Below are 72089 nucleotides of genomic sequence, written 5' to 3'. Positions count from 1 at the left end.
TTGGTGCGAAAAGTGCAAATCAATCCCACAACAACAGCAAAGGACCTTGTGAAGATGCTGGAGGAAACCGGTACAAAAGTATCTATTTCCACAGTAAAACGAGTCCTATATCGACATAACCTGAAAGGTCGCTTAGCAAGGGAGAAGCCACATTCTCTCAACTATTATTCTGACATTTTACATTCTTAAAATAAAGTGGTGATCCTAACTGACCTACAACAGGGAATTTTTATTAGAATTAAATGTTAGGAATTGTGAAAAACTGAGTTTAAATGCATTTGGTTAAGCTGTTTTTAAACTTCTGACTTGAACTGTATATGCAGACAATGAAAGCTCTTACTTGGAATACACACCCAATCCACTGAATAGCAGGCTAGGGATTGCTTTGCAGTGCTTGCTGTTAGCCACAGATTCTTTCCAATCCACTCATTGTTGAATTTGTGATTTCCAACTTGTGTAATGTTTATGTCCGATGAACACCAACACGTTTTATCTATAATTTCTCTTCATATGACCGGTGTCAGTAAACATCATCAAAAAAACGTTATTAAATTGTTGCCAACAGCACAGTTGCAGTCACCAAATCAAATTTTATTGGTCACATTCACATGGTTAGCAGATGTTATTGTGAGTGTAGCGAAATGTTTGTGCTCTGGATAACATGAAAACAGCCTAACCAGCTCTGCTAGGGCTAGTAAAATGGTCAGAGTGTGATGTTCTCTCATTTGTGTCCGGAAGTAGCTAGCAAGCTAGCCAACTATAGGCAGTTAGCTTGGGTGCTTGGGTACTTAACTGCTGTTGCGAGGTCAGAACTCTCAGATCAACCCTTTACCTCCGCCAGAGCATCCAGTGTGCATTCTAAACACTCAGAGAGCAAAATGCTCTGAATTTACAAATGTACAATCTGACAACGCAATCTGACAATGCTCTGAATTGCTGAATGCCCAGAGTGCACTCTGGTACTCCAGATTTAAATTTACAAACACATCCGGAATTGTAAGATGTCTAGCTAGTAATTTGTTACGCTAACAAGCTAGTAAGAGGTTGCATAGCAACAGCATCAACTTCCGGTAGACAGGCGAAATGCTAATACGCTCAACTGAAAGGATACCGTTTCCTTTACAGTATACTAAAATAACTAATAGTATGTAGTATATACTCATTAAGTATGTAATATACAGTATGTTACTATGAGTATTCGAACACAGTTCATGTTTGTTTGCGGCTTTATTAACTCAATTATTATAATTTTTTTACATTGTTTGCAAACTGATATGTGACACGTATTAATGCAAAAATAAAGTTGTAAAAAATGTCTGGACTGACTGACCTTCATGTCTTAAAGTAATTATGGACTGTCGTTTTTTTTGTTTACTACATGATTTCATGTGTTATTTCATAGTTTTGATCTATTCACTATTATTCTACAATGTAGAAAATAGCAAAAAATAAAGAAAAACCTTTGAATGAGTTGGTGTGTCCAAACGTTTGACTGGTAGTGTGTATATATAAGAAGGAAAAATTACAAAAATCTTATCCCGTCTTAATCGTCCTCTGGAACATGGACATTCTGCGGTAATAAATACATAACCAACGTTCTCTATTAATACTAGTCCTCTGCAAATAGGGCCTAAATCATAACTCATGCAGAATAAAACATTTGTTGCAGTAAAATTATACACCAAATGGGCTGGTGTGGTTACACGTGGTCTGCGGTTGTGAGGCCGGTTGAATGTATTGCCAAATTCTCTAAAATTATGTTGGAGGCGGCTTATGGTAGAGAAATTAACATTTACATTTTCTGGCAACAGCTTTGGTGGACATTCCTGCAGTCAGTATGCCAACTGCATGCTCCCTCAAACTTGAGAAATCTGTGCCATTGGCCTTTTACTATCCATAGCACAAGGTGTTGTTTAATCATCTTCTTAATACGCCACACCTGTCAGCGATGTAAACAAATTTGTGCACAACATGTTTGAGAATTAAGCTTTTTGTGATCATGGAACAATTCGGGGATCTTTTATTTCAGCTCATGAAATATAGGACCAAAACTTTACATGTTGCGTTTATGTTTTTGTTCAGAATACATTGTCTAAGAGCGACATGCCATGCTAGCACATAGTGCATGGTCCCATGCGTGATGTGCCCAAGAACACCAAGGTAACCTGCCTAAATGACTACCGACCGTAGCAGTCACGTCTGTAGCCATGAAGTGCTTTGAAAGACTGGTCATGGCTCACATCGACAACATCATCCCAGAAACCCTAGACCCACTCCAATTTGCATACTGCCCTACAGATTCACAGATGACGCAATCTCTTTTGCACTCCACACTGCATTTTCCCACCTGGACAAAAGGAACACAATACGTGAGAATGCTGTTAATTGACAACAGCTCAGCGTTCAACACCATAGTGCCCTCAAAGCTCATCACTAAGCTAAGGACCCTGAGGCTAAACACTTCCCTCTGAAACTGGATCCTGGACTTCCTGATGGGCCGCCCCCAGGTGGTAAGGGTAGGCAACACCACATCTGCCACGCTGATCCGCAACATGGGAGCCCCTCAGGGGTGCATGCTTAGTCCCCTATGTACTCCCTGTTCACCCATGACTGCGTGGCCAAGCACGACTCCAACACTATCATTAAGTTTGCCAAAGACACAACGGTGGTAGGCCTGATCCCTGACAATGATGAAACAGCCTATAGGGAGGAGGTGAGACACCTGGCTTTGTGGTGCCAGGATAACAACTTCTCCCTCAACGTGATCAAGACAAAGGAGATGATCGTGGGCTACATGAAGGGGGCTGTAGTGGAGCGGGTTTAGAGCTTCAAGTTCCTTGGTGTCCACATCATTAACAAACTGTCATGGTCCAAACACACCAAGACAGTCATGAAGAGGGCATGACAATGTCTATTTCCCCTCAGAACACTGAAAAGGTTTGGTATGGGTCCTCAGATCTACAGCTGCACCATCGAGAGCATCCTGACTGGTTGCATCACCGCCTAGTATGGCAACTGCTCGGCCCCCGACCGCAAGGCGCTACAGAGGGTAGTACGTATGGCCCAGTACATCACTGGGGCCAAGCTTCCTGCCATCCAGGACCTCTATACCAGGCGGTGTCAGAGGAAGACCCTAGAAATTGCCAAAAACTTCAGCCACTAGGTGAGAATGGTCTGTTAATTGAACGATTAGAATATTCTACCCTGAAACATAGAATTGTATGAAATTGATTAGAATGTATAAAATCATAATCAATAAATGTGTAGTCCTAGTCAGAATTAGGGTAAAACAATGTCTTTATGGTATTTTAAACACAGACTGTCTGAGCTTGGTGCCGACCTGAATAGAGATTTGGGAGAGAATGGGGAGTACGTCTCAAGGACAAGGTCACTATCTCTGTCGGCTGGGTAGTGAGACAGACAGTGTGCGCGTAGCAGGACATGTGTGTGCGTATGTTTGTGTGTATGTCTGGGTTTGAGAAGTCAGTGTAAAATGAATTGTTTTGTATTCTTGACTTTAGAACGTTCTCTGAATAAACTGTACAAACCTTTTGTATAAGCTGAGTCTTTGACTAATTATTATTATACCCATGGACAAACCTCGGGAATTGGTCAGAGCTATTGATTGATTGTTATTATCATTGGGATGGGAAATTCTCTTATCAATAGTCAACTACTGTTCCCTCTGCTACCGCACGGCAAGTGTTACCAGAGCGCCAAGTCTAGGTCCAAAAGGCTTCTTAAAAGCTTCTACCCCCAAGCCATACGACTGCTGAACAACTAATCAAATGGCTATCCGGACTATTTGCATCCGGACCCCCCCCCTCTTTTTTCTAGGCTGCTAATACTCACCGTTTATTATCTCTGCATAGTCACTTTACCCCTACTTACATGTACATATTACCTGAATTACCTCAACTATCCTGTACCCACGCACATTGACTCGGTCCCGGCACCCCCTGTATATAGCCTCGTTATTGTTATTTTATTGTTGCCATTTTTATTTTTTACATTCGTTTATTTAGTAAATATTTTCTTAACTCTTATTTTTCTATTAACTGCGTTGTTGGTGAAGGGCTTGTAAGTAAGCATTTGATGGTAAGGTTGTATTCCATGCATGTGACAAATACAAATTGATTTGATGTGATATGGCAATATGATGATCTTTACTGTATCATAAACTTAAACAGCAGGGGACTGTATTTTATCAAGGATGACGTAATGGCCGGGTTAAAACCCCTAAAAGTCTAAGCCTTGGGGGTGTTCTACTAAGCTAACATATGGAATTGTTTTAAGATGGTCATACCATGGATCATTTTGGTATTTGATTTTGAATGTTAGTACCCCCATAGAGTCCCCCAAAAATAAAAATACATTATTTTATTGATCATTGAATTTGGCCTTACTGCTATTTGTCCATAGAAAAACGCATTGAATAGCATATTCATACATGGTGAAACAGATAGTCAAAAAATACATCAAAAGGAAGTTTGTTTTGAAGTGTCTCCTGTATCTGAGCAATATAAGAAAGATCACCCATATTTAACCCCATTTTTGTGGCACTAAACTACTTTCATATACACTATCGTTCAAAAGTTTGGGGTCACTTAGAAATGTCCTTGTTTTTGAAAGTTACGCAATTGTCCATTAAAATAACATCAAATTGATCAGACATACAGTGTAGACATTGTTAATGTTGTAAATGGCTATTGTAGCTGGAAAAAGCTGATTTTTAATGGAATATCTACAGTACATAGGCGTACAGAGGCCCATTATGATCAACCATCACTCCTGTGTTCCAATGGCATGTTGTGTTAGCTAATCCAAGTTTATAATTTATAAGGCTAATTGATCATTAGAAAACCATTTTTCAATTATGTTAGCACAGCTAAAAACTGTTGTTCTGATTAAATAAGCAATAAAACTGGCCTTCTTTAGACTAGTTGAGTATCTGGAGCAACAGCATACTACTATTTTTTTTAAAGTGTTACTGGGCTACCTTCAGACGAGTATTGTGTTCGTGAGTCTTATCTTTCCATAGATGGGTCATATTAGGTTTGGACGCTACAGACGTTTTCTTGAGAAGACCGATATTCGGAATGTCTCCTGCTCTGACGAACACTGCAGTGAATTTTACATCGACTATAAGGCGTTGAAACGGCTTAATGGTAGCTTCCATGTTATTTAAATAGGCTATAACTGTTGTGCCTCTTCCTATGAATAGGCCTATGCATTATTCTAAGATCAAAGCCATGTATCCTAGAAGTTACTAGAGACCACAACCCTATAATAAAAATACAATGAATCAATAAAAATGATTTGAGGAAGACCCTATAGTAATGAAAAATGGTATATTTATGGGTTTGATATGATAATTACACCTGCACATTCAGTCAAATATGATTTAATTGGTTGTTCTAGAAGAGGTGGCTACTGTAACATATTGATGTTGGCACAGTGCCAGTGTGGAACCCCATGGTATTGATCCTTTTACAGTATTTGACAGTATGCCATGTATAGTTTTGAATGCCACCTAAATATATTACAAATGTTAAAAGGTGTCTGCCTGACTCATAGTCCATTCATCTCTCCTGTCTACTCTCACCCTATAGTCAATCCCACTCTTTGTTTTCATCGTGGGCGGAACATCTGAGGGAAAACTCACTAATTGTCCCTTTAGTCTTTGATACTGCCAGGTCCTTCAGAGTCTATCCACAGGGGTTGTAGTGTGCTCATTATTGTATTAGAAGTTGCATGTCTTGTCTCTGTATATGGGATCGCAAGAACAACCTAGAGCCTTGGAACAAGATGGCTCCCACTGACCAGTACAAAGTAAGGACATAAATAAACGGAAGTATTTTCGATTCACAGCTTGGTTCAGGAAACAGTTTATAGTTATGATCACATAATGCATATTGAATACAGCCAACCCCTTTCAAAATGGATGAAATGTCCACTCTTCTCTTTGCAACTGATTACAACTACAAGGCACTGCATGGTCAATCTGTCGTCTGCAATGGCCATGCAGCATATGGTCTCTGCAGAAGTCAGGGCATTCATACTTCTTGTGCTTCACCGAGAAGCGCAGAGTTGTTGTGAAGGAAGTGAGTTTGTGTTTATAAGGGACCTCCTGCTCTCACCTACCGTCAACCAATCATGTCAATGCGGAGCTATGTGGAGCCCTCCGCGTTGTTACAAAACTTGAGAGGTGTACGGCGATGCGGTACGGAGCTCAATTTGGCCTCAGCGTGGCTCCGGAGGCTCCGCTATTGCATCACACCATCCATACGGCGCCTCTGATCACATTTTAGGTTCAAGCATGAATTGGCTCTTACCCTTCCCCCTTTTGCCTATCTATCAATGAATGAATCAATGTTGTTTTATAATGCCCTTTTTACATCAGCAATTGTCACAAAGTGCAAACTTATGTGCAGGCATGTTTTTGGGAAATATGAACCACTCAGTTACTCTGCTATGGCGTATGGCACTGTAATTCTTGTATCAAAGATCATATCGTTCTGTGCTTGTCTTTTGCAGCTCTTCACAGTCAACATGGACTACTCCAAACTAAAAAGGGATAGGCCTGTCTTTCTCAACTTCCTCTCTCCGACATTGCATTTAGTTTGAGGGGCCAACGCACTTTCGCCAGATGCCATAAAACCCATAGCACTTATATAATTCTGAGACACGCAGTTCACTTTAGTAGTTCTTCAGGTCCGTTTCCAGTTGAGGGGGAAAGGAATCATGCCGTATTGTCAGGATTTGGCAAGGGTTGTTCCGGTCTTTGGTCACTAGATGCCCCCATTGTGCTTTTTGACCCTTTTGTTTTCCCTTGTTCACTGTTATTATTTGCATCTGTGCCTCGTTTCCCCTGATTGTATTTAAACCCTTAGTTTTCCTCAGTTCTTTGCTCTGTGTTTGTATGTTAGCACCCAGCCCCAGTGATGCTGTGAACTTTTGTTGCTCCTGTTGGACTCTCTTGTGGAATTCTGTTTTTGTTCTTGTTTATACATTTTTGAGTATCCTTTGAGGTTTTTTCATGCTATACCTACCACCCTGTGGATTTACCTTTTTGTCTTGGAGGATTACCTTTGTTCTCGTGGAATTACTTTTGACGTTGTGGAGTTATATGTTTGCCTGAAGGACTTTCCTTTTTTACTTTATTAAATACTCCAATCAAGTACTGCTGTGTCTGCCTTATCTTCTGGGTTCTGCCGTCTATTTGTGGTTCAGTTGGTTAAGTGACTGTTTCTCACTCCGGAGACCCGGGTTCGTTACCGGGTCCTGACACGTATAAGGCCTATGGGTGTCTACATGGGTGTAGACACCCATAGGCCTTGGTGTCTACAATCATATAGAATCATATAGAACAGGCAACCACCTACCTGTAGTACAAGGCAAAGTGATTTTGTTACTGTATTGTAAATTATTTGATAAATATTGACATAGAACTATTTTAATCATATCTCCTTCCATGTGTACTTTTTGGGGTATTATGTGTCAGTCTGGGGTGTAAGTGCTGTCGGTGCTCCCTCACTTTTGTTCAATTTGAGAATACACAGAGCTGGTAAAACTATTTCTGGAAAATGTATTCTGATCAATTCTAAATAGATTATATTTAATTACCACTAAAGTTACATAAAAAATGATAGAATCCCAAATCAAATAAATATGTATAGCAACCTAAATGTAATTGGTGGTTTCTTCCCTGTCTTCTCTCTGGTGGTGGCGAGAATGATTAACTATAGGCTACGTGTGTGTACTGCGGAGGCCCGTTGGAGGCTTACTGTGTGTCTGCCTTGATGTTCATAAAACTCCACGGACCCCTCTTGCGCAGTGGAACCCAGAACGTTTTGTGACCACGGCAACACCGTTATGCCGAGGACACCCAAGCCAGAGAGGTTGTAGACCTGCTTGGGATATTTTGCCTACATTGGCTATTGGTTGAGAGACAGGCCCAAATCTAGCTTGGTATGTCAGGGCGGGCAATTGGAAATGTGAATTGGGCCAATTTTTTTGAGGTAATAATTCATTTAGCTTATAGTTCATTGAGATGCATGAATATTCATTAGAACGTGCGTTGAAGATGTCGTTCCCATAGCAACGATTAAAACATTCCCTAACCAGAAACCGTGGATTGATGGCAGCATTCGTGTGAAACTGAAAGCGCCGAACCACTGCTTTTAATCAGGGCAAGGTGTCTGGTGACATGACTGAATACAAACAGTGCAGCTATTCCCTCCGCAAGGCTATTAAACAAGCTAAGCGTCAGTACAGAGACAAAGTAGAATCTCAATTCAACGGCTCAGACACAAGAGGCATGTGGCAGGGTCTACAGTCAATCACGGACTACAGGAAGAAATCCAGCCCAGTCACGGACCAGGATGTCTTGCTCCCAGGCAGACTAAATAACTTTTTGCCCGCTTTGAGGACAATACAGTGCCACTGACACGGCCTGCAATGAAAACATGTGGTCTCTCCTTCACTGCAGCCGAGGTGAGTAAGACATTTAAACGTGTTAACCCTCGCAAGGCTGCAGGCCCAGACGGCATCCCCAGCCGCGCCCTCAGAGCATGCGCAGACCAGCTGGCCGGTGTGTTTACGGACATATTCAATCAATCCCTATACCAGTCTGTTGTTCCCACATGCTTCAAGAGGGCCACCATTGTTCCTGTTCCCAAGAAAGCTAAGGTAACTGAGCTAAACGACTACCGCCCCATAGCACTCACATCCGTCATCATGAAGTGCTTTGAGAGACTAGTCAAGGACCATATCACCTCCACCCTACCTGACACCCTAGACCCACTCCAATTTGCTTACCGCCCAAATAGGTCCACAGACGATGCAATCTCAACCACACTGCACACTGCCCTAACCCATCTGGACAAGAGGAATACCTATGTGAGAATGCTGTTCATCGACTACAGCTCGGCATTCAACACCATAGTACCCTCCAAGCTCGTCATCAAGCTCGAGACCCTGGGTCTCGACCCCGCCCTGTGCAACTGGGTACTGGACTTCCTGACAGACCGCCCCCAGGTGGTGAGGGTAGGCAACAACATCTCCTCCCCGCTGATCCTCAACACTGGGGCCCCACAAGGGTGCGTTCTGAGCCCTCTCCTGTACTCCCTGTTCACCCACGACTGCGTGGCCACGCACGCCTCCAACTCAATCATCAAGTTTGCGGACGACACAACAGTGGTAGGCTTGATTACCAACAACGACGAGACGGCCTACAGGGAGGAGGTGAGGGCCCTCAGAGTGTGGTGTCAGGAAAATAACCTCACACTCAACGTCAACAAAACTAAGGAGATGATTGTGGACTTCAGGAAACAGCAGAGGGAACACCCCCTATCCACATCGATGGAACAGTAGTGGAGAGGGTAGCAAGTTTTAAGTTCCTCGGCATACACATCACAGACAAACTGAATTGGTCCACTCACACAGACAGCATCGTGAAGAAGGCGCAGCAGCGCCTCTTCAACCTCAGGAGGCTGAAGAAATTCGGCTTGTCACCAAAAGCACTCACAAACTTCTACAGATGCACAATCGAGAGCATCCTGGCGGGCTGTATCACCGCCTGGTGCGGCAACTGCTCCGCCCTCAACCGTAAGGCTCTCCAGAGGGTAGTGAAGTCTGCACAACGCATCACCGGGAGCAAACTACCTGCCCTCCACCTACACCACCCGATGTTACAGGAAGGCCATAAAGATCATCAAGGACATCAACCACCCGAGCCACTGCCTGTTCACCCCGCTATCATCCAGAAGGCGAGGTCAGTACAGGTGCATCAAAGCTGGGACCGAGAGACTGAAAAACAGCTTCTATCTCAAGGCCATCAGACTGTTAAACAGCCACCACTAACATTGAGTGGCTGCTGCCAACACACTGACACTGACACTGACTCAACTCCAGCCACTTTAATAATGGGAATTGATGGGAAATGATGTAAATATATCACTAGCCACTTTAAACAATGCTACCTTATATAATGTTTACATACCCTACATTATTCATCTCATATGCATACGTATATACTGTACTCTATATCATCGACTGCATCCTTATGTAATACATGTATCACTAACCACTTTAACTATGCCACTTTGTTTACATACTCATCTCATATGTATATACTGTACTCGATATCAGCTACTGTATCTTGCCTATGCTGCTCTGTACCATCACTCATTCATATATCCTTATGTACATATTCTTTATCCCCTTACACTGTGTATAAGACAGTAGTTTTGGAATTGTTAGTTAGATTACTTGTTGGTTATTACTGCATTGTCGGAACTAGAAGCACAAGCATTTCGCTACACTCGCATTAACATCTGCTAACCATGTGTATGTGACAAATAAAATTTGATTTGATTTGATTTGATACACCACATCAAAAGATTGATTTAATGGCTGTTTTAAAATACCCATTCCTGCAATTCTACGTAGTAGTGATTTATGTTCACTACTTGGTCAATTGATATGATACCATGTGTAATCTTTAATCTTGCAAATACATTTTGAGTTCACCTCTGTTTTCTTTTGTTCTGTAATAGAGTATATTGTAATAGATTATGTGTGTTCAAGCTAATTAAATCAAAGTTGATTTATGATACCGTGTGTGAGCTATAGAATACAATTAAATGCCTACCTGCGATGAAGCTCTCCTCTAACAGTGCAATGATATTAAGCAACAGGTTTTTGTATTTGCATTGGGGTATAGCCTACAAATAGCGATACCACTTAGTCGTAGGCCTATTAGGCTAAAGGCCTGCGGCAAATTGTTATTGTTTGTTCCTGAACTGTCCGAATGGCAGAGCTGTCCTTCAGCACCACAAGTTGGTTCAACTTCTTTAACATCATTGAGCGATCCTGGTGCTGTCCTTTCAGCACCATGACAATGACATCTCATCAAGATATGTTGCCTACGCCTAATAGTCATACTCATCACTTATTATTTTAAGATTATTAAGATTATCACTTCTCACAATGTTTCTCATTGGGTAAAGTTAGATCAAAGCTGAATCAATGTCTTGCAAGATTACAATGATTAATTTTGCATTTTACTTAACAGAACCGAATATACAGTGTATTCTGAAAATATTCAGACCCCTTGACTTTTTCCACATTTTGTTACATTACAGCCTTACCCTAAAATTGATTAAGTAATTGTTTTCCTAATCAATTTGCACACAAACCACATAATGACAAAGCAAAAACAGATTTTCCGAAGTTTTTACAAATGTATTAAAAATGAAAAATAGATTATTTACATAAGTATTCAGACCCTTTGCTATGAGACTCGAAATTGAGCTCAGGTGCATCTGGTTTCCATTGATCATCATTGAGATGTTTCTACAACTTAATTGGAGTCCACCTGTGGTAAATTCAATTGATTGGACATGATTTGGAAATGCACACACCTGTCTATATAAGTTGACAGGGATTGTCAGAGCAAAAAAGAAGCCGTAAGGTCAAAGGAATTGTCCGTAGAGTGCCGAGACAGGATTGTGTCGAGGCACAGATCTGGGGGAAGGGTACCAAAACATTTCTGCAGCATTGAAGGTCCCCAAGAACACCATGGATTCCATCATTCTTAAATGGAAGACGTTTGGAACAACCAAGACTCTTCCTAGATCTGGCCGCCTGGCCAAACTGAGCAATCGGGGGAGAAGGGCCTTGGTCAGGTAGGAGACCAAGAACCCGATGGTCACTCTGAAAGAGCTCTAGAGTTCCTGTGTGGAGATGGGAGAACCTTCCAGAAGGACAACCATTTCTGCAGCACTCCACCAATTAGGCCTTTATGGTAGAGTGGCCAGACGGAAGCCATTCCTCAATAAAAGGCACATGACAGCCCACTTGGAGTTTGTCAAAAGGCACCTAAAGACACTCAGACCATGAGAAATAAGATTATCTGGTTTGATGAAACCAAAATTGAACTCTATGGCCTGAATGCCAAGCGTCACGTCTGGTAGAAACCTGGTATCATCCATGTTTTTCAGCGGCAGGGATTGGTAGACTAGTCAGGATCAAGGGAAAGATGAACGGAGCAAAGTACAAAGAGATCCTTGATGAAAACCTGCTCCAGAGCGCTCAGGACCTCAGACTGGGGTGAAGGTTCACTTTCCAACTGGACTACGACCCTATGCACACAGCCAAGACAATGCAGGAGTGGCTTCGGGACAAGTCTCTGAATGTCCTTGAGTGGCCAAGCCAGAGCCCGGACTTGAACCCAATCTAACATCTCTGGAGGGACTTAAAAGTAACTGTGCAGCAATGCTCCCCATCCAACCTGACAGAGCTAGAGAGGATATGCAGAGAAGAATGGGTGAAACTCCTCAAATACAGGTGTGCCAAGCTTGTAGCGTCATATCCAAGCCTCGAGGCTGTAATCGCTGTCAAAGGTGCTTCAACAAAGTACTGAACAAAGGGTCTGAATACTTATGTAAATGTAATATTTCAGTTTATTGTCAGTTATAAATTGGCAAAAAAAACAAAAACATTGTCATTATGTGATATTGTGTGTAGATTGATGAGGAAAAACATCTACAGTACCTTGCAAAAGTATTCACTGCCCTTTGCGTTTTTCCTATTTTGTTGCATTACAACCTGTAATTTAAATGGATTTTTATTTGGATTTCATGTAATGGACTTCCACAAAATAGTCCAAATTGGTGAAGTAAAATGAAAAAAATCACTTGTTTCAAAAAATTCAAAACAGAAAAGTGGTGTGTGCATATGTATTCACCCCTTTGCTACGAATTACCTTCAAAAGTCACATAATTAGTTAAATAAAGTCCAACTGTGTGCACTCTGTCACATGATCTGTCACATGATCTCAGTATATATACACCTGTTCTGAAAGGCCCATGAGTCTGCAACGCCACTAAAAAAGCGGCACTATGAGGACCAAGGAGCTCTCCAAACAGGTCAGGGACAATGTTGTGGAGAAGTCGCAGATCAGGGTTGGGTTATAAAACAATATCAGAAACTTTGAACATCCCACATTGAAAGAATGTGGCACCACAACAAACCTGCCAAGAGAGGGCCGCCCACCAAAACGCACAGACCAGGCAAGGAGGGCATTAATTAAAGAGGCAACAAAGAGACCAAATATAACCCCGAAGAAGCTGCAAAGCTCCACGGCGGAGATTGGAGTATCTGTTCATAGGACCACTTTAAGCCGTACACTCCACAGAGCTGGGCTTTACGGAAGAGTGGCCAGAAAGAAATAAGAAAACATGTTTGGTGTTTGCCAAAGGGCATGTGGGAGACTCCCCAAACATATGGAAGAAGGTACTCTGGTCAGATGAGACTAAAATGTCTGGCACAAACCCAACACCTCGCATCACCCCAAGAACATCATTCATGCTGTGGGAATGTTTTTCATCGGCAGGGACTGGGAAACTAGTCAGAATTGAAGGAATGATGGATGGCGCTAAATACAGGGAAATTCTTGAGGGAAACCTGTTTCAGTCTTCCAGAGATTTGAGACTGGGACAGTGGTTCACCTTCCAGCAGGACAATGACCCTAAGCATACTGCTAAAGCAACACTCGAGTGGTTAAAGGGGAAACATCTAAATGTCTAAACATTTAAATGTCTAGTCAAAGCCCAGACCTCAATCCAATTGAGAATATGTGGTATGACTTGCTGTACACAAGCGGAACCCATCCAACTTGAAGGAGCTGGAGCAGTTTTGCCTTGAAGAATGGGCAAACATCCCAGTGGCTAGATGTGCCAAGCTTACAGAGACATACCCCAAGAGACTTGCAGCTGTAATTGCTGCAAAAGGTGGCTCTACAAAGTATTGACTTTGGGGGGATGAATAGTTATGCATGCTCAAGTTGTCTGTTTTTTTTGTCTTATTTCTGGTTTGTTTCACAATAAAAAATATTTAGCATCTTCAAAGTGGTAGGCATGTTGTGTAAATCAAATGATACAAACCCCCAAAAGGGGGGTGAATACTTTCATAAGCCACCGTATTTAATACATTTTTGAATAAGGTTGTAATAGAAAAAAAAGTGGAAAAAGTCAAGGGGTCTGAATACTTTCCAGGGGCACTGTAATACCATTGCATAGTAGGCCTATAATGTTACTGTTGCACCAAAAACACCTCATTTCTAATGAGATTTTAGGGTGGTTAGCTGAAGCTGAATTGTCAAATTTGTTTTCTCATGCGCCAAAGCTCAACAGATCACACCACTAGGCAGGATATATGCTTTGATTGAAACAAAATACAAGAAAGGCTAATAGTTTGTTAATAACACCATCCGCACTAATTCACTCACGAAACAGTCATTAAAAAAGATCTAAATGCATATTCCCATGAAACTGATTGAGACCAATCACATGATTGGCATGGAGAAGCAGTTTGGATGTTTCACCGTAAAATGTGAAGTATTATCATTCATGATTGATGGCCTATTTTGAAATTAGGTCGTCTATGCCTAACTTGGTGTTTGAAGGTATTAAAGACAATATGTGGGGGCAAAGGCAGACGTTACAATTAGAGGATGCATTTTATGCATGTTCTATATTGATAGGCTATTCAATTGGTTACATCTGTTGGTGCAAACTTTGAAGAAATTATGGAGTCATTTAAAAAAGTGCATTGCGCTCCCTCACCTAAAAAACATTGTGCTAGATCACACAGTCAGTGTGTCATCTGTGCATTATTGTCTTTTTTCTAAAGCTCTTGCATGGTGAAAATCGGATGTTTTTATAACAGATTACTTGCAATAACAGTGTATCAAAAATCAAAAATGGTTGTTTAACTAGTCAGACTAGTCCTTTATGATCACAGGGATATACAAACCCAGACCAATTTCAACCTTGAATTTCAGCTTCAGTTCAATGGAAACTGGTTGAATCAACATTGTTTCAACGTAATTTGTCAATATATCGAATGTGAAAATGGATTCAAAATGGTCGCCATCTGCCGGTGATTTGCAAGATGTGCAACGATACAACTAAAAGGAGGGCTGTTATTGGTTACATTGCCTACTATGCCAATTTCTCTGTATAAAATGGGCCATAACCTAGCAGAGATCCCACTCTGGAACTTGGAAATGCCCATAGAGCAGTGGTTCCCAACCTTTTATGAAGCGTGGCACACCTTGATGGGATATACAATTCTGCACCTAAAATGTCCCTTTTAATTTATTTTGTGGTAGTCGCATCTGAGCCATACTGAAAATCCTCTAGGTGGGACAACCACATATCACAGGCATAGTAAGTACACTTTTCCCTCAATAAAGTAGCTATCTGCAAAGTCCGAGCTAGAAAGGGGGCGTGGGGGGGGTCAAGTGCTGGTTCAGGAAAGTCATATTTTTTGGGGGGTGGGGGGTCGAGGTGATCTTATTTAAGATACTCTGAAGAAGTAGGGTTTCAGGTGCTTTTCGGAAGATGGGCAGGGACTCTGCTGTCTTAGCTTCAAGGGGAAGCTGGTTCCACCATTGGGGTGCCAGGACATAGAAGAGCTTGGACTGGGCTGAGCAGGAGCCAAGAGACCAGAGATGGCAGAACGGAGTGCTCGGGTTGGGGTGTAGGGTTTGAGCACAGCCTGAAGGTAGGAAGGGGCAGTTCCTCTTGCTGCTCCTTAGGCAAGCACCATGGTCTTGTAATGGTTGTGAGCTTTGACTGGAAGCCAGTGAAGTGTGCAGAGGAGCCGGGTGACATGGGAGAACTTGGGAAGGTTGAAAACCAGGCACGCTGCATAAGTTCTGGATAAGTTGCAGGGGTTTGATGGCAAAAACAGCGAGCACAGCCGACAGCGAGTTGCAGTAGTCCAGACGAGGATGACAAGTGCCTGGATTAAGACGTGTGCCGCTTCTTGTGTGCGATAGGGTCGTACTCTATGGATGTTGTAGAGCATGAACCTGCAGGAGCGAGTCGCAACTTTGATGTTTGCAGAGAACGACAGGGTGTTATCCAAGCTCACGCCAAGGTTCTTTGCACTCTGGGAGGGCGACACTGTGGAGTTGTCAACTGTGAAGGAGAGGTCTTTGAGTGGGCAGGCCTGCCCCGGGAGGAAGAGCAGGTCTGTCTTGTCAAGGTTGAGTTTGAGGTGGGGGGCCAATGCAGAGATGCGTATCGTCGCCTGGGTGTCAGAAAGGGGAAGGAGAAAAGTGTCACCTGCATAGCAATGATAGGAGAGACCATGTGAGAATATGACGGAGCCGAGTGACTTGCTGTATAGAGAGAAGAGGAGAGGGCCAAGTACCGAGCCCTGGGGGACACAAGTAGTGAGTATGTGGTGCAGACACAGATTTTCTCCACATCACACAGTATGCAGAGCCTGAGACACCCAGCCCTGAGTGGGTGGAGAGGAGGATCTGATGGTTCACAGTGTTGAAGACAGAGATGAGAACAGAGCAGAGAGTCAGCTCTGGCAGTGTGGAGAGCCTCCGTGACACACAGAAGAGCAGTCTCAGTTGAGTGATCAGTTTTGAAGCCTGACCGTTTAGGGTCAAGAAGATCGTTTTGTGTTTTGGAAAGAAAAGAAAGAAGCGATACAGGTCTATAGTTTTTTACGTTAGATGAGTCGAGTGTTGATTTCTTGAGAAGGGGAGCGACCCAAGCGATTTTGAAGTCTGAGGGGATGCAGCTAAAGGTCAGGGATGAGTTGATGAGGGAAGTGAGGAATGGGAGAAGGTCTCCAGAGATGGTCTGGAGAAGGGAGGAGGGGACGGGGTTGAGTGGGCAGGTTGTTGGGTGGCCAGACCTCTAGTTTCAGGATTTAATCTGGAGAGAGAGGGGAGAAAATGGTTAAGGCGTAGGGTAGTCCTGGATAAATGGGGCCAATGGACTCAATAGACTGAGTGAATGAGGAAGTAGTTGACAAATGAGGAAGTAGTTGACAATGTCGTCCACAGAGAGGGAGGAGGGAGTTGTTTAGTTGGGTTAGTTGCAGAAGTTTGAAATTTAGAGTGATAGAAAGTGGCAGCGGTTACAGTGGAAAAGAAGGTAACGAGAAGCAAGTGAAAGGATAATAGGTCCTCTGGAAATTAGTTTTCCTAAAATTTCTCTTCGCTGCCCACAGCCCTGTTATGTAAGCTCACAATGAGTCACTCAGCCATGGAGCAGGAGGGGAGGGGAGAGCCAAGCTGGCCGGGAGGAAAGGGGACAGTGTGCGTCATAGGATGCGGAAAGGGAGGAGGGTAGGGTCGAATAGACAGAATCAGGAGACAGGAGGAAGAAAGATTTAGCAGGGAGAGATGATAGGATAGACGAGGAGAGAGTAATGGGAGAGAGAGCAAAGATTGGGACAGTGCATTGCCATCTGGGTAGGGGCTGACTGGCTAGGGAGACTTGGAGGGGGGTTGCAATGAGATTAGTAGGACAACAGCCACTAGTAAAGATGAGGTCAAGTGTATTTCCTGCCTTGTGAGTTGGAGGGGATTGGGAAAGGGTGAGGTCAAAAGAGGCAAGGAAAGGAAAGAGAGAGTTGGAAAGAAATTAATTGTAGGCATCGGGAGGTTGAAGTCACCAAGTACAAAAAGCAGTGAACCATCATCAGAAAACGAGCTTATCAAGGTGCCAAGGAACTCTCCAAGGGCACCTGGTGGGTGATAGGTGACAATGTTAAACTTGAGTGGACAAGTGATAGTGACCGCATGGAATTCAAGTGAGGAGGAGGACAGGTGAGAGAGGGAGAAAAGAGAAAACCTCCAGTTAGGAGAAATGAGTAGCCCTGTGCCACCACCACGGTGACCAGATGCTGTTAGACTATGAGAGAAAACATAGTCAGATAAAGAGAGAGCAGCTGGAGTAGCAGTGTTCTCTTGGGTGATCCATGTCTCCTTCAGGGTCAAAAAGTCAAGGGACTGAAGGGCAGATGAACTCTGCAATCTTGACAGCAGCTCGGCTCCGAAACACAACCCAACCAAGCCGCACTGCTATTTAACACAGCAGGCATCCAACCCGGAAGCCAGCCGCACCAATGTGTCGGAGGAAACACCTGGTGACCTGGTTAGCGTGCACTGCGCCCGGCCCGCCACAGGAGTCGCTAGTGCGCGATGAGACAAGGATATCTCTACTGGCCAAACTCTCCCTAACCCGGACGACGCTATGCCAATTGTGCGTCGCCCCACAAACCTCCCGGTCGCGGCCAGCTGCGACAGAGCCTGGGCGTGAACCCAGAGTATCTGGTGGCACAGCTAGCACTGCAATGCAGTGCCCTAGACCACTGTGCCACCCGGTAGGCCCATCCCATAACATTTTAACATTCTATATAGCTGTTCTATCGTTCAGCCTTCAGTAGTAAATGTTTGATGCAAGAAACCACTTTACAAAATAAAATGCATTATTATTACCATGCCATTATTTACAGAGAATCAGACAAATTATGCTACCCTCTGCCTATTGGTTACTTAGCTTATTCAAAATACAACACTGTCCCTTTAAGACAAAAAAAAGCTTATTAACCTGACTCATTTTTCAAAGATGTCTAGAAATGTACACGTTTTGTGCTTTTGTAGGAAGCAATCACTCCCCTGCAGCTGACTTCAAATGATTGAAACTGGGCTAATATGTCACTAACTAGCAAAGTTAAATGGATGTGCACATATGGCTACATGCAACTCTCGCATTGATCTCAAAACAAGCACATCTACTCACGACCGCTCATGCTGTATACACAGTCCAGTAAATGGCACAGATCCATATATTGTGATGGTCTATTTGCATGTTGGCCACTGCAGCTCGGCTTATGCCACACCAGTCTATGTAAAGTACGGGCTGAGTAGTGCATGTCAATGCAATAGAATCCTACACTGATGCGTTCTGCCTACAACAAAATCTCCTACATAGTTTGTTTTGTTTCGGTGTTACATTGAATGTGGCTAATATTGCTTAGATTTGGTCACAATTGATACAGCAAAGGGAAAGGTTGATAGGGTTAACAGGGAAAACTCTAGAACAGTGGACACCAACCTTTTCTGAGTGAAGATCATTTTGAGTCAAAATACAAGCTGAATTTGACTTAAAAACATAAGCCTATGCAGCATTAACCAATTAAAAATAGTACTGTAGCAATGAGGTTTGTGCAGTAAGCTATTGGCCCAATACATTATCACTGTATATTGGCTTTGCATCTGCATATTGGCTTTAAAAAAAATGATATTTCAACATTTGAGGTAGGCTATATGATCACATCGGTAATAGATCCATTCTTGGGAAGCACAGCTGAGTGAGCATACATTTAAATACTTAGCTTTTTATTTTTATTTTACAGGCTGATGGTGCCTGCAACTGATGTCATTTTTTTATTTATTTAACCTTTATTTAACTAGGCAAGTCAGTTAAGAACAAATTCTTATTTACAATGACGGCCTACCAAAAGGCAAAAGACCTCCTGCGGGGTTGGGGGCTGGGAATAAAAATATAAATTAATTAAATAAAATATAGTAGAAAACACACATCACGACAAGAGAGTCAACACAACAGTACATTAAGAGAGACCTAAGACAACAACATAGCATGGCAGCAACACATGACAACATAGCATGATAGAAATACAACATGACAACACATGGTAGCAACACTGTCACGTTCTGACCTATATTTCCTTTGTTTTGTCTTTATTTAGTATGGTCAGGGCATGAGTTTGGGTGGACAGTCCAAGTTTGTTTTTCTATGTTGGTTTTTGTGTTCAGCCTAGTATGGTTCTCAATCAGAGGCAGGTGTCGTTAGTTGTCTCTGATTGAGAATCATACTTAGGTAGCCTGGGTTTCACTGTTGGTTTGTGGGTGTTTGTTTCCGTGTGAGTGTTTGTCGCCACACGGTACTGTTTCGGTTTTTGTTTCCATCACATCATTTATCGTTTTGTATTTCAGTGTTCAGTTTGTTTTTAATAAATCGTCATGAACGCTTACCACGCTGCATCTTTGCCCGATCCTTACTCCTCTTCAGACGAAGAGGAAATCTGCCGTTACAAACACAACATGGTAGCAGCACAAAACAGGGTACAAACATTGGGCACAAAGGGCAAGACGGTAGAGACAACAATACATCACGCAAGCAGCCACAACTGTCAGTAAGAGTGTCCATAATTGAGTCTTTGAATGAAGAGATTGCGATAAAACTGTCCAGTTTGAGTATTTGTTGCAGATCTTTCCAATCGCTAGCTGCAGCGAACTGAAAAGACGAGCGACCCAGGGATGGGTGTGCTTTGGGGATCCTTAACAGAATACAGTGCCTTGCGAAAGTATTCGGCCCCCTTGAACATTGTGACCTTTTGCCACATTTCAGGCTTCAAACATAAAGATATAAAACTGTATTTTTTTGTGAAGAATCAACAACAAGTGGGACACAATCATGAAGTGGAACGACATTTATTGGATATTTCAAACTTTTTTAACAAATCAAAAACTGAAAAATTGGGCGTGCAAAATTATTCAGCCCCCTTAAGTTAATACTTTGTAGCGCCACCTTTTGCTGCGATTACAGCTGTAAGTCGCTTGGGGTATGTCTCTATCAGTTTTGCACATCGAGAGACTGAAATGTTTTCCCATTCCTCCTTGCAAAACAGCTCGAGCTCAGTGAGGTTGGATGGAGAGCATTTGTGAACAGCAGTTTTCAGTTCTTTCCACAGATTCTCGATTGGATTCAGGTCTGGACTTTGACTTGGCCATTCTAACACCTGGATATGTTTATTTTTGAACCATTCCATTGTAGATTTTGCTTTATGTTTTGGATCATTGTCTTGTTGGAAGACAAATCTCCGTCCCAGTCTCAGGTCTTTTGCAGACTCCATCAGGTTTTCTTCCAGAATGGTCCTGTATTTGGCTCCATCCATCTTCCCATCAATTTTAACCATCTTCCCTGTCCCTGCTGAAGAAAAGCAGGCCCAAACCATGATGCTTCCACCACCATGTTTGACAGTGGGGATGGTGTGTTCAAGGTGATGAGCTGTGTTGCTTTTACGCCAAACATAACGTTTTGCATTGTTGCCAAAAAGTTCAATTTTGGTTTCATCTGACCAGAGCACCTTCTTCCACATGTTTGGTGTGTCTCCCAGGTGGCTTGTGGCAAACTTTAAACGACACTTTTTATGGATATCTTTAAGAAATGGCTTTCTCCTTGCCACTCTTCCATAAAGGCCAGATTTGTGCAATATACGACTGATTGTTGTCCTATGGACAGAGTCTCCCACCTCAGCTGTAGATCTCTGCAGTTCATCCAGAGTGATCATGGGCCTCTTGGCTGCATCTCTGATCAGTCTTCTCCTTGTATGAGCTGAAAGTTTAGAGGGACGGCCAGGTCTTGGTAGATTTGCAGTGGTCTGATACTCCTTCCATTTCAATATTATCGCTTGCACAGTGCTCCTTGGGATGTTTAAAGCTTGGGAAATCTTTTTGTATCCAAATCCGGCTTTAAACTTCTTCACAACAGTATCTCGGACCTGCCTGGTGTGTTCCTTGTTCTTCATGATGCTCTCTGCGCTTTTAACGGACCTCTGAGACTATCACAGTGCAGGTGCATTTATACGGAGACTTGATTACACACAGGTGGATTGTATTTATCATCATTAGTCATTTAGGTCAACATTGGATCATTCAGAGATCCTCACTGAACTTCTGGAGAGAGTTTGCTGCACTGAAAGTAAAGGGGCTGAATAATTTTGCACGCCCAATTTTTCAGTTTTTGATTTGTTAAAAAGGTTAGAAATATCCAATAAATGTCGTTCCACTTCATGATTGTGTCCCACTTGTTGTTGATTCTTCACAAAAAAATACAGTTTTATATCTTTATGTTTGAAGCCTGAAATGTGGCAAAAGGTCGCAATGTTCAAGGGGGCCGAATACTTTCGCAAGGCACTGTATGACTGGCAGAACGGGTGTTGTAGGTGGAGGATGGGGGCTGCAGTAGATATCTCAGATAGGGGAGCGTGAGGCCTATGAAGGTTTTATAAATAAGCATCAACCAGTGGGTCTTGCGACAGGTATACAGAGATGAGGAGTATAGAGTGCAGGGATGTGTCCTATAAAGGAGTATTCCCCCTCAGGAGACTGAAAATATTTGTCATGGGTCCTCAGATCCTCAAAAGTTTCTACAGCTGCAACGTCGAGAGCATCTTTGCCTTGTATGGCAACTGCTCGGCCTCTGACCGCAAGGCACTACAGAGGGTAGTGATTATGGCCCAGTACATCACTGGGGCTAAGCTGCCTACCATCCAGGACCTCTACACCAGGCGGTATCAGAGGAAGGCCCTAAAAATTGTCAAAGACCCCAGCCACCCCAGTCACAGACAGTTCTCCATGCTATCACATGGCAAGTGGAACCGGAGCCCCAAGTCTAGGACCAAAAGGCTTCTCAATAGCTTCCTGGGCTATTTGCATTGTGTACCGCCACCCCCCACCTGCCATCCCCCTCTTTTACGCTGCTTTTACGCTGTTTATCATCTATGCATAGTCACTTTAACTATACCTACATGTACATATTAGCTCAATTAGCGCGACTAACCAGTTCCCCTGCACATTGACTCTGTACAGGTACAACCTGTATATAGCCTCACTACTGTTATTTTCACTGTCATTTTCCTTTTTTTCCTTCTTTTTTTCCCTTTACTTATCTATTGTTTACCTAATACCTATTTTTCACTTAAATTGCACTGTTGGTTAGGGCTTGTAAGTAAGCATATCACTGTAAGGTCTACACCTGTTGTATTCGGCGTACGTGACAAATAAACTTTGATTTGATTTGGAATCTGATGGCAGAACGTTAAAGAACATCTCATCTAGCTGCTCAGGAGCACCCTTACCGGCCGATCTATAAATTACATCTCTGTAATCTAGCATGGCTAGGATGGTCATCTGAATCAGGGTTGGTTTGGCAGCTGTGGTGAAAGAGGAGTGATTACGATAGAGGAAACCAAGTCTAGATTTAACTTTAGCCTACAGCTTTGATATGTGCTGAGAGAAGGACAGTGTACCGTCCAGCCATACTTGTAAGATGTGACGACCTCAAGCTCTAAGGGACATTTTTCTTACCAAACCACATGACCTTTGTTTTGGAGGTGTTCAGAACAAGGTTAAGGGCAGAGAAAGCTCTACAAGCTTTGTTGAAGTGTGTTTAAGACAAAATCCGGGGAGGGACCAGCTGAGTATAAGACTGTATCATCTGCATATAAATGGATAAGAGAGCTTCCTACTGCCTGAGCTATGTAGTTTATGTAAATTGAGAAGAGAGTGGGAGTTTTGATCTGAAGTGAAGGTTATGTTGTGGAGGGTAGCATCCTGTATATGTCCCTGCCGAAAAATCCAAGTTTATCTAACTCCAAAACTATCTTATTGTAAAAAACATGTTAAAAAATGTGAGAACTCACATGCAGCTCTGTCTCTCTAAGCAGTCTATCTGTAATGTGTTTCGGGTCACGCTGGGAACCAACTTGAACCAAAACACCTTTTACTTTTCACGTGGGCTTTGCTCCTTTCATATTTATTTTGATCCTGACAATCTCCCCAGTCCCTACCAGTGACAAGCATACCCATAATGTTATGCTGCCAGCATAATACTTGAAAATACAGATGATCAACATTGCATTCACTTCACATTACTGGCCAATAAACCATCCATCCTCAACAGTATCCCCCTGTAGGCGTATAGGCCAACACTGCTGTTAGCAGAATCTGAAGCTTCAGGTTTTGACACCATGTGACCCATCATGGTTTCCCCCTTCATCTGTGGCAATCACTGAGGTATAAAGAACTGGAGAATGCAAGATGTCCCACCGTTGTTTTCAAGGTAATATACTCACCACAGTTGGCCGGTGGCACCTTATTTGGGGAGGATGGGCTCATAGTAATGACTGGAATGGGCTGCATCCAGACCAACATCACATGCGCACTAGCACTCAGTGAGAACCGCAAGCAGCGACAACGTCATCCAAAAACATGGCAGACATTGGATGAATATATAATATTAATATCTTTGTCTGTGAGTGACGGGGGGGAAAATCCGCCTCAGAAACAATTATTTAGAAAAATTCAATGGATGTTTTGTGCGCAAAGGTGATGACTAAAGTGTCTTATTAGGAATTTTCTAGTCTGACATCTGTGGCCTATGGAAATTGTATTTTTTGTCCGGGTGTCAGAACTGCAGTACCGTAGCAAGACTGTAGGAGCAGTTCAAACCTGCTTCTAAACTGGAACCCTAGTTCCTTGGTGGCAAACCTCTCAATTTTTGCATTTATGTTACGCATTTTCTTACTAAATCAAGTTGATGACGCCATTTCCCTGTCCCCTCTTGCAGTCTGTCTACAAAGTGCATGTCATGTATTTCAGTCTATGACTAGTCTCAACTATCATGATTTTCTGACTGAATATGCTGTTCACATCATGCAATATGTCTTTGAAGCTGGTTAAGCTTAATTTCAAATGACCTACAGTGTGAAACTAGGGTAAAATCACCAAACAAACAAAGGTCTTCTTCAAGATGGCACCGATAGAGATGGCAGCTTCGCTGCAAGCCCTTAGGAAACTGTGAAGTATTTTTTTTCTTTTCTGTAGTATTTCTTACATTTTTAGCCCAGAAAACCTTAAGCGTTAGTACATACAGCCTGGAAGAACTATTGAATATCAAAGAGACGTCAACTTACCAGCACAACCAGCACTACTACCAAGAATATGACTTTCCCAAAGCGGATCCTTTGTCTGCACCTACCAGGGCGTTTGAACTGATTCCAGAGGCCAAACCAAAACAACACCGTCAGAGAAGAGGATGCCGGAGCGGTCTTCTAGTGAGGCTTTGGATGCGCACACACCACCCACCGCTTCCGAGAATATGACTCGCTAATGTCCAGTCCCTAGTTAACAAAGTCGTAGAAATTAGGGCAAGAGTTGCTTTCCAAAGAGATATGTGTGATTCTAACATACTCTGTTTCAAGGAGACATGGCTAGCTGGGGACATGCTGTCGGAGTCCATACAGCCAATGGGATTGTCAGTGCATCGCACCGACAGGAACAAACATCTCCCTGGTAAGAAGAAGGGCGGGGTTGTATGTTTCATGATTAACGACTCGTGGTGTAATTGTAACAACATACAAGAACTCAAGTCCTTTTGTTCACCTGACCTAGAATTCCTCAATAAAATGCAGACCGTATTATCTCCCAAGAGAACTCTCCTCGGTTATCGTCACAGCCGTGTATATCCCCCCCGCAAGAGGATACCAATACGGCCTACAAGGAACTTCACTGGACTTTATGCAAACTGGAAACCATATATCCTGAGGCTACATTTATTGTAGCTGGGGATTTTATCAAAGCTAATCTGAGAACAAGGCTAGCTAAATTCTGTCAGCATATTGATTGCAGTACACAAGTGAGTAACACACTCGACCACTGCTACTCTAACTTGCTTACAAGGCCCTACCCAGCCCTCCTTTCAGCAAATCTGACCATGACTCCATCTTGTTGCTCTGCTCCTATAGGCAGAAACGAAAACAGGAAGCACCCGTGCTTAGGTCTATCTAACGCTGATCTGACCAATCGGATTCCACGCTTCAAGATTACTTCGATCACATGGACTGGGATATGTTCCGGGTAGCCTCAGACAATAACATTGACATATACACTGACTCGGTGAGCGAGTTTATAAGGAAGTGTATAGGAGATGTTGTACCCACTGTGACTATTAAAACCTTCCCTAACCAGAAACTGTGGATTGATGGCAGAATTCACGCAAAACTGAAAGCACTTACCACCGCATTTAATCATGGCAAGGCGACTGGAAACAGTGTAGTTATTCCCTCCGTAAGCCAATCAAACAAGCAAAGCGTCAGTGTAGAGACAAAGTGGAGTCGCAATTCAACTGCTCAAATATGAGATGTACAGTGCCTTGCGAAAGTATTCGGCCCCCTTGAACATTGCGACCTTTTGCCACATTTCAGGCTTCAAACATAAAGATATAAACCTGTATTTTTTTGTGAAGAATCAACAACAAGTGGGACACAATCATGAAGTGGAACGACATTTATTGGATATTTCAAACCTTTTTAACAAATCAAAAACTGAAAAATTGGGCGTGCAAAATTATTCAGCCCCTTTACTTTCAGTGCAGCAAACTCTCTCCAGAAGTTCAGTGAGGATCTCTGAATGATCCAATGTTGACCTAAATGACTAATGATGATAAATACAATCCACCTGTGTGTAATCAAGTCTCCGTATAAATGCACCTGCACTGTGATAGTCTCAGAGGTCCGTTAAAAGCGCAGAGAGCATCATGAAGAACAAGGAACACACCAGGCAGGTCCGAGATACTGTTGTGAAGAAGTTTAAAGCCGGATTTGGATACAAAAGATTTCCCAAGCTTTAAACATCCCAAGGAGCACTGTGCAAGCGATAATATTGAAATGGAAGGAGTATCAGACCACTGCAAATCTACCAAGACCTGGCCGTCCCTCTAAACTTTCAGCTCATACAAGGAGAAGACTGATCAGAGATGCAGCCAAGAGGCCCATGATCACTCTGGATGAACTGCAGAGATCTACAGCTGAGGTGGGAGACTCTGTCCATAGGACAACAATCAGTCGTATATTGCACAAATCTGGCCTTTATGGAAGAGTGGCAAGAAGAAAGCCATTTCTTAAAGATATCCATAAAAAGTGTTGTTTAAAGTTTGCCACAAACCACCTGAGAGACACACCAAACATGTGGAAGAAGGTGCTCTGGTCAGATGAAACCAAAATTGAACTTTTTGGCAACAATGCAAAACGTTATGTTTGGCGTAAAAGCAACACAGCTCATCACCCTGAACACACCATCCCCACTGTCAAACATGGTGGTGGCAGCATCATGGTTTGGGCCTGCTTTTCTTCAGCAGGGACAGGGAAGATGGTTAAAATTGATGGGAAGATGGATGGAGCCAAATACAGGACCATTCTGGAAGAAAACCTGATGGAGTCTGCAAAAGACCTGAGACTGGGATGGAGATTTGTCTTCCAACAAGACAATGATCCAAAACATAAAGCAAAATCTACAATGGAATGGTTAAAAAATAAACATATCCAGGTGTTTGAATGGCCAAGTCAAAGTCCAGACCTGAATCCAATCGAGAATCTGTGGAAAGAACTGAAAACTGCTGTTCACAAATGCTCTCCATCCAACCTCACTGAGCTCGAGCTGTTTTGCAAGGAGGAATGGGAAAAAATTTCAGTCTCTCGATGTGCAAAACTGATAGAGACATACCCCAAGCGACTTACAGCTGTAATCACAGCAAAAGGTGGCGCTACAAAGTATTAACTTAAGGGGGCTGAATAATTTTGCACGCCCAATTTTTCGGTTTTTGAATTGTTAAAAAAGTTTGAAATATCCAATAAATGTCGTTCCACTTCATGATTGTGTCCCACTTGTTGTTGATTCTTCTCAAAAAAATACAGTTTTATATCTTTATGTTTGAAGCCTGAAATGTGGCAAAAGGTCGCAATGTTCAAGGGGGCCGAATACTTTCGCAAGGCATTGTATGTGGCAGGGTCTACAGACAATCACGGATTACAAAAAGAAAACCAGCCCAGTTGCGGACATCAACGCTTTGCTCCCAGACAATTTAAACAACTTCTTTGCACACTTTGAGGACAATAGAGTGCCACCAACACGGCCCGCTACCAAAGACTGTGGGCTCTCCTTCTCCATGACCGACGTGAGTAAAACATTTATACATGTTAACCCTTACAAGGCTGCCGGCCCAGACGGCATCCCTAGCCACGTCCTCAGAGCATGCGCAGACCAGCTGGCTGGTGTGTTTATGGACATATTCAATCAATTCCTATTCCAGTCTGCTGTCCCCACAATCTTCAAGATGGCCACCATTGTTCCTGTTCCCAAGATAGCGAAAGTAACTGAACTAAATGACTATATTCCTGCAGCAATCCTGCAAAACTTCAACCTCAACGTCAACAGTGAAAAGGCGACTCTGGGATGCTGGCCTTCTAGGCAGAGTTGCAAAGAAAAAGTCACATCTCAGACTGGCCAATAAAAATAAAAGATTAAGATGGTTAAAAGAACACAGACACTGGAGAGAGGAACTCTGCCGAGAAGAACATCCCGGAGTCGCTACTTCAACTGTTGACGTTGAGGCTGGTGTTTTGTGAGTACTATTTAATGAAGCTTCCAGTTGAGAACTTGTGAGGCGCCTGTTTCTCAAACTAGACACTCTAATGTACTTGTCCTCATGCTCATTTGTGCACCACTCCTCTTTCTATTCTGGTTAGTGCCAGTTTGCACTGTTCTGTGAAGGGAGTTGTACACAGCGTTGTCTGAGATCTTCAGTTTCTTGGCAATTTCTCGCATGAAATGGACTACCAATCTCAGAACAAGAATAGACGGACGAGTTGCAAAAGAAAGGTCTTTGTTTCTGGACATTTTTAGCCTGTAATGGAATCCACAAATGCTGATGCTCCACGTACTAAACTAGTACGAAGAAGGACAGTTTTATTAATTCTTTAATCAGCACAACAGTTTTCAGCTTTGCTAACATAATTGCAAAAGGGTTTTCTTTTTATCAATTAGCCTTTTAAAATTATAAACTTGGATTAGCTAACACAACTTGCCATTGGAACACAAGAGTGATGGGACTCTGTATGCCTATGGAGATATTCCATAAAATATCAGCCATTTCCAGCTACAATAGTCATTTACAACATTAACAATGTCTACACTGTATTTCTGATCAATTTGATGTTATTTTAATGGGCAAAAAGTTTGCTTTTCTTTCAAAAACAAGGACATTTCTAAGTGACCCCAAACTTTTGAATGGTAGTGTATATATTATCATCCCATTCCATTACTAGATTGTGTGTATAAAGTTTTGTTGTGCAATTGATATTACCTGTTAGATACTGCTGCACTGTCGGATCTAGAGGCATAAGCATTTCACTACACTCGCAATAACATCTGCTAACCATGTGTACGTGACCAATAAAATGTGATTTGATTTGTAATTTTCACAAGATTGTGTAGGGCTTGAATTCTAATGGCCACAATGAATTTTTTATTTATTTTTTAAATAATTTAGTTGAATCTTTATTTAACTAGGCAAGTGAGTTAAAGAACATATTCTTATTTACAATGACGGCCTACACTGGCCCGAACGCCGACAACGCTGGGCCAATTGTGCGCCGCCCTATGGGACTCCCAATCACAGCCGGATGTGATACATCCGGTACTGTAGTGCCGCCTCTTGCACTGAGATGCAGTGCCTTAGACCGCTGTGTCACTCAGGAGTCCATCAGCATAGATGCAGCTTAAATCAAATACAATTTTATTTGCAGAGTAAAGTGACTAGACATCAGGATAGATAATAAGAGTAAAATAAAGAACAGAGTAGCAGCATATGATGATTATGAAAGTAGGTGTGTATGTGTTCATATTTAAATAACTATTTAGCAGTCTTATGGCTTGGGAGTAGAAGCTGTCTCGGAGCCTGTTGGTCCGAGAGCCGATGCTCTGGTACCACTTGCTGGACGGTAGGAGAGTGAACAGTCTACAGCTTGGGTGCCTGAAGTAACTGCCAATTTTTTGGGCCTTCCTTTGACACTGCCTAATATAGAGGTCCTGGATGGAAGGGAGCTTGGCCATAGTGATGTACTGGACCGTCTGCACCAAGCAGTGATGCGGCCAGTCAAGATGCTCTTGATGGTGCAGCTGTATAACATTTTGAGGATCATATGGCCCGTGCCAAATCTTTTCAGTCTCCTGAGGCTTAGTTGGTTGCTAACCTTGAACATTTACATTTGAGTAATTGAGTGTCCACAAAGGGGAGATGCTGCTATTAATTCTAATCCATGTGCAAATTAAATACACCCATATCAGCCTATCTTAGTGCTTTAATCTAGGGGCATTGTAATTAAAGTGAAGGAATAGCCCACCAAATCTGCAGATTGAATTAAGATAAATTGGTCCAATTAAGTATAAACACCAACCCCCAAATGTTAGTGTATACCAAAACCTGAAATGTTGATTCATTTTCAGCAAATTCAAAGTGCAACTTGGTGTTTCAATCAATCAACACTGTAAACTTGTACTATTTTTTTGGTCGTAAACATGGACATTAGGGCCTGGTTGCAAAGTCCTCGGACTTCCACTCCAAAACAGTAGATAGCGCTGTGCATGCAAATAGCTTTGGCTGAAATCCAATGATGGAATCTTGTCGATGTTGCAGCAGCTAACGTTAATAACATAAGATCTGCGCAAATACAGCCAGTTAAAAGGTGAGTTTACCGAAAATGTAGCTAACAAGACAGATTGTTACAAAGATGTAATGGAAATATGAATTCATATCTTTGTCGTTATGAAATTAAAAACAATGTTGCCATTTCCTAAAATAAACAATGAGTTGCAATCAGTAGCTACGTTAGTATGGGAATTTGAAGTTAACGTTAGCTACCGCCGCTAGTTAGCTGGCACCAACTTACTGGCTAGCAAACTGTATGGGGTTTAAAATGGGCTAATTAAATGTACCGCAGCTATTTGTTAGCCAAGTTATACATGTTAACATCTCATGAGTTTCAAATGCATGACAACTAATTTCGCCATGTTGTAGTTCGCCAGCAAGGTACTTTATTTTTAACTGTTGACGTATCGACAAATATGGCTAGCACAATTAGCTAACGTTAGCTAACTTGCTCTTCAAGTTTGTGTTAGTCATCCGTAACGTTAGCTAGCTAGCCACCCACCCATCCATCCAAAGCTTTGGTTTGGCGTTCAAGTATTGTTAGCTAGCTATGAGCCTAACGTTAGGTCGTTCGTTAGATGGCCATGTACCTAACGTTAGCTACATTTCCTGAATACGTTCCCTTCTCAGCTATACTGTCTATTGTGTTAAAATCACCATCTTCAAATTGCCAATTTCAAACAGGCAGAATGGCATGTGCATTAGCCAACATGAAATGACAACTGTAGGAAAAGTTTATGGCAGATGTTCGTCCACAACACAAGTCGGGGGCTGTCTGGCTAATCAATCAACCCAAAGTACGGTTAGCACTTAGCTAGCTACCTATTAGGTAGTACCAGCCTGCATCCATTGTGCAGTTAGGTACTGCATTGCACCTCACAAGAACAATGGTAGCGGCTTAGTTAGTGCAGTAGATTGATATGAAACATTCCATCTTGATAATGACATTTAGAAATTAACTGATCTTTTGGACCCATATTCCCCAATGACACATTTTCTTCTCTAACTTCCTAGACCAGACAGTTTATACAGCTCAATATGACAAACTGCCCACAGTCCCCAAATGAAGGGACAAATTAAGCCGGTAGCTCCAAATGCCAAAACATTTAGATAGAGATAATGATGGTGGCCACACTGAGTATACAAAACATTTGGGACACCTGCTCTTTCCACGACAGATTGACCAGGTGAGAGCTGGAAGCAATCAGTGTAGATGAAGGGGAGGAGATGGGTTAAAGAAGGATTTTCAAGCCTTGATTGTGTATGTGTGCCATTCAGAGGGTGAATGGGCAAGACAAAAGGTGTACATGCCTTTGAACGGGGTATGGTAGTAGGTGCTAGGTGCACTGGAACATGCAACACTGCTGGGTTTTTCATGCTCAACAGTTTCTTGTGTTTATCAAGAATGTCCCACCACCCAAAGAACATTCAGCCAACTTGAAACAACTGTGCGAAACATTTGGAGTCAGCATGGGCCAGCATCCCTGTGGAACACTTGACACCTTGTAGAGTCCATGCCCCATTGAATTGAGGCGGTTCTCTGGGCAAAAGGGGGTGCAACGCAATATTAGGAAGCTGTTCCTAATGTTTTGTACACTCAGTGTATTGTGCATACCCCACTATACCATGAGACATCCATGTCTTGAATGATTGTGAATGGTATCATTTTAAAAGATATTACCTTAAACATAAATTATATTACACAAAAATGATTTTTTTCTTCATATTCGCATATGTTGTAGCTTGGACCCTATTTTACATCGTCTGAGGGTTTTGGGTTGTGCCTGCCATCGGTTGAGATACATGCTCTTCAATACAGGGTGGGTGTCATGTTTTGGCTGATATATTTACTAAAATGGGAATACAATTTAAACAACTTTCAAATGGTACCACAAAGATGGTTGGAGGTCCACACATCATATGATGTTGGCTTGATTGGGAATATCTCCATAGGAATATCTCCATAGTCTTCCATAGGAAAACTATTACAAACATTGAAAAATATAGATAATAAAATTGACATGTCTATTTAAGTTGATATTCAACGACATGGTCCAGTGGCCATATTTGTGGTAGTAATTAGAAGTACAATTTCATCAATTTAAACTACAATGGTGTTCCAGCTAAATTGGCATTTACACGTTTTTAGATACTTTTTTTATAAGCTTTAATGTAAATTGTTAGGTTTCTTAGAGAAAATTATCTCCTGAATGTTTTGGTATTTGGGTCCAAAACATCACTTTCTGACTACTTCCTCCATGGGAAAACATGTATGGAAAGTTTTTGTTTAAATCCAAAGGGATGCTGTCAAAAAGTGATTGAATTCAAATGGATTTACCTGTGTAACCTCTTGGTGCAGCTGCACTGTTAGTAATAGCATCAAATAGAAGGTGACTGGAGACATTAGATACAGTGGATTCGGAAAGTATTCAGATCCCGTGACTTTTTCTACATTTTGTTACGTTACAGCCATATTCTAAAATGGATTAAATATTTTTTTCTCATCAATCTATAAACAATACCTCATAATGACAAAAGTGAAAACAGATTTTTAGACATTTTTGCAAATGTGTGTATATATATATATATATATATATATATATAATATTTTTAACCTTTATTTACATAAGTATTCAGACTCTTTGCTATGAGACTCAAAATTGAGCTCAGGTGCATCTTGTTTCCATTGATCATCCTTGAGCTTTCTACAACTTGATTGGAGTCCACCTGTAGTTAATTCAATTGATTGGACATTATTTGGAAAGGCACACACCTGTCTATATAAGGTCCCACAGTTGGCCGTGCATGTCAAAGCACAAACCAAGCCATGAGCTCGAAGGAATTGTCTGTAGAGCTCCGATCTTGCAACCTTACAGTTAACTAGTCCAACGCAATAACGACCTGCCTCTCTCGTTGCACTCCACAATGAGACTGCCTGTTACGCGAATGCAGTAAGCCAAGGTAAGTTGCTAGCTAGCATTAAACTTATCTTATAAAAAAACAATCAATCATAATCACTAGTTAACTACACATGGTTGATCATATTACTAGATATTATCTAGCGTGTCCTGCTTTGCATATAATCTGACTGAGCATACAAGTATCTAAGTATCTGACTGAGCGGTGGTAGGCAGAAGCAGGCGCGTAAACATTAATTCAAACAGCACTTTCGTGCGTTTTGCCAGCAGCTCTTCGTTGTGCGTCAAGCATTGCGCTGTTTATGACTTCAAGCCTATCAACTCCCGAGATGAGGCTGGTGTAACTGAAGTGAAATGGCTAGCTAATAGCGTTTCAAACGTCACTCGCTCTGAGCCTTCTAGTAGTTGTTCCCCTTGCTCTGCATGGGTAACGCTGCTTCAATGGTGGCTGTTGTCGTTGTGTTTCTGGTTCGAGCCCAGGGAGGAGCGAGGAGAGGGACGGAAGCGATACTGTTACACTGGCAATACTAAAGTGCCTATAAGAACATCCAATAGTCAAAGGTTAATGAAATATAAATGGTATAGAGGGAAATAGTCCTATTCCTATAATAACTACAACCTAAAACTTCTTACCTGGGAATATTGAAGACTCATGTTAAAAGGAACCACCAGCTTTCATATGTTCTCATGTTCTGAGCAAGGAACTGAAACGTTAGCTTTCTTACATAGCACATCTTGCACTTTTACTTTCTTCTCCAACACTTTGTTTTTGCATTATTTAAACCAAATTGAACATGTTTCATTATTTATTTGAGGCTAAATTGATTTTATTGATGTATTATATTAAGTTAAAATAAGTGTTCATTAGTATTGTTTTAATTGTCATTATTACAAATAAATAAAAATTGGCATCAGTATCAGCTTTTTTGGTCCTCCAATAATTGGTATCGGTATCTGCGTTGAAAAATCATAATCGGTTGACCTCAATCTCAGACCATGATAAACAAGATTCTCTGGTCTGATGAAACCAAGAGTGAACTCTTTGGCTTGAATGCATCTGGAGGGAACCTGGCACCATCCCTACGGTGAAGCGTAGTGGCAGCAGCGTCATGCTGTGGGATGTTTTTCAGGGACTGGGAGACTAGGTAGACGCAGCAGTCTGAATGTCCTTGAGTGGACCAGCAAGAGCCCGGACTTGAACCCAATCAAACATCTCTGGAGAGACATGAAAATAGCTGTGCAGCGACGCTCCCCATCCACCCTGGCAGAGCTTGAGAGGATCTGCAGAGAAGAATGGGAGAAACTCCCCAAATACAGATGTGTCAAGATTTTATCGTCATACCCAAGAAGTCACGAGGCTGTAATCGCTGCCAAAGGCGCTTCAACAAAGTACTGCGTATTGGGTCTGAATACTTATGTAAATGTATATTTACAGGTTTTCCAATTTTGCAAAAATGTCTAAATCTGTTTTTGCTTTGTCATTATGAGGTATTGTGTGTAGATTGAAGAGGGGGGAAAAAAACAATATAATACATTTTAGAATAAGGCCGTAACGTAACAAAATGTGGGAAAAGTCAAGGGGTCTGAATACCTTCCCGAATGCACTGTATGAATTAATCTCCCTTCCAACTCCCCATAACCTCCTTTGCTTGGTAAAGGTGATGGGATTTGTGTGAGGAAGTACAATTGCGCAAGTCAGGGATGAAAGAGAGTCCAGATGATCGCAGTTGGGAAAAAAATGAACAGTTCAAATGTTTTCTGAGATGTAATTTTTAGGAAAGGATGAGTCCTAGGAGCAAGGGCAGAATATAAAATGTCTCCCATAGAGGTCCAATGTGGACTGTGCTATTGATTTCTGGTCCCTGTACCAATTGGGCAATTCCACACGTGGAAAGTGACCACTTTAAGCCCCTATTAAACCTGCCTCTTGTAACACCCTATGATCTGATAACAGCGCATGATACAAACTACATTTTGGTGTCATTATAATCCTTATAGTGTGCTCTAAAATAGGGAGTATGTCTAGATTCTGAAATAAAAATGTTCACATTAATTTATTGAACATAATGAATATCTCAAAAGTATACTTTTTGATTTAGCTTATTTTTAGAGATATTGTTTGGAGTAATATACTCTTCAAACTAGAGGTCGACCGATTAATCGGCATGGCCGATTTAATTAGGGACGATTTTCAAGTTTTCATAACACTCAGTAATCAGCCTTTGTACGCTGATTATGGCCGATTACGTTGCAATCCACGAGGAGACTGCGTGGCAGGCTGACCACCTGTTACGCGTGTGCAGCATCAAAAGGACCTTGTGGCTGCAATGAGCCAAGGTAAGTTGCTAGCTAGCATTAAACTTAACTTAGAAAAACAATCAATCTTCACAATCACTAGTGAACTACACATGGTTAACTAGCTTGTTCTGCGTTGCATATAATCAATGCGGTGCCTGTTAATTTATCATCGAATCACAGCCTACTTCGCCAAACCGGTAATGATTTAACAAAAGCCCATTCGCAAACAAAGCAGAATCGTTGCAGTAATGTACCTAATCATAAACATCAATGCCTCCTTAATCAAAACAAAACTATTTTTTATTATATATTTAGTTAAAAGAAATTCATGTTAGCAGGCAATATTAACTAGGGAAATTGTCACTTTTTTTGCGTTCAGTGCAAGCAGTCAGTGTATATGCAGCAGTTTGGGCCGCCTGGCTTGTTGCAAACTGTGTGAAGACCATTTCTTCCTAACAAAGACCGTAATTAATTTGCCAGAATTTTACATAATTATGACATAACATTGAAGGTTGTGCAATGTAATATTTAGACTTAGGGTTGCCACCCTTATGATAAAATACGGAATGGTTCCGTATTTCACTGAAAGAATAAACGTTTTGTTTTCGAAATGATAGTTTCCGGATTTGACTGTATTAATGACCTAAGGCTCGTATTTCATTATAATTAAGTATATGATTTGTTAGAGCAGTCTGACTGAGCGGTGGAAGGCAGCAGCAGGCTCGTAAGCATTAATTCAAACAGTAGCTCTTAGCAACGCTTGAGACACAGCACTGTTTATGACTTCAAGCCTATCAACTTCCGAGATTAGGCTGGCAATACTATAGTGCCTATAAGAACATCCAAAAGTCAAAGGTATATGAAATGCAAATGGTAGAGAGAGAAATGGTCCTATAATAACTACAACCTAAAACTTCTTAACTGGGAATATTGAAGACTCAGGAACCACCAGCTTTCTCATGTTCTGAGCAAGGAACTTAAACGGTAGCTTTTTTACATGGCACATATTGCACTTTTACTTCGCCAACACTTTTCTCATTATTTAAACCAAATTGAACATGTTTCATTATTTATTTGAGACTAAATTGATTTTATATATGTATTAAGTTTTTTAAAAAATTAAAAAATCAGTATTGTTGTAAATGTCATATATTTGGTCCTCCAATAATCGGTATCAGCATTGAAAAATCATAATCGGTCGACCTCTACTTCAAAACGTCAAATTTCCAGAGTGTGTGCTCCGCTACGTTTGAAGATTTGACCCATTATAGAAATTGACATTGTAGGTCATTAATCAATCACGTTCAGCAAATCACCAGCAGAGGAAGTTTCCTTCAAATACATTCTCCCATTCACTGTGTTGGTGGTGCTCATAAAACTGATCTTAACTTCAAAAGTATCACAGCACCCACCTTGGAAGGTTTATGTAGCCTACTTGTAGAGTATGTTTTAAAACAAAATTTGTTTAAATATATAACTCAAAAAGGGTTCTTTTGAGATTCATTAATATTTTGACTACGAAATACATTTTACTTTAATGTATTCAATAATCTAAACATATTTTAGAGCACACTATTAGAAGTATAATGACACCAAGATGCCTGTATCATGTGTGTTTAATGTAGGAGGCATGTATAGGTTTAAAAAGGGTCTAACAAAAAATGGTTAGTGTTTAAATATAAAAAGCATATCAAACATCCTACCTCTCTATTAAGTTTATATGTGAAAATATCCAGAACAATCTGAGATACCAAAACTATTCCCTGGCCTTCCTGGTGTGGAATTTCCCAATTATTGTTTTAAGGTTTTGTCTGTGACTTAGTGCAGTCTTTAATGACTGATGCATTGGCGATAGACTAGTGTTTCCTCTGAGACGCTCAGGATTGAGAAGCTTGGTTCTGGGGACAATGCCACAGATGTCTCCAGTGTTGAGGGAGTGTGCAACTGACATGGTGACAGCAAGAATGTCCACCAGAGCTGTTTCCAGATCATTTTAATGTTAATTTCTCTACCATAGGTCACTTCAAATGTTGTTTTATAGAATTTGGCAGTATGCCCAACTGGCCTCACAACCGCAGACCACGTGTAACCACGCCAGCCTAAGACTACTATATCTGGCTTTTTCACCTGTGGTGTCGTGGGAGACCAGACAGCCAATGAAACTGGGTTTGCACAACCAAAGAATTTCTGCACAAACTGTCAGATACCCTCTCAGGGAAGCTCATCTGCGTGCTCTTCGTCCTCACTGGGGTCTTGACCTGACTGCAGTTCTGTGTCGTAACCGACTTCAGTAGGCAAATGCTCACCTTCGATGACCACTGGCATGCTGGAGAAATATATGCTCTTCACGGACAAATCCCGTTTTTAACTGTACCGGGCAGACGGGAGACATTGTATGGCGTTGTGGGGGTGAGCGGTTTGCATGATGTCAATGTTGTGAACATAGTGCCCCATGGTGGGGTTATGGTATGGGCAGGCATAAGCTATGGACAACAAACACAATTGAATTTTAGCGACGGCAATTTGAATTTAGAGATACCTTGATGAGATCCTGAGGCCCATTGTCATGCAATTCATCTGCCGTCATCATCTCATGTTTCAGCATGATAATGCACGGCCCCATGTCGCAAGGATCTGTACACAGCCCCTGGAAGCTGAAAATGTCCCAATTCTTCCATGGTCTGTCACCCAGTGAGCATGTTTGTGATGCTCTGGATTTACATGTGCAACAGCGTGTTACAGTTCCCGGTAATATCCAGCAACTTCGCACTGCCACTGAAGAGGAGTGGGACAACATTCCATGGGCCACAATCAACAGCCTGATCAGCTCTATGCGAAGGAGATGTGTCGCGCTGCATGAGGCAAATGGTGGTCACACCAGATACGGATTATTTTTTTTGTTTAAATCCACGTCCCTACCTTTAAAAAAAATTAAAAGGTGTCTGTGACCAACCGATGCGTATCTGTATTACCAGTCATGTCAAATGACAAATGGGCATTGAAGTTATTTCAATTGACTGATTTCCTTATGAACTGTAACTCAGTAAAATCTTCATAATTGTTGCATGTAGTGTTCAGTGCAGTAGTAGAAGTTAAGGATAATACAAAGAACTGGTGAACATTAATGTTATAAACGTATCATTGTCACATCAATTCAGGCAATTTATCTCGACATGGATTTTTGTCCATGTGGCCCAGTTTTACTATGCATGGTCCATATTATCAGCTATGTTATTAGCAATACACTTTATCACCTGTAACCCAACTGATAGCACCATAGTGGCTATAAATGGGCATCCCCATGCTTCAGCATATCTGCATTTAGCCTGTTGAGCTAATCATTAGCTAGATCCCACATGTGTTCTTTTAACTAAGTAGCATTGTATTGATACATTTTATATTCCCAAAAACTTGCATAAACACAGTGAATATAATGTAGGCCCGACTGTTGAGGTATGGCGGTTTTGGAGCAGTGGCTTCTTCCTTGCTGAGTGGCCTTTCAGGTTATGTCGATACAGGACTTATTTTACTGTGGATCTATTTACTTTTGTACCTGTTTCCTCCAGCATCTTGACAAGGTCCTTTGCTGTTCTTCTGAAATTGATTTGCACTTTTCGCACCATAGTACGTTCATCCCTAGGAGACAGAATGCATCTTCTTCCTGAGCGGTATGACAGCTGCGTGGTCCCATGGTGTTTATACTTGCGTACTATTGTATGTATAGATGAACGTGGTACCTTCAGGCGTTTGGAAATTGCTCCCAAGGATGAACCAGACTTGAGGAGGTCTACAACTCTTTTTCTGATGTCTTGGCTGATTTCTTTTTGATTTTTCCCTTGATGAGAAAAGAGGCACTGAGTTTGAAGGTAGGCCTTGAAATACATCCACAGGTACACCTCCAATCGACTCAAATGAGGTCAATTAGCCTATCGGAAGCTTCTTAAAGCCATGACATTTTCTGGAATTTTCCAAGCTGTTTAAAGGCACAGTCAATTTAGAGTATGTAAACGTCTGACCCATTGGAATTGTGATACAGTGAATTATATGTGAAATAATCTGCCTGTTAACAATTGTTGGAAAAATGACTTGTCATGCAGAAAGTAGATGTCCTAACCAACTTGCCAAAACTATAGTTTGTTAACAAGAAATTTATAGAGTGGTTGAAAAACAAGTTTTAATGACTCCAACCCTATGTAAACTTCTGACTTCAACTCTAGCTGTCCCAACAGCAGAGCTTTCTTTTCAGCACCATGGAGTGAATCCTTAGCTACACCTGGCTATCAGCAGAGCCTTGTCTGGCAGCGAAACAGTTCATTCAGCATCATTTACTTACTTTAAAAACCATAGCTAATATGGCTGATTTGCTTAAACAAATGTGGATTCTACTGACAATTGAGATGTACAAACTATGGCGTAAGACTACGACGAGCGGATAAGAGGCAATCAATAATTTCAATAAGACAATGAGCAGCGACACAATTCAGGACATAGGCCATTCTTATAGTATTCTCCCTGTGCACTAACTCAGAATTAGGGATGCACCGATATGGCATTTTTGGGCGATTCTGATATTTTCCTTGACAAAATAAACAATACCGATTTATTTAAAATTTTAGCGGCCTTTTAAGTATTCTAGTATAGTTAACCAACATACACTGACCAAAATGTTATTTTGTTCGCATTTACATGTCCCCATTACCAGTAAAACATAATCATAACCTATTTTTTTCACTTACTTGCTGTGCTGTTTCGTTGTTCATTTGTTCAGTCTCAAAGTTTCAGCTCTGTCTGTCCATGGCCTTTTCAGTCGTGAGTCCTCTTCCTCTGTGTGCACTGTCACTGTGTCCGTTTCCATCTTGTCCAGCTGTGTCTGTAACATTTCACGTAAACTCTGTTTCTTGTCTGCCTCGAAGTAGCAGTCCTTGTACCTAGCATCGAGCATGGTGGCGACACAGTAAAGAGGCTCAGAGAGAATGCCACCCAATCGCTTGTTCACAGCCTCTAGTAGAGTACTTTTGCAAGTTTTAACCCCACGGTATGTCAGCAGTTTTGTTGAGCAGTGCCATGATTGAGGGTATCAAATCTGCTGCTGACGCAGTTGAGCTTATTTCTTGAATCAGTTGTTCGAATGGAGCTAGGAGTGTGTTCATGTTCTCAAATGCCATTGAAATGGCAGCAGCGGTATGAGAACCAGCCAATTTCTAGAGCATGCAATGCGGCTTTCCTCAGTACCAAATCCTTGTCGACCCACTGTACTGTCAGACTCGGCATGCTCATGGGGCTGACATCGCTGGTCCAAATGTCAGTTGTGAAGCCCATAGCGAGTAGCTTATTGATGTGCATCATGAAGAACAAGGAACACACCAGGCAGGTCCGCGATACTGTTGTGAAGAAGTTTAAAGCCGGATTTGGATACAAAAAGATTTCCCAAGCTTTAAACATCCCAAGGAGCACTGTGCAAGCGATAATATTGAAATGGAAGGAGTATCAGACCACTGCAAATCTACGAAGACCTGGCCGTCCCTCTAAACTTTCAGCTCATACAAGGAGAAGACTGATCAGAGATGCAGCCAAGAGGCCCATGATCACTCTGGATGAACTGCAGAGATCTACAGCTGAGGTGGGAGACTCTGTCCATAGGACAACAATCAGTCGTATATTGCACAAATCTGGCCTTTATGGAAGAGTGGCAAGAAGAAAGCCATTTCTTAAAGATATCCATAAAAAGTGTCGTTTAAAGTTTGCCACAAGCCACCTGGGAGACACACCAAACATGTGGAAGAAGGTGCTCTGGTCAGATGAAACCAAAATTGAACTTTTTGGCGACAATGCAAAATGTTATGTTTGGTGTAAAAGCAACACAGCTCATCACCTGAACACACCATCCCCACTGTCAAACATGGTGGTGGCAGCATCATGGTTTGGGCCTGCTTTTCTTCAGCAGGGACAGGGAAGATGGTTAAAATTGATGGGAAGATGGATGGAGCCAAATACAGGACCATTCTGGAAGAAAACCTGATGGAGTCTGCAAAAGACCTGAGACTGGGACGGAGATTTGTCTTCCAACAAGACAATGATCCAAAACATAAAGCAAAATCTACAATGGAATGGTTCAAAAATAAACATATCCAGGTGTTAGAATGGCCAAGTCAAAGTCCAGACCTGAATCCAATTGAGAATCTGTGGAAAGAACTGAAAACTGCTGTTCACAAATGCTCTCCATCCAACCTCACTGAGCTCGAGCTGTTTTGCAAGGAGGAATGGGAAAGAATTTCAGTCTCTCGATGTGCAAAACTGATAGAGACATACCCCAAGCGACTTACAGCTGTAATCGCAGCAAAAGGTGGCGCTACAAAGTATTAACTTAAGGGGGCTGAATAATTTTGCACGCCCAATTTTTCAGTTTTTGATTTGTTAAAAAAGTTTGAAATATCCAATAAATGTCGTTCCACTTCATGATTGTGTCCCACTTGTTGATTCTTCACAAAAAAAATACAGTTTTATATCTTTATGTTTGAAGCCTGAAATGTGGCAAAAGGTCGCAAAGTTCAAGGGGGCCGAATACTTTCGCAAGGCACTGTAGTATTACTTTCTTAGCTACAGTAACAGTGCATTCGGAAAGTATTCAGACCCCTTCACTTTTTCCATATTTTGTTATGTTGCAGTCTTATTCTAAAATTTATTAAATAGTTTTTTCCCTAATCAATCTACACATTTACATAAGTATTCAGACCTTTTACTCAGTACTTTGTTGAAGCACCTTTTAGCAGCGATTACAGCCTCGAGTGTTCTTGGGTATTACGCTACAAGCTTGCCACACCTGTATTTGGGGAGTTTCTCCCATTCTTCTCTGCAGATCCTCTCAAGCTCTGTCAGGTTGGATGGGGAGCATCGCTGCACAGCTATTTTCAGGTCTCTCCAGAGATGTTTGGTCGGGTTCAAGTCTGGGCTCTGGCTTGGACACTCAAAGACGTGTGCACTTAAGGTCGTTGTCCTGTTGGAAGGTGAACCTTCACCCCAGTCTGAGGTCCTGAGCGCTCTGGAGCGGGTTTTCATCAAGGATCTACTTTGCTCCGTTCAGCTTTCCCTCGATCCTGACTTGTCTCTCAGTCCCTACCACTGAAAAACATCCCCACAGCATGATGCTGCCATCACCATCCTCCAGTCTTGATGCTTGGCATTCAGGTCGATGTAGTGTCCCCATGAGTGACAGAATACTAATCCAATCACGGCGCAACTAAAGAACATTCCTAACCCATACGTTCTGTATTTTCTGCTGGCTGCCCCACCCCCACAGAAGAGCTGAGCATGTATTAATGCCAAAAAAATCTTATTTTTGGGAAGAAACCGGTGGGGCTCATCTGGTGGGCTTCTGACCCACCTGCCCTGAATTATGGGTCTCCACTGGTGGTGGCAATGATTTTGCAGTGGCGTATCGCCACCGTTAAATGAATGCAGCGTGAACACTGACAGACCTTGTGTTCGCTAACAAGTTAGATTTTTTTGCTGGACATTGCCACCAAAAATGCCTGTATTCTTCTACTCTTTAATCTGTACAGGAAACTGATTGGTGTCACACTTTCTCTCCATCTCTAGCAGACACAGCTGATTTAATCAAATTACATTCTAAACTGTAGATCATGATTAAGTGATCATTGGAGTCAGGTGTGTTAGGTGTCACAGTTTTGCCCCATCCCCAGCTATCAGGCCCTCGAGGACTGGAATTGTCCACCCCAGATTTAGACATATCCCACAAAACCTGTTCAGGTGCAGGGTTTCTGTTAGCCGGCTTTTGGCCAAAAATAATAATAATGAAAAGCTGATAAATGTAATTGGCGCCGGTCAATTATCATTGTATAATAGAAAAATCACTGTAAAATAATGCATTTTAACCTATTTATTGACGTAGTGTGAGAGCTCCTGCTACAGCTCCTGTTGCTGCTGGAGTGAAACGGGTTATATAAGTCAAATCATTGCGCAACAATTCTAAATGCAATCGTGTGTTAACAGTTTTGATGGTCCTCTTTTTAAAGAGTTATTCTTTTTATTTTGTCAACTGGCAATTGAAGCACATTTCCCATTCGCCATTCATGTGCATATGCAACTAAGCAGACTTCAGTGTGACACACACTCCTTTGCAATTAGTTAGAGTTGGATTTTGAAAACATATACTTAATGGTTTGAAACCTGAATGTGTTACTACATTGAGGCATGTCTTACCTTGCTTCAAAGTAGCCTTGGCAAAATCCAACCAAACCTGCAGGCAATTATTTTTATTAAGACTACCAGATGCCATTAAAACCAGTAGCCTATTTCTCTCATGTTCTATTGGTTTTCAAAATCAACTTTCTTTCATTGTCTAGTAGCCAAAGGCATAATACTAGTGATATTAGCAACCCATGCTGGTTGTTGCATCTTTAGCTCTCCCCTCTTAAAATTTTGAACAGATATTTTAATCTTTGTCTCATGAAACCGCTCGCAGGTGCGGTGCTAATTGCATTATGGAACTAACATTTGCATGTTGCTTATTGCCTTTTGCGCATTGCTGCGCTTATAATGTGAAGAAATAATAGTTTATCAACATTTTAAGCTAAATGTTCTGATCTATTGCATGAGCCTCACTGCTTTTAATGTATTTTTTATTTATTGTATTTTTATTAAAAAAGAATTTGCCCTTTTTCTCCCCAATTTCATGGTATCCAATTGGTAGTTAGTCTTGTCCCTTCGCTGCAACTCCCGTACGGACTCGGGAGAGGCGAAGGTCGAGAGCCAAGCTGCACTGCTTCTTGACACAATGCTCACTTAATCCGGAAGCCAGCCGCACCAATATGTCGGAGGAAACACCGTACACCTGGCGACTGTGTCAGCTTGCGTTGTCCACCACAGGAGTCACCAGTGCGCGATTGTACAAGAACGTCCCTGCCGGCCAAACCGTCCCTAAACCCGGACGATGCTGGGCCAATTGTGTGCTGCCCCATGGATCTCCCGGTCGCGGCCGGCTGCAACAGAGCCTGGACTCAAACCAGGATCTCTAATGGCACAGCTAGCGCTGCGATGCAGTGCCTTAGACCACTGGGCCACTCGGGAGGCTTTAATGTTTTTTTTTATGTAGCCTATGGATTTGGGATCCATCGTCCCACAACTGTCCCAGAGTCTGTTTTGGAATTGGCTATTTTATTATTCGCACAGAACGACAAGCTGACCAATAGAATAAGTACACTTTTTTTCCACTATGGTGGATAATAGATTGACATCGGCTAGTTATTTTGCTGTTGGTTACTTGTCTTGTTGGATGAGGGAAAAGTGAACGTGCACAATTTGAAAATCCAATAATTGTCCATCACAATTTGGTAAGAAGGGCGCACGCCTTAACATCCTTGAGTTGCATGTTCTATTAAGATGAATTACCATAATCTAAATGTGATTTCTGTCTTTCTGAGCACCGTGGGTGGATGCCCTAATCAGGTTACGCACCCAATGCCTATGGGTCCAGTAAATGTCTTGAATGTCGGGTAAATTAAAATGCTACAGGCACCACATTTTCCTAATGGAAACTGTTCCGGCAGTACTGCTCTAACCTCTAATTTTGTATGTTTTTATGGGATCTGTCAAATAGGCTTATGTGTATTTTTGTCGAGCAAAGCTTTGGAAGGTACTACCCCCCTGACATTTTGGATGTTTCAATTTTAAAAAAGACTGTCACATGACTATAGAAATTGTAACATTGTGATTTTTAGAGACACAATATAACGATATCCTATGATTTAAGGGGGCAACAGTCAAACTGTTAATAGGCTTTCACCATGATCATTAGGCTATTCACATAACTCATTCAAGTCACATGCACAATTCGATCACCCACCATTCATACATTGACATCAGTGAGGAGAGACACATTGGGTCTAACAGCAATAGATCTAGGACTATAATTTAATATTTCTTTGTCATGACACTTCATTACTTGATTACCAGATCATTTTGTTTATAAGCCCACAAGGCAACTAATTTGTTGTCATTCTAAATGTCCTGAATAATGGAAAGGAAAACTGTTGGGTGTTGCGCAATCGCCTACACAATTGTGCACAGTGGACTAGGTGTCCAAGCTGACGCCTAGAAACGTGAAAACATCCAGTAGCCGTTAAGCGCACCATCGATGGGCTTGTGAAACTACTTCCAACTTCCTTCATACTGGACACAAAAATAAAAATAGTACCCACGAGGTCATCTGTCTCTGGGGAAGTGAAGCGCCTCGTTGCCAAAATCCCATGGTATCCCTTTTTAAGGAAATTCCTGCAGTTAACTTGTGCAATACATTAGGAGATAAACAAAATCGCCACCTTCATTTCACCTGTTAGTTATTCATTATGAAGCTTACCGCTAGTCGCCAGTCACGTGGTGTTTGTTTACAAGCACACAATGATGAGACCAGAGCCTTGAGTCACTCATTCACTGTTGTGCAGCACTCGACAGGTGATCTAGTTATAGTATGAAATTCACAAATGTTTGCCAGCTAGATATCTTCTAATATTAAGTTAACTGTCTAAAATGTACAAAAATGCTCTGCAGTTGTGAATTTGGTTTGCTAATTTAGTAGCAAGTTAGCTATCGAGCTGAGTGGTTAGTTTCTTCCAAAATAAAGTTTCGCTTGGCGATAGCAAAGAAACCCCCCCCTTAATCAAGAGCCTTGCTGTCTAATATGTGTTTTGTGCGTGCAGCAAACTGTGAGAGCATTGTTTTGTATGTTACTTGTATAACTTTAGGAGCTGTGACGTCGGTCCTGCAAGTAGTTTAGGTCAGAGACTTATAAAATGTTCGGTATGCTCATTAGCATTTAGTTTGCATTCTCTGTCGGATTTTACGTGTACTTGTTAGCATTGCGAACCTTTTGGATTCCAGAGGTAAAGTGAGGTTTGAAAATGGTGCCCCTTGTGTTCAGTGCCGGTATTACCGAATATCCCAGAATGGCACACGGTCGATATGACAATCTGGATACTGCCCAAGTCTAATCATCACAGTCTGTACACTTTCTTGTATTTATTCTGTCAACATTGTAGAAACTAGATATAGGCCTAGATATAGTAGGCCTATAGGCGCATGTAAATTAGTTCCCCAGCCAGCTGTTCTGCGCACACTAAAATCACAATGATTCCATTTCTATAGCTAGTCATGTTACGAAGTGTTTAAAAAAAATTGAAACGACCAAATGTCAGCCTTGAACCATCCAAATATTTTTTACAATATTCTGTGCATGTGAACGAATGCAGCTTATGCTTCCTGTGACTTCGCATTCAGCTCAGATTTATTTTTTATAGACCAAGAAGAGCTATCAAGGTGTGAAATAATATTAACATGGCATACTTGATAATAATATAAAAATTGAGCCTTTACGAGTTTCTCCGTGAGCCAGCCGTTCACCAGCAAATGCACGGGGGCAAAAGTCTCCAACAAAGGAGTTTGCTTCTGCAGCAGCCTAAGCTGGACAATATAACGAGTGGCAGCGGTGCTTCGGTCAAATAGACTACAGGTTAATTAAGTGCAACAAAAGTCTGTACTGCTCTGTTGAAGGCTCAGAATTACATAATTGCGTTTTTCATTTTTCTTTTTAATCAACTTTAATATTTCAGATTGTGGCTGTATCATTTCCAATCCCCCATATTTTTTGTGTAAATATACATACATACAGTTGAAGTCAGAAGTTTGCATACACTTAGGTTGGGATCATTAAAACTCATTTTTCAAAACTCCACACATTTCTTGTTAACAAACTATAGTTTTGACAAGTTGGTTAGGACATCTACTTTGTGCATGACTCAAGTAATTTTTCCAACAATTGTTTTCAGACATTATTTCACATATAATTCACTGTATCACAATTCCAGTGGGTCAGACGTTTACATACACTAAGTTGACTGTGCCTTTAAACAGCTTGGAAAATTCCAGAAAATAATGTCATGGCTTTAGAAGCTTCTGATAGGCTAATTGACATCATTTGAGTCAATTGGAGGTGTACCTGTGGATGTATTTCAAGGCCTACCTTCAAACTCAGTGCCTCTTTGCTTGAAATCAAGAGAAAATCAAAAGAAATCAGCCAAGACATAAGAAAAAAAATTGTAGACCTCCACAAGTATGGTTCATCCTTGGGAGCAATTTCCAAACGCCTGAAGGTACCACGTTCATCTGTACAAACAATAGTACGCAAGTATAAACACCATGGGACCACGCAGCTGTCATACCGCTCAGGAAGGAGACATGTTCTGTCTCCTACAGATGAACGTACTTTGGTGTGAAAAGTGCAAATCAATTCCAGAACAACAGCAAAGGACCTTGTCAAGATGCTGGAGGAAACAGGTACAAAAGTATCTATATCCACAATAAAATGAGTCCTATATCGACAACCTGAAAGACCGCTTATGGGGACAAATTGTACTTTTTGTAGAAATGTCCTCTGGTCTGATGAAACAAAAATAGAACTGTTTGGCCATAATGACCATTGTTATGTTTGGAGGAAAAAGGGGGATGCTTGCAAGCCGAAGAACACCATCCCAATTGTGAAATTCGGGGCTGGCAGCATCATGTTGTGGGAGTGCTTTGCTGCAGGAGGGACTGGTGCACTTCACAAAATAGATGGCATCATGAGGTAGGACATTTATGTGGATATATTGAAGCAACATCTCAAGACATCAGTCAGGAAGTTAAAGCTTGGTCGCAAATGGGTCTTCCAAATGGACAATGACCCCAAGCATACTTCCAAAGTTGTGGCAAAATGGCTTCAGGACAACAAAGTCAAGCTATTGGAGTGGACATCACAAAGCCCTGACCTAAATCCTATAGAAAATTTGTGGGCAGAACTGAAAAAGCATGTGCTAGCAAGGAGGCCTACAATAAACCTGACTCAGTTACACCAGCTCTATCAATTCACCCAAGCTTGTGGAAGGCAACCTGAAATGTTTGACCTAAGTTAAACAATTTAAAGGCAATACTACCAAATACAAATTGAGTTTATGTAAACTAGAGGTCGACCGATTATGATTTTTCAACGCCGATGGCGATTATTGTAGTACCAGAAAAGCCGATGCCGATTTAATCGGACATTTTTTAAAAATCTTTGAACATTTATTTGTAATAATGACAATTACAACAATACTGAATGAACACGTATTTTAACTTAATATAATACATCAATAAAATCAATTTAACCTCAAATAAATAATGAAACATGTTCAATTTGGTTTAAATAATGCAAAAACAAAGTGTTGGAGAAGAAAGTAAAAGTGCAATATGTGCTATGTAAGAAAGCTAACGTTTCAGTTCCTTGCTCAGAACCTGAGAACATATGAAAGCTGGTAGTTCCTTTTAACATGAGTCTTCAATATTGCCAGGTAAGAAGTTTTAGGTTGTAGTTATTATAGGACTTATATGACTATTTCCCTCTATACCGTTTGTATTTCATAAACCTTTGACTATTGGATGTTCTTATAGGCACTTTAGTATTGCCAGTGTAACAGTATAGCTTCCGTCCCTCTCCTCGCTCCTCCCTGGGCTCGAACCAGCAACACAATGACAACAGCCACCCTCGAAGCAGCGTTACCCATGCAGAGCAAGGGAAACAACCACAGGCTCAGAGCGAGTGACGTTTGAAACGCTATTAGCGCGCCCTAACTAGCTAGCCATTTCACTTCGGTTACACCAGCTTCATCTCGGGAGTTGATAGGCTCGAAGTCATAACGCAATGCTTGACGCACAACGAAGAGCTGCTGGCAAAATGCGCGAAAGTGCTGTTTGTATGAATGTTTACGCACCTGCTTCTGCCTACCACCGCTCAGTCAGATACTTAGATACTTGTACACTCAGTCAGATTATATGCAACACAGGACACGCTAGATAATATCTAATAATATGATCAACCATGTGTAATTAACTAGTGATTATGATTGATTGTTTTTTATAAGATTAGTTTGATGCTAGCTAGCAACTTACCCCTGCTTACTGCATTCCGCGTAACATGCAGTCTCCTTGTGGAGTGCAACGAGAGAGAGGCAGGTCGTTATTGCGTTGGACTAGTTAATTGTAAGGTTGCAAGATTTTATCCCCTGAGCTGACAAGGTGAAAATCTGTCTTTCTGAGGCAGTTAACCCACCGTTCCTAGGCCGTCATTGAAAATGAGAATGTGTTCTTAACTGACTTGCCTAGTTAAATAAATATTAAATAAAGGTGTTAAAAAAAAAAAAAAAGGCACATCAGCGCCCAAAAATACCGATTTCCGATTGTTATGAAAACTTGAAATCGGCCCTATTTAATTGGCCATTCCGATTAATCGGTCAACCTCTAGTATTGACTGACCTTCATGTCTTCAAGTAATGATAGACTGTCGTTTCTCTTTTCTTATTTGAGCTGTTCTTGCCATAATATGGCCCAAATAGGGCTATCTTCTGATACCACTCCTACCGTTTCACTACACAACTGATTGGCTCAAACGCATTAACTTAAGAAATTAACTTAACAAGGCAGACCTGTTAATTGAAATGCATTCCAGGTGGCTACCTCGAAACTGGTTGAGAGAATGCAAAGACTGTGCAAAGCTGTCATCAAGGCAAAGAGTGGCTATATATACACACAGTACCAGTCAAAAGTTTGGACACACCTACTCATTCAAGGGTTTTTATAAATGTTTTACTATAAAGTGTTACAGGTGTGTGCCTTTCCAAATCATGTCCAATCAATTGAATCTACCATAGGTGGACTCCAAGTTTTGGAGACATCTCAAGGATAATCAATGGAAACAGGATGCACCTGAGCTCAATTTTGAGTCTCATAGGGTCTGAATTTTTAGGTAAATATGTTTTATTTTTATTTTTTTATACATTTGCAAACTTCTCTAAAAGCTTGTTTGCTTTGTCATTATGGGGTATTGTGTGTAGATTGAGGATACTTTTAAAAAAATACAAAAAATATATTTTAGAGTAAGGCTGTAACGTAACAAAATGTGGAAAAGGAAAAGGGGTCGGAATACCTGGCCCTTTCCCCACAGTGAAGCATGGTGGTAGCAGCATCATGAAAATTTTCTGCAGCAGGGACTGGGAGACTAGTGGGATCGAGGCAAAGATGAATGGAGCAAAGTACATAGAGATCTGTGAAAACCTGCTTCACTCCATGCAGGAGTGACTTTGGGGCAAGTCTCTGAAAGTCCTTCAGTGGCTCAGCCAGAGCCTGGACTTGAACCCCATCAAACATCTCAGAAGAGACCTGAAAATAGCTGTATTCAGACCCTGTAAAGGGTGAGTTTGCTGATTCTCTCTCTAGGACTACCTCTATGGAGGTACATTTGTGTCTTTTTGTCAAGAGCAAAACTTTTCTTTTCAATCAAAATTAATTGTTCCGAAAGCAAAAAACGAGTCTTCAAAGTAAAATAAAATTTTGCAATCAAATATTTTGTAATAGAGCAGTAAACTTTATGCATTTTATTCTCCAAAAATATTTCAAACAAAAAAATGTATTTGAAAACAAAACTCCAATTTAATTTCGCTATCAACCACACTCCATTTTGGCAAAACTGCCCCCTTTGCCTTGCAGTGCTTTTTTGTTGTTGTTTTTTAAACATTTTTGTTCTTCGTGTGCACTTTTGACCTCACAGCTGTGGGTGGGCTTTAGTGGGAGGTGTGGATGATGCTTCTACATTGGTCAGCCATTATTTGAGTGTCAATTTGGCAACAACCAACACTGTTCAGCCTTTCTTTCTGACACAAAAAAATGTCAGTGTAGAGCCCTGCTGATGAGTCACTTTAGCGGACACTGACAAGTCTTTGACATCAGCTTTGAATCCTGGGAAAAATACAAACAAGATATTTGGTTTACTTGTCCTGTTGCGATACCATGGACACATAACTACCTTGTATTTAGATAGCTAGCTTGCTGTTGCTAGCTAATTTGTCCTGGAATATACACATTGACTTACTTTACCTGAAATGCATAAGATCCTCTACTCGGACAATTAATCCACACTGCATCGTTTCTAGTCATCTCTCCTCCTTCCAGGCTTTTTCTTCTTTGGACTTTATATGGAGATTTGGCAACTAACTTCCATAAGGTGTATTACCATAAACGACCTCAGTTCATCTTTCAATCACCCACGTAGGTATAACCAATGCTTCTAAAAGTCAATGAGGAGATTGGAGAGGCAGGACTTGCAGCTCGTCTACAAATAGAATCCACTTTAACACCTGGCAATTTTAGCACCTGGCAACGCAGACGCTCGTGAGCAGTGTGTGCAATGATTGAATAACATGTATGTGTACATATATTTTTTCAACGCTCGCGCATGCGGCGCTACCTGTGTGGTCAGCATGTAATGCTCTTGTGGCTGAATGGAAGCAAGTCCCCGCAGCAAGGTTCCAACATCTAATGTAAAGCCTTCCCAAAAGAGTGAATGCTGTTATAGCAGTAAATGGGGGACCAACTCCATATTAATGCCCATGATTTTGGAATGAGATGTTCGACAAGTAGGTGTCCACATACTTTTGGTCATGTAGTGTATACTGTCAGAGTGCTTAGAAAACACGGTCAATTTGTTAGTTAGGCTAATTGTCCATAATTTCTCATCCAATGAGCAGTAGGCCAACAAACTGTTTGTGTGGCTTGCTAGCACTTGAGAGGTGTACAATCTGTCGGCAGCGAATTTCACACAGGAGTAGCTCTCTCCCTTGTTAATTTACAGTTCATTTTGAGACTTAATTGCCATTGTGAAGGTTATTGATCCTGGAGTGGCCCCGCCATGGGCATCAATCGTCCGCTGTCCCCAAAGGGTCGTGGACAATTTATCCAGCCTGAACCATGGCCCTCACTGGCAATCTCTAGGTGTACAGCACAGCCTCATACAGATTTAGGGAGAATTGATTGAAATTATATTGAGTTTACATGAGTCTAGACCAGCGTTTACCAAACTCTTGTCTTCTATCCTTGTTGGTCATTTTATGGAGGATGTTGCATGGTGGTTAGGCTTCTGGTAAGGCCAAACAATTGCATATTTTTCAGACTGCTGATTTACGTGTGTGCTAGCCTAGGCTAGCATTTTTTATTTTATTTTTAGATGGGGAAAGTGGTCTATATAATTCAGGAATTACAAAAAAAAACAAGGCTGTGTCAGGAGTTGGAACATGTTAGTTTGAAAGTCCTGCTCAGACCTGTCCCCTGTCTTTTCAGGGCACAAATTGTTACCACCTGCGGTTTGTCGACATCTTGGACTCTGGAGTAATTCTGGACCTCTGAAAGAACAGATTCTCCCACACTCCGCCACGACCTGCTGCCACCCTGGCGATGTCAAGAGTCCCGAGTCCCCCTCCCCCTGCGGAAATGTCCAGCGGGCCTGTGGCGGAGAGCTGGTGCTACACTCAGGTAAGGGATGAGTTTAAGTGTGGGGTTGGGGATTAGAATAATTATTTTCTCAGGTCAAAGCATGCATCTCTTCATTATATTGCCTCCCATCTCTGGCGGCTTTCCCCCCTACAGATCAAAGTGGTAAAATTCTCCTACATGTGGACCATCAACAACTTCAGCTTCTGTCGCGAGGAGATGGGCGAGGTCATTAAGAGCTCCACGTTCTCCTCAGGAGCCAATGACAAGCTCAAATGGTGCGTGGTGGATAAGACTTTTCTTTAAATGTTTCAAGATGTTGTATTTGTTATGAAAGACCATCAAAATTCTACACAATGACTAAGGCATTATCACCAGATGTTGTTGGTTGGAGAGTTGGCAATGGCACCAGTGCACATTTTGCTGCTAGCAGCCCAACTCTTGTGTCAATGGTAGCTAACCGCTTTGATGAGAGTGCTGTGTTTAACTGTTGAATATTGACTGTTTACTCGCTCATAATTCTAACAGGTGTCTGCGGGTGAACCCTAAAGGGCTAGATGAGGAGAGCAAAGACTACCTGTCCCTCTACTTGCTCCTGGTTAGCTGTCCCAAGGCTGAGGTGCGTGCCAAGTTCAAGTTCTCCATCCTCAACGCCAAGGGAGAGGAGACCAAAGCCATGGGTGAGTGGGGTTAGCAGTAACCACTCTGATGGAGAGCTTTGGGAAATATAAAGAATAGGATGGGTGTGCCGAGTACTCGGATAAAACAAGTATCGTAACATATATACAATTGTGATACAAGTATTTTTGTGATCGGAGTAAGTCATTTTCAGCTGCCAGCACGCATCTTTCTCAAGTCAGAGATTCTGCATGCTCTTAAGGACTCAATTGGATAGTTCAGCTGTCTAAAAAAGATATGGGTGGGCTGTATGTTGATGCTGCTACGATTGGATAGAGCGCAGCTGTAACGCTCTTCAGCTCCTCATTCAGTCAGTTCTCCTCGCACGTTTTGCTCCGGTCATTTAGATTGTTGCTGCCAGCTGTTTATATGATAAAGAATCAGTGGGCGAGGATGTAGGAAAAAAAAGATGAAACCATAATGTGCATTCTGAGTGACAGCAAACATGCCTGCTGCATGTTCTGAGAACACACACACCTCCGCTGTTCCTGGAGCTTTTTATGGTCTATAAACATGCAAGGAGATTATTAGGTAGGTCTAGGCTATTGCCAAGAATCATTTTGAAGCACTTACATTTTTCCTATTACGAGTATACGATACGATTACAAATACAAGTATGGCCAGATCGGCAAACCCCTATAGAATAGTATGCTTGAACATTTTTGTCATTGGTCTCTCTTGTCTGCATTGCAATTCAGCATTTAGCTGCAAATGTGTACATCATGAAATAAACTTAAGTAGATTTGCAAATTGTTTAAGTATTATCAAGACAACCTTTAGCGGATCAAATCAGCTCACCGGCCAGATTTGGCTCGTCGGCCGCCTGCCTGTTGAAAACCCTTACCCTAGTTCAACACATGAGTCTATGTATAAATAGAAGTGTTTCTCACAAACGTTTCCTCTCTCCTTGACTCTGCAGAAAGCCAGAGAGCATATCGGTTTGTCCAGGGGAAGGACTGGGGCTTTAAGAAGTTCATCCGCCGAGACTTCCTGTTGGACGAGGCCAACGGTCTTCTGCCTGACGACAAGCTCACCTTGTTTTGTGAGGTAAGACCCCATTCCACTAAATGAGAGAGGCTTAAAAGGGGAAATTTCTCCTGTCAAAACAATTAATTATCTTTAGACATAAGGCTATTTTTCAGGTCTGAAAACATCTGACAAACTTTGATTTTGTAGTGAAATGTTCCTTTAAACAAGAAGATGGGGAAAATTCAAGAGTGTACAGACTGTCCTTTGTGTTAATTTCAGGTGGCCTGGTTTACATTCCCCCTGTATCTCAGCTATTCATGTCTCTGAGGTTGGGTGGGCTGCTGCGGCTGTCAGTGTTTTAAATGATTTAGTTGTTTTGGGGGGAGGTTGATGTGGTTGTCTTTGTTTCATTGGAGCACATTGGAAGGCTTAGTTAATATAAACGTCTCTTTTTGATGGGATCCATTTTGATCGTTGGGCAAAGCGTCTATCATAGTCCAAAACATGTACGCACAGCAGTGTTCTAGAATATTGGACCTTTTGGCTTTCATACTTTTAGATTTCTCAGTGCAGCTCAAGCTATTTTTGCAACTGTTAACAGGACTCGTACCGAAGCAATGATGGTTGGGAATGTTTGGGCTGTGCGTCCCCCACAGGTGGTGGTCTCAGAGCCGCGTAGATATGTCACAATGGGACGCCGGACTATTGCTTCTCATCATCTGTGGACTTTGATTTATGCTTAAGGCTGTATCTATTTAGACAGCATCTTTAGTGGCTTCACATTGTTGATAATTGTGACCAGGTTGGTTTGGTGGGCTTACTCTGGCTGCGTTTAGGCAGGCAGGCAAAAACAATTTTTTTTCACTAACTGGTTTAAAGATCTGATATCAAAATAGCGGAAAAAAAGATTAGAATTGGGCTGCCTGTCTAAACGTAGCCTCTGTTTTCTCAAGGTGAGTGTGGTGCAGGACTCTGTGAACATCTCGGGTCAGAACACCATGAACATGGTGAAGGTGCCTGACTGCAGACTGGCTGATGAGCTGGGCGGGCTGTGGGAGAACTCGCGCTTCACCGACTGCTCCCTGTGTGTGGCCGGGCAGGAGTTCCAGGCCCACAAAGCCATATTAGCAGGTACAGACAGAACACACACACACATTCATAAAATACAGACGCCTCCAATTGCTATTGAGGCCCAGTGGCATGATCTAATCTTTTAATCTAAAGAAGTCTTTGTATTTTCCTCAGCACGCTCTCCTGTCTTCAGTGCCATGTTTGAACATGAGATGGAAGAGAGCAAAAAGGTGAGTCAGGGGCCCCTTTCCTCAATCTTCCTTCACTTGTTTATACGTCCAAAAATATATCAGTGTAGGTCAAATTTCTTCTTAATTTCTTTTCTTTATTTAGCCAGGTAAATCATCCTCTTTTATAATATTGACTTCAAAGTCCTTTGTTTGTTCCTGGCTTAAAACATTTCTGTAAAAAAAGGTTGTTTCACTATTTTATCCCCTATCTGCTGGTGTAATGGCATAATTTAACAGATAGAATGCAGATGGACTTATAGTATCTGCAGCGACTTACTGTCAGTTCATAGTGAAAGGTGTTTCGTAGATCATTCTATTGCACAAGGCTGTTTGACGAAACCCAACGTGAGGGTTTCTAACATCAAATCATCTCACTATATGTGAGGCCAACATTTCATCCTTTGCTGTCAAAGCAGCACGATCCCAGGAATTGCGTTTCTTATCCTTTGTGTGCTTCCAACAATAAGAAATGAAATTGTGTGCGATGCCTCAACCATTCTGAAATCCTTTTTAGAAAACAAGGCCATTTTTCAGTCATAGAGCAAGGTTGTTGTTTTTTTAATCTTCAAATTGAACTTTTTTGAAACAGAGAAAGAAATGGTCCAACTTTACAATTTCAGACACACAATGGTCAATGAACAGCGATGAGGGGGAATATGCAGAAATCTTTTTTCTCTTTGATGTTTTAGTTGTATTTCCTGTTTTTGTAATTGAAAGGGCATCTCTCAAAGTTCCCCACAAACATGAATCATGCACATGTTGTACATTATTCCACTTCGGCTTCCTCTCACGTGGATCAATATTAAACTATTAAAAACATGTGCAATTTACATGTATCGTATTTCTCTCTCTGGCTTTCTCCTTCCCCCTTTCTCTCTCTGCCTCACCGCTTTTCTCTCACCTGCTTTCTCTACCTCTCTCCACCTCTCTAGAACCGAGTGGAGATCAATGACGTGGAGCCAGAGGTCTTCAAGGAGATGATGTGTTTCATCTACACAGACAAGGCCCCCAACTTGGACAAGATGGCTGATGACCTTCTAGCAGCCGCTGACAAGGTAGGGTGAAGTTGACCCTTGACCAGTGTTCCCATTCTTGGTCCTGGGGATTGCACATCCTAAGGGTTGCACTTTTTTTTTTTTTTTTCCCTAGCACTACTCAGCGGATTCAAATAATCAACTCGTTATTAAGCTTTTATTATTTGAATCCACTGTGTATTGCAAAAACTAAATGTGCAGCTGATCCTAGATCTGTACCTAGGCAGAACTTCACCCCATAGCAACAAGGAAGCTTCGAATCAAAGTTAATTGGTCACGTACACAGTTTGGCAGATGTTATAGCGTGTGCAGCAAAATTCTTATATTACTAGCACCTATCAATGCAGTAAAATGTCAAGACAGGTACACAAATAAGCAATTAAATAAAACAAAAAAAGAAAGAACAACTCCTCAAATGTCAGAACGGATCCAATTAACAACCCGAATAGCCCTAACAGTAATCCAAATTGAATGGAATGGAAAAAAGATAATCCACATTGCCTACAAATGCTCACACACGCAAGATTTTCAACTGACAGGCAGACACTGTGCATCGAAAAAATTCACCCAAACTTCAGACCAAACTTTTCGAATCCTGTGAGCTGCTCCATGTGACAACCAGTTAAGAGCTGCACTCTCTGGCTACCTGACATATCATTCCGCTCAAACTAGGTTATGTGTGCGGCGCAAGTGTGATAAAGAATCTACTTAACTTCTTGGTGACAGGGGGGCAGTATTGAGTAGCTTGGATGCATAAGGTGCCCAGAGTAAACTGCCTGCTACTATGTCCCAGATGGTAATATATGCATATTAGTAGTATTGGATAGAAAACACTCTGAAGTTTCTAAAACTGTTTGAATGATGTCTGTGAGTATAACAGAACTCATATGGCAGGTGAAAACCTGAGAAAAATCCAACCAGGAAGTGTGAAATCTGAGGCTTGTAGTATTTTGGTTATGTTGCACTTCCTAAGGCTTCCACTAGATGTCAACAGTCTTTTGAACTTTGTTTGAGGCTTCTACTGTGAAGTGGGACCGAATGAGCCAGGTGCCTGGCAGAGGGCCACAGGCTCTGAGGCGCGGTCACGAGAGAGTCAGCTCTCGTTCCATTGCTTTTCCACAGACATAGGAATTCTCCGATTGGAACATTATGGAAGATTTATGATAACATCCTAAAGATTGACTCTATACTTAGTTTGACAAGTTTCTACGGGCTGTAACGGAACTTTTTTAACTTTTTGTCCGACGTTCGGGTGGACCTGAACGCGCTTTTGGATTTGTTTACCAAACACCCTAACAAAAGAAGCTATTTGGACATAAATGATGGACATTATCGAACAAAACAAACATTTATTGTGGAACTGCGATTCCTGGGAGTGCCTTCTAATGAAGATCATCAAAGATAAGTGAATATTTATAATGCTATTTCTGACTAATGTTGACTACCCAATACGGCGGATATTTTTTTGCCTGCTTTGTCTGAACGCTGTACTCAGATTATTGCATGGTTTGATTTTTCCGTAAAGTTTTTTTGAAATCTGACACAGCGGTTGAATTAAGGAGAAATATATCTCTAATTCCATGTATAACACTTGTATTTTCATCACCATGAGTGTTTCTGTAAATAGATGTGGCTGTCTGCACAATCACCGCATGTTTTAGAACTACTGAACGTAACGCTCCAATGTAAATTTCGATTTTTTTTTATATAAATATGCACTTTATTGAACAAAACATACATATATTGTGTAACATGAGTGTCATCTGATAAAGATCATCAAAGGTTAGTGATTAATTTGATCTCTATTTGTGCTTTTTGTGACTCTTCACTTTGGCTGGAAAAATGGCTGTGTTTTTCTGTGAGTTGGTGGTGACCTAACATAATCGTTTGTGGTGCTTTCGCTGTAAACCATTTTTTAAATCAGACACTGGCTGGATTAACGATAATTTTATCTTTTTAAAATGGTGTAAAATACTTCTATGCTTGAGGAATTTTAATTATGAGATTTTTGTTGTTTTGAATTTGGCGCCCTGCACTTTCTCTGGCTGTTGGCGAGGTGGGACACTACCGTCCCACATATCCCAGAGAGGCTAACGAACTAATGGCTTCAGGAATATCGTATTTTCTTCATCAATTATTTAGCCCAGATTGAAAATGGCATTATTACCAAAAAAATGTCACAAGCCCAAGCGGGCCTCTGACATGGGTGATTGACTGGTCTGGAGGGTTGTTGAGCCCTGTACAATACCCATGAAATGTTCTAATGGAAAGATTGTGTCTGTAAAAACCCTATGCTTCCACCTGAGCACATTGCCTGCCACTTGGAAGAAGAATTTTCATAGAAGCTACATTTTTCTTAGTATTTTGTTAATCTGTTTGTCCTCTTTTTCATGTTCCTTCTCTCCCTAACCCACCTCATCCATCTCTGTCTGTCTTTCTGTGCGTCTCAGTATGCTCTTGAGAGGCTGAAGGTGATGTGTGAGGATGCGCTGTGCACCAGTCTGTCTGTGGAGAACGCTGCAGAGATCCTCATCCTGGCAGACCTGCACAGCGCCGACCAGCTCAAAACACAGGCTGTGGACTTCATCAACTAGTGAGTTAACTACTGTGTGTGTTTGAGGGGGGCACAACGAGCTAGCAGTCTCCTATACCAGTGTTTCTTAATCTTGGTCCAGGGTACCCAGTGCACATTTTAGTTTTTGAAATTGTCCCCTCCTCTCTCTCTCTAGCCATGCTGCCGAAGTTATGGAGACGGCGGGCTGGAAGTCCATGGTGGCATCCCATCCTCACCTGGTAGCCGAAGCCTACCGCTCGCTGGCCTCGGCCCAGTGCCCCTTCCTGGGACCGCCCCGGAAACGCCTCAAACAGTCTTAACACACATACCACCACCCACCCTCCTCGCACGCACAGGGGAAATCCCTCCCCACCACAATTAACGCCTCTCCCTCAACCCCTCCGTCCCATATCTGAACCTGCTGTATTTGTCTTCTGAGATAGAGGGGGAAATGGAAGAGAAAAAGGAGAAGGCCAACAGTCAGCAGGATAAGAAGGGGATGTTTTGTTTACAATGAGCTGCTAGGCTATGCTAAAAATCCTCTTTCTCCTCAGCTCTGGCTTAATGAGGTCGGTGTTTGTTGTTGTGAACCCGTAACCACAAGAAGACCTGCGTCCTTCGATGACATGGGTCAGCCACATCCCAGGATGTGGAGTCTACCAACTGCATAGGAGATTGGGGGGAGGGAGAAATTGGCAAATCCAACCAAGCCCACAAGAAACACTCTTTCGAACATGGAGGATACAAGAGGATGAGAGCAAAGTGGAGCGATGCAAAGCAAGGCCTTCACTGCACATGTGTAGATTAGCTTCGTCTGTCCCTTTCTTTGTTCTCATTGGTTGACAACCATAGGTGCAGGTGTCAATCGAAAAAAGGGCCTATTTGATAGACTGGTTAGGTAGAGGCAGCATGAAGGAATGGGCCTGTTTACCACGATGACCTAGGGGCCAAGGGCCTGTTCAAAGACTGTGGAAACCCTGTTTTTAAAGTAGTGGGGAAAATGTTGCACTAATGTTACAGGTCAGCCCTTTGTCAAATGCCGCTGCAGCAGCAGCGATACAGAGTACTGTAGTAGAGAAGCACACATAACGCAAGCTTAGTGGGCGAAACCGTTGGACCGCCAAGGACAAATACCCTTTAACCTTCAAGCTAGCAATGGGTCATTTTGACCCCTGAGGCATATTTTTTATTATAGCCCAGAGATGGTTTATTAAATTCTTTAGATTTTTCATGACTTTGTCAATCAACTTGTTCTTAAAAAATCTAAATCATTGTTTAGTGTTTCTGTGTCAATGTGGACTCTCTAAAAAAATTATACTGCTTTAGAGTCTTTTTTTTTTTTAAACAAGTTAGCCATACCATCAGAGGGTGGAGGGAGACCTGTATCTGTGATTTTGACCAGATAGACAGATCATTTGCAGAAATGCTGTATACATGTAACTGCCAAAATAAAACAACAACATAACATGTCTTCATAGGGTGTCAAGATAGGGTATAGGGTGCCCATCTCAGTTGCCTGTCTTGGTACCCTATGATTCGAAAAGTATGCTACTTGATTTAACATCCAGGGAATGCATGATTTTATATTTTTATTTGCAACCTGTCAAAATAGGATCCCGAATTATCAGATTTATTTTAGGCTCATCAGAGAATTTGCTGACATTTTTGTGCATATTGGCTTATAGGCTATTATTCACCAACTGAGGAAGTGGGGACTCAAAAAGACTCAGCTAGATTGCTAACTCTAAATATGATATTGTTGCTATATAGCCATTTAGGATTATTTATTAATATAGCAGTAAACATCAGCTAATATCCTACAAAAACTTTCCAGCACTAGGCCTAGGCTATGCGATGTTGGCCTATTTACTGCACATGTCGTGCTCTGCATCAAAACCATACTACAGCCTCCTCCGGTTGTAAAGTGGTGCCTTGAACTCAACATTAAGATGTGAGAAATAAATGATATACTCACAAAGCTCTGTCTCCTCTCTAACTAGAATGATAGTACATGCTTTGAAAACTTTTTCCCACAATTGCTGTTTGGGCATTGGTCATATGCTTGTGCTTCTCTGAATGCATCTCTCTTTCCTCCGTGCGCACAGTGGGGAGAGTGAGTGGACAGGCAGATACTTTCATAGCAGGAATCAGCATAATGCATAGGCTATTACTGTTGTCCAAATAATGGTTATAGAACAAGCTGCAGAAAATGACCTACGTATGCAAAATGCTTCAGAAAGAGGAGAGCAATGTCGGTGTCTAATTTTAGGTTTATCGTCCTATGCTCCTTTTGAGACCCCTCTTTCAAAGTCACTGAAATCTCTTCTAGCCATGTTAGTCAAAATAATAAGCAACTGGGCCTTTTATACCCTAAGCATGATGGGCAGTTAATTGCTTAATTAACTCCGGAACCACATCTGTGTAAAAGCACCTGCTTTCAATATACTTTGTATTCCTCATTTGCTCAAGTGTTTCCTTTTTATTTTGGCAGTTTCCTGTAGCTCTCCATGTACTCACCTAAGATTGTACTTTTCTATACCACGTATCTTATGACTGTACAAAACCAAAATTTCCTTATTTTTGTGCATAATACAAATCTGCCAATGGTATACATACTTGATAGAACTGTAATACAGAACTCAGATACTCTGAATCTACACAGAGAGCTGTATTGGTGTATTATCCAAAAAAAGTAGTTATTGTAGGGAAAATCTTTAAAAAAGTTGTGATATCAGGTTTCTCTAGAGACATAATATTAAGTAATGCATATCATCATAGGGTGGAGGGGGACCTGTTGCAGGGATCTTGTCCTGAAAGACTGATCACCTGCAGAGATGGAACACCTTATGTACTCGCCTTGGTTATAAGTGGTTATTCCTAGGTATGTGCGTATACAAAATCCAAATGACAATTGATATAGTTGCAGTCAAAACACCTTTTTATAAAAGTCTGTCAGTGGTATGAATACTTGGTAGAACTGTAATACAGAAACCAACTATTCTCTGAATGTACATATAGTGCTGTATTGGTGTGTATTCTCTGGAGAGAAAAAAAATATTCAATGGAAATGCTATATAAATACCAGAATTCCTACAGATATGGGATCTTAATTTGAGATGCTTTGCTACATCAGGAAAGTGATCCTGCAGCTACAGGAAATGTGAATTATTATGTGGATTATAATTAATGGACATTTTTGTAGGGGTTGATAAATCTTTTAAAACAAATCAAGTCTGAATTTTTATGCGTAAATTATGAACCTTAGAATCCTTTTTAAACCTCAAATACTCTAAGTTAACATTACCTGCTGTGCAGGAAGTGTCCTGCAACAACAGGGTGATCAAATTAAGATCCTACATCTGTATAATATTTTAAATGTGTCACTTGTTAAGATATTTTGGTTGCTATACAATTTGATTTAATGTGACTTTGAGGATTTGGGCTTACTCTTTTAAGCATGCATTAACCCCTACCACTCCCATTGTTTCGCTAACAATTGGTAATCCACATGTGTAAAAGATGCTGGAAGCTTGAGGATTAAAGCTGAATTCTCTGCAAGAGACACAAAAAGAAAAGGAAACCTCTCCCATATGGAATGTAGCTTGATCTGCATCTTATTTTATCAATAGAAAAGAAAGTAGAGTGGATGAAAAAGAGCAATGCACAATGTAAAGTGTTTTTGGGGGGTCATGATTTAATTGTAATTTTGTGTGTGGATCTGTCTTGAAATCTCAGGATTTCTGTTGGAAAACAACCCAGAGAAGATGTTGTGCATCAGTTACAATTTTACATTAGGCTTCAATCAGGCTTATATATTTTTTTTACTTTCTAGTTGTTTTTCCTCAGAACTGTCCTCATTGTTTTTCATAGGAATTTGTACAGACACACAAATTATTTTTGAACAATGTAAACAAACATTTTCAACCATACAATTGAAAAGTAGATATTTTTTGGGGCTTGGCCCTGGGAGAGAATAACCAGAATGTGAAAACGAAGTATAAAATCTAATATTTCACTATGGTTTTTACCTGGCTGCAAATTAACTGTTTATTTCCTGTAGACATGTCTGGCAATGCTTAGTTTTTACTGTTTTTTTCCCCCAAAGGAATAAACCACAGCTATTTTGTAATGAATGCAGCACAGTCTTGGTTCATTGTGTGATAACATGTTTTGTATTCATACCACTTGACTTATTCCACATTTTGTTCGTCGGAATTCAAAATGGATTAAATTGATTTTTATCACCAATCTACACACACTACCCCATAATGACAAAGTGAAAACATGTTTTTAGAAATGTTTGCAAATTTATTAAACATAAAATACAGAAATTTCTCCTATACATAAGTTCACACCCGTAAGTAAGTCAGTACATGTTAGAATCACCTTTGGCAGCAATTACAGCTGTGAATCTTTCTGGGTAAGTCTCTAGGAGCTTTGCACACCTGAATTGTACAATGTTTGCACATGTCTTCTTTTTACATTTCTTCAAGCTGTGTCAAATTGGTTGTTGATCACTGCTAGACAGCCATTTTCAAGTCTTGCCATGGATTTTCAAGGAAATGTAAGTCAAAACTGTTAACTAGGAACATTCAATGTCCTCTTGGTAAGCAACTCCAGTGTATATATTTGGCCTTACGTTTTAGGGGATTGTCCTGCTGAAAGGTGAATTTGTCTCCCAGTGTCTATTGAAAAGCAGACCGAACCAGGTTTTTCTCTAGGATTTTGCCTGTGCTTAGCTCTATTTGTTATTTTTAACCTAAAGTCCCTAATCCTTGCAGATGACAAGCATAGCCATATCATGATGCAGCCACTACCATGCCTGAAAATATGAAGGGGTACACCGTAATGAGTTGTGTTGGATTTGCACCAAACATAACACTTTGTATTCAGGACATAAAGTGATTTATTTTGCAGTTCTACTTTTGTGCCTTATTACAAACAGGATTAATATTTGTACTTATTTCACTGCCATTTAGGTTAGTATTGTGGAGTAACTACAATGTTGTTGATCTATCCTCCAGTTTTCTCCTGTCAGCCATTAAACTCTGTTTTAAAGTCACCATCGGCCTCATGGTGAAATCCCTGAGCAGTTTCCTTCCTCTCCGGCAACTGAGTTAGAAAGGACTAGAGGTCGGCCGATTAATTAGGGACGATTTCAAGTTTTCATAACAATCGGTAATCAGCATTTTTGGATGCCGATTATGGCCGATTTATATTGCGCTCCACGAGGAGACTGCATGGCAGGCTGACCACCTGTTACACGAGTGCAGCAAAGAGCCAAGGTAAGTTGCTAGCTAGCATGAAACTTAACTTGTAAAAAACAATCAATCTTAACATAATCACTAGTTAACTACACATGGTTGATGATATTACTAGTTTTACTAGCTTGTCCTGTGTTGCAAATAATCAATGCTTTGTTAATTTATCATCGAATCACAGCCTACTTTGCCAAATAGGTGATGATTTAACAAGCGCATTCTTTAAACAAGCACTGTCGTTGCACCAGTGTACCTAACCATAAACCCCAATGCCTTTCTTAAAATCAATACACAAGTATATTTGTTTTAAACCTGCATATTGAGTTAAAAGAAATTCATGTTAGCAGGCAATATTAACTAGAAATATTGTGTCACTTCTCTTGCGTTCTTTGCACACAGTCAGGGTATATGCGAACTGTGTGAAGACCATTTCTTCCTAACAAAGACCAGAATTAATTTGCCAGAATTTTACAGAATTATGACATAACATTGAAGGTTGTGCAATGTAACAGTAATATTTAGACTTATGGATGCCACCTGTTTGATAAAATACAGAACGGTTCTGTATTTCACTGAAAGAATAAACGTTTTGTTTTTGAAATGATCGTTTCCGGATTTGACCATATTAATGACCTAAAGCTCGTATTTCTGTGTTTATTAGATTATAATTAAGTATATTATTTGATATTTGATAGAGCAGTCTGACAGCGGTGGTAGGCAGCAGCAGGCTCATAAGCATTCATTCAAACAGCACTTTCCTGCATTTGCCAGCAGCTCTTTGCAATGCTTGAAGCACAGCGCTGTTTATGACTTCAAGCCTATCAACCCTCAAGATTAAGCTGGGAATACTATAGTGCCTATGAGAACATCCAATAGTCAAAGGTATATGAAATACAAATGGTATAGAGAGAAAAAGTCCTATAACTACAACCTAAAACTTCTGAACTGGGAATATTTTTAGACTCGTTGAAAGGAACCACCAGCTTTCATATGTTCTCATGTTCTGAGCAAGGAACTTAAACGTTAGCTTTTTTACATGGCACATATTGCACTTTTACTTTCTTCTCCTACACTGTTTTTTTCCATTATTTAAACCAAATTGAACATGTTTCATTATTTATTTGAGACTAAATAGATTTATTTATGTATTATATTAAGTTAAAATAAAGGTGTTCATTCAGTATTGTTGTAATTGTCATTATTACAAATATATATATATCAAAATCGGCCGATTAATCGGCATCAGCTTTTAGTTGTCCTCCAATCATCGGTATTGGCATTTGAAAAATCGGTCGACCTCTAGAAAGGACATCTGTATATTTGTAGTAACCGTGTGTATTGGTACACCATCCAAAGTGTAATTAATATCTTCACCATGCTCAAATGGACTTTTTTATTTTTATTTTACCCCCCCATCTACCAATAGGTGCTCTTCTTTGTGAGGCATTGGAAAGCCTTCATGGTCTTTGTGGTTGAATCTGTGTTTGAAATTCACTGCTGAGGTACCTTGCATGTGTGGGGTAAAGAGATGAGGTAATCAAATCCACATTTATTTTGTCACATGCTTCATAAGCAACAGGTGTGAAATGCTTATTTATGGGCCCTTCCCAACAATGCAGCGAGGAAAAAAATGGAAATAATAGAAAAATAGTATGAAGAATGAATACACAATGAGTAACTTTCCGATATACACGGTGTACCAGTACCGAGTCAATGTAAAAAATCATCAATCGTGTTGAACACTATTATTGCATATAGTGAGTCCATGCAATGTGACTTGTTGAGTTAATTTTTACCCCTGAACTTTTTTAAGCTTACCATAACATAACATAAAGGGGTTGAATACTTAAATTTTTTTATTAATTTGTAAACATGTGATCATAACAACATACAGGAACTAAAGTCCTTCTGTTCACCTGACTTAGAATTCCTCACAATCAAATGTCGACCTCATTATCTACCAAGGGAATTATTTTCGATTATAATCACAGCCGTATATTTTCCCCCCCAAGCAGACACATCAATAACGCCCTCCCCCGCCCTCCTTTCGGAAAAGCTGACCACGACTCCAACTTGTTGCTTCCAGCCTACAGACAGAGCCTAAAACGAGAAGCTCGCGCTCTGGTCTGTTGAACGCTTCAAGACTGCTTCGATCATGTGGATTGGGATATGTTCCGCATTGCGTCCAACAACTTTGATGAATACGCTGATTCGGTGAGCGAGCTCATTAGAAAGTGCATCGACCATGTTATACCCACCGCAACGATTAAAACATTCCCAAACCAGAAACTGTGGATTGATGGCAGTATTCACGCGAAACTGAAAGTGTGAACCATAGCTTTTAACCACGGTAAGGTGACCGGAAATATGACCGAATACAAACAGTGTAGCTATTCCCTCCGCAAACAAACAAGCTAAGCGTCAGTACAGAGACAAATTAGAGTGGCAATTCAACGGCTCAGACACAAGAGGTATGTGGCAGGGTCTACAGTCAATCACGGATTACAAAAAGAAAACCAGCCCCGTCGCGGACCAGGATGTCTTGCTCCCAGACAGACTAAATAACTTTTTTGCTCGCTTTGAGGACAATACAGTGCCACTGACACGGCCCGCTACCAAAACCTGCAGACTCTCCTTCACTGCAGCCGATGTGAGTAAAACATGTATACGTGTTAACCCTCGCAAGGCTGCAGGCCCAGACGGCATCCCCAGCTGCGTCCTCAGAGCGTGCGCAGACCAGCTGGCTGGTGTTTTTACGGACATATTCAATCAATCCTTATCCCAGTCTGCTGTTCCCACATGCTTCAAGAGGGCCACCATTGTTTCTCTTCCCAAGAAAGCTAAGGTAACTGAGCTAAACGACTACCGCCCCGTAGCACTCACTTCCGTCATCATGAAGTGCTTTGAGAGACTAGTCAAGGACCATATCACCTCCACCCTACCTGACACCCCTGACACCCAATTTGCTTACCGCCCCAATAGGTCCACAGATGACGCAACCACACTGCACACTGCCCTAACCCATCTGGACAAGAGGAATACCTATGTGAGAATGCTGTTCAACGACGACAGCTCAGCATTTAACACCATAGTACCCTCCAAACTCGTCATCAACGCTCGAGACCCTGCGTCTCGACACCGCCCTGTGCAACTGGATACTGGACTTCCTGACGGGCTGCCCCTAGGTGGTGAGGGTAGGTAACAATATCTCCACCCCGCTGATCCTCAACACTGGGGCCCCACAAGGGTGTGTTCTGAGCCCTCTCCTGTACTCCCTGTTCACTGATGACTGCGTGGCCATGCACGCCTCCAACTCAATCATCAAGTTTGTGGACGACACTACAGTGGTAGGCTTGATTACCAACAACGACGAGACGGCCTACAGGGAGGAGGTGATGGCCCTCGGAGTGTGGTGTCAGGAAAATAATCTCACTCAATGTCAACAAAACAATGGAGATGATTGTGGACTTCAGGAAACAGCAGAGGGAGCACCCCTCTATCCACATCGACGGGACAGTAGTGGAGAGGGTAGTAAGTTTTAAGTTCCTCGGCGTACACATCACGGACAAACTGAATTGGTCCACCCACACAGACAGCGTTGTGAAGAAGGCGCAGCAGCAACCTCAGGAGGCTGAAGAAATTTGGCTTGTCACCAAAGCACTCACAAAATTCTACAGATGCACAATCGAGAGCATCCTGTCGGGCTGTATCACCGCCTGGTACGGCAACTGCTCCGCCCACAACCGTAAGGCTCTCCAGAGGGTAGTGAGGTCTGCACAACGCATCACCGGGAGCAAACTACCTGCCCTCCAGGACACCTACACCACCCGATGTCACAGGAAGGCCATAAAGGTCATCAAGGACAACAACCACCCGAGCCACTGCCTGTTCAACCCGCTATCATTGAGAAGGCAAGGTCCATACAGGTGCATCAAAGCAGGGACCGAGAAACTGAAAAACAGCTTCTATCTCAAGTCCATCAGACTGTTAAACAGCCACCACTAACATTGAGTGGTTGCTGCCAACATACTGACTCAACTCCAGCCACTTTAATAATGGGAATTGATGGGAATTGATGTAATAAAATGTATCACTGGCCACTTTAAACAATGCCATTTAATACACTGCTCAAAAAAACAAAGGGAACACTTAAACAACACAATGTAACTCCAAGTCAATCACACTTCTGTGAAATCAAACTGTCCACTTAGGAAGCAACACTAATTGACAATAAATTTCACATGCTGTTGTGCAAATGGAATAGACAACAGGTGGAAATTATAGAAAATTAGCAAGACATCCCCAATAAAGGAGTGGTTCTGCAGGTGGTGACCACAGACCACTTCTCAGTTCCTATGCTTCCTGGCTGATGTTTTGGTCACTTTTGAATGCTGGCGGTGCTTTCACTCTAGTGGTAGCATGAGACGGAGTCTACAACCCACACAAGTGGCTCAGGTAGTGCAGCTCATCCAGGATGGCACGTCAATGTGAGCTGTGGCAAGAAGGTTTGCTGTGTCTGTCAGCGTAGTGTCCAGAGCATGGAGGTGCTACCAGGAGACAGGCCAGTACATCAGGAGATGTGGAGGAGGCCGTAGGAGGGCAACAACCCAGCAGCAGGACCGCTACCTCCACCTTTGTGCTAGGAGGAGCAGGAGGAGCACTGCCAGAGCCCTGCAAAATTACCTCCAGCAGGCCACAAATGTGCATGTGTCTGCTCAAACGGTCAGAAACAGACTCCATGAGGGTGGTATAAGGGCCCGACGTCCACAGGTGGGGGTTGTGCTTACAGCCCAACACTGTGCAGGACGTTTGGCATTTGCCAAAGAACACAGATTGGCAAATTCACCACTGGCGCACTGTGCTCTTCACAGGTGAAAGCAGGTTCCCACTGAGCACATGTGACAGTCTGGAGACGCTGGGGAGAACGTTCTGCTGCCTGCAACATCCTCCAGCATGACCGGTTTGAAGGTGGGTCAGTCATGGTGTGGGGTGGCATTTCTTTGGGTGGCCGCACAGCCCTCCATGTGCTCGCCAGAGGTAGCCTGACTGCCATTAGGTACCGAGATGAGATCCTCAGACCCCTTGTGAGACCATATGCTGGTGCGATTGGCCCTGGGTTCCTCCTAATGCAAGACAATGCTAGACCTCATGTGGCTGGAGTGTGTCAGCAGTTCCTGCAAGAGGAAGGCATTGATGCTATGGACTGGCCCGCCCGTTCCCCAAACCTGAATCCAATTGAGCACATCTGGGACATCATGTCTCGCTCCATCCACCAACGCCACGGTGGACCACAGACTGTCCAGGAGTTGGCGGATGCATTAGTCCAGGTCTGGGAGGAGATCCCTCAGGAGACCATCCGCCACCTCATCAGGAGCATGCCCAGGCATTGTAGGGAGGTCATACAGGCACATGGAGGCCACACACACTACTGAGCCTCATTTTGACTTGTTTTAAGGACATTACATCAAAGTTGGATCAGCCTGTAGTGTGGTTTTCCACTTTAATTTTGAGTGTGACTCCAAATCCAGACCTCCATGGGTTGATAAATTTGATTTCCATTGATAATTTTTGCGTGATTTTTGTTGTCAGCACATTCAACTATGTAAAGAAAAAAGTATTTAATAAGAATATTTCATTCCTTCAGATCTAGGATGTGTTATTTTAGAGTTCCCTTTTTTTTTGAGCAGTGTATAATGTTTACATACCCTACATTACTCATCTCATATGTACAGTGCCTTGCGAAAGTATTCGGCCCCCTTGAACTTTGCGACCTTTTGCACATTTCAGGCTTCAAACATAAAGATATAAAACTGTATTTTTTTGTGAAGAATCAACAACAAGTGGGACACAATCATGAAGTGGAACGACATTTATTGGATATTTCAAACTTTTTTAACAAATCAAAAACTGAAAAATTGGGCGTGCAAAATTATTCAGCCCCTTTACTTTCAGTGCAGCAAACTCTCTCCAGAAGTTCAGTGAGGATCTCTGAATGATCCAATGTTGACCTAAATGACTAATGATGATAAATACAATCCACCTGTGTGTAATCAAGTCTCCGTATAAATGCACCTGCACTGTGATAGTCTCAGAGGTCCGTTAAAATCGCAGAGAGCATCATGAAGAACAAGGAACACACCAGGCAGGTCCGAGATACTGTTGTGAAGAAGTTTAAAGCCGGATTTGGATACAAAAAGATTTCCCAAGCTTTAAACATCCCAAGGAGCACTGTGCAAGCGATAATATTGAAATGGAAGGAGTATCAGACCACTGCAAATCTACCAAGACCTGGCCGTCCCTCTAAACTTTCAGCTCATACAAGGAGAAGACTGATCAGAGATGCAGCCAAGAGGCCCATGATCACTCTGGATGAACTGCAGAGATCTACAGCTGAGGTGGGAGACTCTGTCCATAGGACAACAATCAGTCGTATATTGCACAAATCTGGCCTTTATGTAAGAGTTGCAAGAAGTAAGCCATTTCTTAAAGATATCCATAAAAAGTGTCGTTTAAAGTTTGCCACAAGCCACCTGGGAGACACACCAAACATGTGGAAGAAGGTGCTCTGGTCAGATGAAACCAAAATTGAACTTTTTGGCAACAATGCAAAACGTTATGTTTGGCGTAAAAGCAACACAGCTCATCACCCTGAACACACCATCCCCACTGTCAAACATGGTGGTGGCAGCATCATGGTTTGGGCCTGCTTTTCTTCAGCAGGGACAGGGAAGATGGTTAAAATTGATGGGAAGATGGATGGAGCCAAATACAGGACCATTCTGGAAGAAAACCTGATGGAGTCTGCAAAAGACCTGAGACTGGGATGGAGATTTGTCTTCCAACAAGACAATGATCCAAAACATAAAGCAAAATCTACAATGGAATGGTTAAAAAATAAACATATCCAGGTGTTAGAATGGCCAAGTCAATGTCCAGACCTGAATCCAATCGAGAATCTGTGGAAAGAACTGAAAACTGCTGTTCACAAATTGCTCTCCATCCAACCTCACTGAGCTCGAGCTGTTTTGCAAGGAGGAATGGGAAAAAATTTCAGTCTCTCGATGTGCAAAACTGATAGAGACATACCCCAAGCGACTTACAGCTGTAATCGCAGCAAAAGGTGGCGCTACAAAGTATTAACTTAAGGGGGCTGAATAATTTTGCACGCCCAATTTTTCAGTTTTTGATTTGTTAAAAAAGTTTGAAATATCCAATAAATGTCGTTCCACTTCATGATTGTGTCCCACTTGTTGTTGATTCTTCACAAAAAAATACAGTTTTATATCTTTATGTTTGAAGCCTGAAATGTGGCAAAAGGTCGCAAAGTTCAAGGGGGCCGAATACTTTCGCAAGGCACTGTACATGTATGTATTGTACTCTATATCATCTACTGCATCTTTATGTAAATCATGTATCACGAGCCACTTTTAACTATGCCACTTTGATTACATACCCCACATTACTCATCTCATATGTATATACTGTATTCGATACTATCTACTGCATCTTGCCTATGCCGTTCTGTACCATCACTCATTCATATATCTTTATGTACAT

The 72089-nt window shown here is 41.6% G+C and overlaps 1 protein-coding gene across 1 annotated transcript; it reads left to right on the top strand.

Moving 5' to 3' along the window:
- The first annotated feature begins 30082 nt into the window (after window positions 1-30082).
- LOC112223883 (speckle-type POZ protein) lies at window positions 30083-63408 on the top strand. The gene is made up of 10 exons (XM_024387190.2): window positions 30083-30210; window positions 52586-52777; window positions 52892-53013; window positions 53264-53415; window positions 54333-54460; window positions 55336-55513; window positions 55628-55683; window positions 56616-56738; window positions 59168-59310; window positions 59447-63408. The coding sequence occupies exons 2-10, from the start codon at window positions 52700-52702 to the stop codon at window positions 59589-59591; spliced, it is 1125 nt and encodes a 374-aa protein (XP_024242958.1). The 5' UTR covers window positions 30083-30210; window positions 52586-52699; the 3' UTR covers window positions 59592-63408.
- The last annotated feature ends 8681 nt before the right edge of the window (window positions 63409-72089 follow it).

The sequence above is a fragment of the Oncorhynchus tshawytscha genome, linkage group LG24 (genome assembly GCF_018296145.1).
Source record: "Oncorhynchus tshawytscha isolate Ot180627B linkage group LG24, Otsh_v2.0, whole genome shotgun sequence".
Classification (NCBI taxonomy): Eukaryota; Metazoa; Chordata; class Actinopteri; order Salmoniformes; family Salmonidae; genus Oncorhynchus; species Oncorhynchus tshawytscha.
This window is presented reverse-complemented; position numbering and strand designations above follow the sequence as displayed.

Coding starts and splice junctions, on each gene's coding strand:
- LOC112223883 (XM_024387190.2), top strand. CDS start 52,700: ATGTCAAGAGTCCCGAGTCCCCCTCCCCCTGCGGAAATGTCCAGCGGG. Junction 53,014..53,263: donor GCCAATGACAAGCTCAAATG/GTGCGTGGTGGA, acceptor TAATTCTAACAG/GTGTCTGCGGGTGAACCCTA. Junction 55,684..56,615: donor AGATGGAAGAGAGCAAAAAG/GTGAGTCAGGGG, acceptor CCACCTCTCTAG/AACCGAGTGGAGATCAATGA.